This window comes from Mastigoproctus giganteus, chromosome 6 (genome assembly GCF_048544385.1).
Source record: "Mastigoproctus giganteus isolate SK-2022 chromosome 6, ASM4854438v1, whole genome shotgun sequence".
Classification (NCBI taxonomy): domain Eukaryota; kingdom Metazoa; phylum Arthropoda; class Arachnida; order Uropygi; family Thelyphonidae; genus Mastigoproctus; species Mastigoproctus giganteus.
Window position 1 is genome coordinate 211,637,186 of NC_143580.1, and position 72,089 is coordinate 211,709,274.

General features: G+C 37.6%; 1 protein-coding gene across 1 annotated transcript; it reads right to left on the minus strand.

The window, feature by feature from the left end:
* Positions 1 to 10,414: 10,414 nt before the first annotated feature.
* Positions 10,415 to 57,523, minus strand: LOC150084926 (MFS-type transporter SLC18B1-like). The gene is made up of 9 exons (XM_090376392.1): positions 57,482 to 57,523; positions 35,237 to 35,332; positions 34,491 to 34,564; positions 32,555 to 32,702; positions 31,810 to 31,878; positions 23,130 to 23,226; positions 21,410 to 21,561; positions 15,138 to 15,236; positions 10,415 to 10,510 (listed from the first exon to the last, which is right to left on the minus strand). Exons 1-9 carry the CDS (start codon positions 57,521 to 57,523, stop codon positions 10,415 to 10,417), a joined length of 873 nt encoding a protein of 290 aa, XP_090232518.1.
* Positions 57,524 to 72,089: the final 14,566 nt, after the last annotated feature.

The following is a 72,089-nucleotide window of genomic DNA, read 5'->3' on the forward strand; positions in this document are numbered from 1 at the left end:
GTAGTTGATTGCTGGAACAGACTTCCATCTGTTGTTGTGGAAGTTGATAGCTTAAATAAATTTAAGGCTGAACTAGACAAACAATTGAAGTGACCGGATGGGTGAAATCGGAAGGGTTTTTTTTTTTTTTGACTGATGCTGTATAAGCTTGCTTTCTTGCATCATATGCCTCAACTAATGCTAATGCTAAAATCTTGCCTTAGAAAAATGAAATCCCACATCGGTTTTGGGAAGTAATTATGCCATCTTCACACTTACTGTTTTTGTGTCACATATTACTTTAGCACCATCCATAGTACTTTTGTATAATATAAGAAAGCCAGTTGAAGATTGAACTGAGTTTCACTGTGCAAACACTAGTTTGCCTTATTTCTAAGGAAAATGTTATCATCCAGCTAAACTTTTGTCAGTTCTATAGCCAAGCTTTGGAGCCCTTATAAGTCAACTGTCTAACTTATTATGATTTCTGTGTAGATATCAGTAAATGCTTCTAATGTAATAACCAAGAAACTGACTGTTTGAATTGACTGGACTTCATGGTGGAAAAGACTTTCAATGAAATGCTGTTAGTTGGAACAGTCAGTTTCTGCTGTTCAATAAAGCCTCAATTAGCAAGCACAGTCTTTAAGTTTTTTTTCTGTATTTATAATAGTTGAGGTGTTGTACAAGATATATCATACAGTTTATACCATATATATATCATAAAGTTTAGGATATCCAGCTAAACATTTATCAATTAATATAAACATTTGTCAATTCTATAACCAAGCTTTTAAAAGTCAACTATCGCATTTATTGTGCTAAGTTATTGTGATTTCTGTGTGGATATCAGTATAACTGCTACTAATTTTTTTTTTTTTTTTTTTTTATGAGAACCCCAAACACGAGAGGTATTAGAACCTATAGTACTTAGTACGGTGCTTGGGTTGCAGGTTGAGAAGACGAAAGAAGATATTTGTTGACATTGGACTTGAACTTCTGTAGATTGTGATTTTCAGGAAATACGTATGAAGGAAGGTTGTTCCAGAAAACGGCAGTTGAATGAATAAATGAGGAAGATGAAAAGTTGGTTCTGTGGGTTTGAAGTTGGACAGGAATTATAGAAGCCAATTCAGAAGAACAGTGCCCATGGAAGTATCTGTAGAAGAGGCATGCAGCAGAAACAGTACGTCTATGAGAAAGCGAGTGGAGAGACTCTGTTAGAGATGAATCATTAATTAACCTAACTGCCCACTTCTGAATGGAATCAAGAAGCCTGAAAGAGGTTTTGGGGGCACTACCCCAGATGTGGGAACAATATTCCATGGCAGGGCGGATTTGCGATTTATACAGAGTGAGCAGCTGTTTCGAAGAAAAGTAACGCCGAGAGCGAAAGAGAAAATCAAGTTTTTTAGATGCAGAGGAAGCAATATTTGTAATGTGCTTGTGCCAAGAGAGATTTGAAGTCAGGGTAATCCCCAAAAGGGATATACCATTTTGCCTAGAAATTGGAGTGTCACTAAAGATAAGCATAGGAGCAGAAGAATCCTTTTTGCGAGATATAAGACAAGACTGAGTTTTAGAAGGGTTGAAATCAACTAAGTTGTCTTTGCCCCACTGGAGAATTACCTGAAGATCGGCATTTAAGGAATTGGCAGCAGATTTTCGAGAACTTGAAGCTGATTGAGCAGGACAAGGTTTCTCAAAATGGAAAGTTGAATGCAATGTGCTATCATCGGCAAAACTATGGATAGGATTTCCAGTCAATGGAAGAAGGTCATTGATATACAAGAGGAAAAGAGTGGGGGAAAGAACTGAACCTTGGGGGACACCGGCATTAGTGGAGAAGTTAGAAGACAGAGAGCCATCTACCATCACCCTCAGTGAGCGATCAGAGAGAAAACTGGATAACCAATTACTAAAAACAGTTGGCAAACCATAAGATGGAAGCTTGTTTAGAAGACCTTTATGCCAAACACGATCAAAAGCCTTTGAGATGTCAAGAGCAACTACTTGTGTTTCACCGAACCTTTCCATTGAATTAGTCCATAAATGGGTAACATAAGCCAGAATATCACCAGTGGATCGACACTGACGGAATCCATACTAGCGATCGTTGATCAGACGGAAGGTTTCTAGGTAGTTTAAGAGTTGGCGGTTAATTGATTTCTCCATTACTTTAGAAAGAGTAGAAGTAATTGCAATGGGACGATAATTGGATGGGAGGGATTTGTCATCCTTTTTAGGAACTGGCTGGATATGAGCAAATTTCCACGAAGAAGGAAAAACACCTTTGGAATAAGAAAGTGAAAAAAGGCGACAAAGAATAGGAGTAAGTTCAGGAGCACAGGAGTTGAGAACAAGTGGAGAAATACCGTCAGGACCTGGAGGTCCTGACGGTATTTCTCCACTTGTTCTCAAATCCTGTTTGAGTTCTCCACTTGTTCTCAAATCCTGTTATATTTTTGTTTTTGTTTCTTTCTTAGCATCAAGATTTATCAAAGTCCTTCTGATATCCTTTTGACGGAAGACCACAGAAGGCATTGAATGGAGCGTGTTAGGAATGGTGGGAGGTGTTTTACCAAGATCATTAATACATGAGCTGGAAGAAAAATGGGATGCTAGCAGGTCAGCTTTATCCTTGGCTGAAGTGACAACAGAACCATCTGGTTTGGACAGAGGTGGGAGCAGAGATGGGCAAAAGTTGCGGCCAATAGCTTTGGCAAGAGACCAGAATGCTCGGCTACCATTAGGGCAAGAAGCAAGTTTTCTACTCTTAGCCTGTTCAAACTCTAGTTTGGACTGATTAATAACTGCTTTACAATTGTTGGGAGCTTTGGTGTAGGCAGAAAATGAAACTGAAGAATTAGAAACAAGCCAATTACGATATGCGACATTCTTCTCTTGGACAGCCTTAGCACATTTGTTGGAGAACCAAGGTTTAGATAAAAGACGAGATTTTAAAGTGGAGTGTGGGATAAAGGATTCCATTCCTGCAAGAATAATTTCACTGACACGATCTGAGCAAACGTTGACATCAGAAGTTTTGAAACAGTAATCAGACCAAGGAAAAGAAGAAAAGAAGTCTCGCAGGTCATCCCATTTTGCATTCTTGTAATGCCAAACAATACGAGGTTGGGAATAGCCATGAGATAAAGGTTCCATTGGAGAAGAGACAATCACCAAGTTGCGATCTCAAGTGCCTAAAGGACTTCTCACTTCGACCTTGTACTTAGAAGGGTTGTTTGTGAGAAAAAGATCAAGCGTATTGGCTGTATGATTAGGATTGTCCGGTATTCTTGTAGGTAAATGAACAATCTGTGCTAGGTCATTAGTAATTGCAAAAGCCTCAGCATCTCGACCTGCTAGGTCGGTGTAACTAGAAAACGGAAGCCAGCTGGAGTTGTGAACATTAAAATCACCAAGGAAAATTACCTTACTATTAGGAAAGTTGGACTGGAGAATGTCAAGTTGCAAAGAGAGGAAGTCAAAGAGCTCCAAGTGATTAGTAGAGTTGGGAGAACGGTAGAGACAACAGATGAATTTGACACAATGAGGTAGAGAGATTTTAAGCCAGAGATGTTTGTTTGTTTGTTATTTGGTTTTTAGGAGCATTAGCAACTAAGGCCATATTGCTCCGGGATATGCGGTGGTCATTCCCTGACCTTTCCGCATTCTCCGTATTTGATGGTGACGGGCTCGAACCCCGGTCTAATCAAGAAGCGTGTGCTATGCACTGCTGCTCCTTCCCACCTGGCTACGGAGGCGTCAAGCCAGAGAAGGTCAAAGAGAGGAGATTCCAAGTTGCCAAGTCTCTGACAGGGAATATCAGAACGGACATATGCACAAGTACCGCCTTTGAGGTGAAAGGAATCATACAGCAAATAATTTGGACATCTGAGATGAGCAGTAGTTGAATCAACTGATAACTGAGATTCAGTCAGAAAAAGTACAGGGGGTTTGGAAGACTGCAAGTGGAAATGGACATCGCTGAGATTGGAATTGAGACCACGTATATTTGTGAAATGAATCAGGAAGTCCTTGGGAAGTTGAGATCTTTTCGCAGATAAGCTTGCTCTATTATTTTGACAATTCATGGTGTATTCAATAGTAAGAAAAAGTGGGTGGGATATGCTGTATGAAGTAATGAAATTTTTGGATATGGCGTACATGTGGTAAGAATATACCCAGATCCTTGACATAATGTGGCCTCGACAGTGCTCCCTGCATACACACTACTCGGACTCCCTCCAGTCACTATCTGGCAGAGTAGAGGTAGCGTGCATTATAGCCTAAGTTGCTGATGCACCAACAAATTTAACAACAACAACATAACAACAGTAGAGGTAGCAAGATTATACACTAGCTGATCCGGAAGCCTCCTAGAGAGTTACCAATAGGTTTGGTCCGGTGTACTATCTAGCGGCCGGCCTGCGAACACCGTTTTAGAGCTGTACCCTCGAAATGTAAGGAATATTGGATCTCGCCACGACATTCATCATAACCTCAAAAGTCATCAATCATACTGCACGATGGAAGGGTTGACAGGAACTTAGCTCTAGAGACTAAACATGGGTTCCACCACTTCAAGCCTCCAATAAGCAAAGTGGTGGTATTTCACCGGTTGATGAGAGTCATCTACCACCTAGTACTGCCTGGTAACATAGAGGGGCGGCGTTCCTCCATGTGGTGTGGGCGCCACACCTTGACCCCTGCTTACGTTGGTTCACACCTGGGTGGTCACCCACCATGTACTTGTGCATGGAGGTTATACCCAGGATTACTAACAGTCCCACCATCGTGAAGGTGGAAGCAGAGGATTTGGCTGTCATAGACCGTCCGGACTTCGCCGAAATTGGGTCCACTTGACCTAAGTGTCACCCGAATATCAGTTCCATCAGCGTTTTAGACTCCCAGGTAGCAAGAACAGCTTGTCTGGCATATCTGGCATATTTGGTCCTTGAGGTTGTCATAGACAACCTCAAGGACCAAATTTAATAACCAAGTTTAATAACCAAGAAACTTTCCATTCAAGTTGACTATACTTGGCAGTGAGAAAGACTTTCAATTAGTTCTCTCTGCATTACACCTGTGTATTAATAAGAACTGGTGAGTTGACAGTATAGCATCTTTACAATCCCTAATTATCCATATAAAATGCAAATCAAAGGCCATATATAAAAAAATCTTACTGTAAAAACTAACAGAAGTACAAATTTTGTATCTTTATTAATTTAATATTTTGCAATGAGACTTAAAGAATCTTTGGAATTTGGAAAGTGATGCCATCAAAAAAAAAAAAAAAATGCAGACAATAACAGTTTCTGTTTTTTTTAATATCCTCCCCCTATATTTTAGAAGCATTTGATAATTGTTGAAAGCACCGTTGGTTTTAGGATATGATTAAAATTTTAAATAGGCTAAGATTCTGTCTTTAATATATATATATGATCAGTGTAATGACTTCTGTTCTGAAAAATGATAACTAATCATGCTGAAATATTCATTACTTTCCAGAGAACACTGGTTTACTTAATTAAAAATTTACCTATAAAAGGAATTCAGCTATTGAGAAAAATAGGGCAAGCCATTTTGTTTTCTGAAGAAAGTGACTCTTTGATAGTTAAGCCTAGAAGGTGCTCTGGTCGAGCAGATCATCAGATCAGACAACGTAGGGTGCCTCTGTAGCCAGGTAGGTAGGAGCAGCAGTGTGTAGCACACGCTTCTTGATTAGACCGGGGTTCGAGCCCGTGACCACCAAATACGGAGGATGCGGAAAGGTCAGGGAATGACCATCGCATATCCCTGGAGCAATATGGCCTTAGTTGCTAATGCTCCTAAAAAAAAACCAAAAAAAAAAAAAAAAAAACCAGACAATGTATTTAGTTACATCATGAAGAGACAAAAGCTGCTTTTTTTTTTTTTTTTTTTTTTTAAGATAGTGAAAAATTATATGTAAAACTCCCAGTTATTACATCTTTCTCCCATATGTATTTGGAGGGAGGGGGAAGAGTGGTTGAAAAATATTTTTGTAGTCTCATACTTCAAAAAATGGGATACTGTAATTACCAAAAGAAGCCACCTATGTTAAAAAAAATTAAATGCTATTTTAATAGTGTTTATAGTATAATTGATCAGGAAACAAATCAATCAGAAATAATAAATTACCACATTTGAAAATGGGAGTTACTGCCAATCAGTTAAATCAGCACCATGCATGTGAGGAGGGTATTTTGATCTTCATATTTTAATTCTCCTTCTTTCTGTACTAACTATAACACCACTTTGTCTGTGGAGGCATAACTATCGTGCAGCTGCTTCAGGACTCTATGTCCTACATGGAGATTTCATTAAATTTCAAAATGCATCTATTCAGAGATATTATTTTATTTAATGATTTAATTACATACTTTTATTTAATTATGTTAAGAAAACAAAAACATGCTTGAAATAAAATGAAAATAAATACAGTATAATGCAGCTTTGAAATACTATGGTAATGTTTACATAATAAAGTTTATCATTCAAAATTATTAGTTTATGAAAGTTATTAGTTTAAATTATAATTAAGGAAACTGGATGGAAAACTTAATTGCCAGCTTTTAACAATCTAGGAAGCTTACCCAAGAGGAATGGAAAATGATATGATGGTAGATATGAGGCTGTACGTTTGAAATCCATCTGGTAAACAGGCTTGCCTTCTGTCAAAATAGATGTAATTCATAAACAAAGATTTTAACTACAAAAATTGTACATAAGCAAGAAGTATCTTTTAATATATGAAATTAAGCTTTTCCTAGCAGAGATAAGCATGCTGGGGGATATTTCAGTCAGATGGGATACTAAGGGTGTTATTGAATCTTCTTTGAAGGTAGTCTCCTTGATCCAGTATACATTGATTCTGAAACTTCTGGAAGCATTCCTGATAGGCTCTTTTTGAAATAGCTAATAGTTCCTATGTTGCATTCTGAATAATTTCCTCAGTTGTTACAATTTGTGATCTTTCATGGGGATTTTAAGCTTCAGAAACAAAAACAATCATAGAGCGAAATCTGGTGAGTCTGGCAGATGGAGGGTCTGCAGTGAATGGAGCTTTGCAAGAAATCCTTGAATTATGATGCAAACTCTAATTCCCAAAGCACATTTTTCTGGTTATTTTTCTCTAAAAAGAATTGCATAATGCTGTAGAACATTTTGTAGTATTCCTGGTTTACTCTTTGTTAAAATAATAAGATCCTGTGGTTTAGATTATTTATATGTAAATATAAACTCTTGATTTTTAAGGAGTCCTTATGTGCTGTAATGTAATAACTAGATCGTATGTATAGCTTAGCTTAATTTTCAGCACTCACCTCACCTCATTAAGCTAAGCTATACATACGATCTATGTAAATATAAATTGACTAAAATTGTGAGTGCATATGGGACAAATTCATAATTAACAATACTCTGTGAGTCAAAAAAAACAGGATCACCATGGTCTTCACATTTGATTTGTTAAGATTGTCTTTCTCTTTTTTTATGGAGTCTTTCACTGAGAGGCCTGGGGACCTTTGTTTCCAGGTCATGGCCACACACCCATGCTTTTTCACCCATAATGATGGAAGAATATGTGTGGGTTAGCAGCAACACATTAATGGAGATCTTGACAAGCAAGAACTTACTGTTCTCTGTGATCATCAGTGAGGACGTGAGGTGCAAACTTGGCTGAAATGCCACACATTTCAAAATCTTGTGTTAAAATCAATTTACATGTCCCATAAGGAATATCAATTTTGCTAGCAACTTTCTGGATAGTTAAGTGTTGATTGCTTGTGATGAGATTGAGCACATGAGTGATTGAATCATTGGTTTTTGAATTTGAAGGACAGCCAGAGCGAGGATCATCTTCAACAAACAAATGACTCGTTTAAAACCACTGTTAAGGTCTTTGAATAACATGTAGCATCTCTCTGAGAGCTGCTTTTTTTTTTTTTTAACATTACACTGTTCAGTAAAATCAGACAATTTAAAAGTGACAAAACACTTTCTATTCAATGTGTGTTAAGTCAGGCTGACTGCAAATAAATGGGTGACCCATGTGTTACTATGTCTAGATGAGTCACTGATCATGTTACAAGTTACAACTTGCTATGATGCCACAACTTTTTGATTACACATTGTATGTTAAAAAAAATCAGTATTTTGCATTACTAATTTTTTTTATATTCCCATGTAAATGAAGTGAATTTTTCATTACATTTCTTAAAATAAAGATAACACATACTTGGATAAAAGAAATCAATTACATTAATTAATTACAATAATCAATACAAAAATGGTGATTTTTCAAATTTTAACTTGTTTTGTCCATATGTTAAAAAGTCTTAATTTATGAGAAAATTATGTAACAGCTACTTGTTGTTATATAATTATCTCAGCAATACCATAGCAAATAATTTACAAGTTGTGATGAAACCTGAACACTAACCTTGCAGCACGGAGTGAAGATGAATATGAACAAGAAATGAGTGGTCCAGCACCAATTCCTTTTAAAAGGAGACCCAAGATAATCATCCAGATTTTCCTGAAATAAAAGTTAGTTTTACTAGTGATATTTAATATGAGCAGTAGGTATCATTAATTATAGCATCACTATCAAGGTACAAATAAAAATGAGAAATCCTGTTTTACAAACCTAATTTTTAATTAAGCAATTTGAAATGTTTAATTAGAATGCAGATCAACGAGTGGTCTGTGATATGGTGGGGCAATAGTGCCACAATAATAACAACCCATACTTTGAAATAGCTGTGTTACAACAAGATGCTCACTCTCTCTGTCAATGTTTAATTATAATGGTAAAATAATCACCATACATTACTGTTACTTGCAAATTCTGAATAGCCAAAATACGTATGTGCTTAAAACATGTAATTCCTGAAGCATATAAAAAAAATGGTGGCTACCAACGAATATCTTTTCAGGACTGTGACTTCTTAAGGATGCCAATATTCAACAGAGAGTTGCAGTCAGTCTCAAATCATGACACTCGCAGGATAAAATTGGAAATACTTTTGGGTGACAGGATTGAAACCAATTTGCTAAGAGACTAGTACAATGCAGTCCAGGAATTACCTCAAGCCAGAATGATCAGTCAGTATCCTGCTTTAACGACACAACAGGAATGTGTTAATGGTATCAAGACAATGTCACTTGATCAATCTGTATCTTGTGGCGTAGAGGCATGCCAAGAATGGATTATATGCAAGGAAACCAACAGTCTGTGTCTTTGTATACCTTCCCCCCACTATTTCCATCCATCTTAGATGATATTACATCTAAGATGGGTGCTCACAATACACCGTTCTGAAGAATTTCAATTCAGTCTACAGTCAGGTACTAAATATAATTTGATCTGGAGACAATAAAGAACCCAGTAATATCTCTCTAGTATTAGGGAAAGGTGGTAGTGAGTTAAGATAATATCATCATCATCATTAAGGACTCTCTCTACACTGCTGAGCAGTATAGATGAGATCCTCGAGCTTAAGGACTAATTTTAGATAGTGCCATTGACCTTAATTTCCCATGGTGTATGATCGGGACCAGTTTATTTAATATATAAAAATATTTGTACCCATAGGGCTGAACTGGAACTGGGATACTCGGATGTGATAAACTGATAATATCCAAAGGAAGCATGGCTAAGGCTGCTTGACAAAATCCAAATTCAAATCCAATTGGTTATATATGTATGTATGAGATGTAGGGAATCTTAGGATGCTAACTACAAGCCATCAACCATCTCTCAAGACTATTTTCTGAAATTAACTCTCAAGGAGGAAAAGTATTTGTGGTCCTGCAGTTGTTGATAATGGAGAATGAGACTGAAATCCAAGTTCTGCATATTTCAAAGGCAATTGTACTTGTTACTTGACTAACTTGGCCAACCCAAACTTTTGTAGTAGCTGGCAATAATAACTTTCTCTTGTTACTACCCTACTTTCTCTTTTTAATGTAATTATTGGAAATGATAAATTACATAAATTTCTCAGTATAAGTTTTCATTTATACCTCTCAGAGAATAAAAGAGTTCTGGTTTTTGTGATTGTTACCATAGTTTTGTCAGTGTGTGTAAATTATTTATTTTGATATACACACTAATCATTTCACTAAAGAATAATTTAGACTGTAATACAATCTTTAATATAGTATAAAAATAGTTATGCATTAAATAAAACATTACATTGGTTCCTTCTCGATAATGTTTTAATTACTATATAAAATCTGTAAGGCTAACAAACTGATATTGCTTTTCTTTATTATTATTATGTTTAAGTTCCCTTAAATGATAAAGAAAAGATAAAGAGTAAAATTTCTTTGACTTAAATTTTTAAATTATAATTTGGCCATACTATGACACTATATTGAATTGGCTAGATGTAGAGTTGGCTTACGGATGAATATCTAAAATTGATGCTGGACCAATCATCAAGAAGGCAATCATTAGCACAAAGGATCCCAAACTTTGAAGCAGAAATTCTAAGCCCTATGTAAACAAGAATATATTTATTACAAATACTTGAATACAGAAATATCAGCTATTTTACTATAAATCCTATGAATTTATCAAAATAATGAAAGTATCTTTAATAAATATTAGTTATATTGCAAAATGCAATGCTTAGACTATAAATAACAATTAAAATGCTGAAATTCAAAATACAAGTCTTGAAATAAAATATATATATATATATATCCAACAGGTTACTCCAGCAGGAGAATGGTTGATTTTGTGTATTATTCCTAATCTTTTTTTTCAAAAACAGAACCAAAATTGATCATTACTCAAATTTTGTCTTATGACATTTCAGACTTTGTAATATTGTCCTTTTGTTATATTTTTGTTTTTTCAAATAAAAATGCAATAGAAGGACATATAGGGCAGAAGGAATATAAAATGTTTCTAAGAATTGTAATTAGAAAATATAGCATGGATGGTCCATACTTAGGAGAGTAAAATATTTATTGTTGTAGGTCTATGTTAAGTGCACCAGCTCAGTATCAACACTAGCAAGTGTTGTTAAAAAACATAATAATAATAATAAATGTTCTTCTGTATGCAACAGAAATTTAATAAACCACAATATAAAAATTGCTTCTCTATTTTCCATGTGCTACAGTCTATCATTTGTATATGGTTAATTGCAGCTATAATCAAATTAACTAAATATTTTCATTCTTAGAAATTTTTTGCATTTTTATGGATTGATAAATAGATTAACTCATGGGTGAAACGTCTACTTCTTTCACCCGAGATCAGCTAGCTAAGTACAGGCTCAATTGTAGAGGCCTTTAAGAATTGCTCCCATCTCCAAAGGGATCAAACCTGGACCTCACTAAACTAGTAAAATTAATCAGTCATTTGGTTTACTTAATTGTTATACTGTCACAGAAGACTTAACTGGAGGATGACTGACCTCATTTGCTAATTTGTCTATATAAACTTAATCAAAGTTCATACAGACAAATGGTCCTGGTTGAAAAAGTTTTTAAGTCCCTAACGGCAAATTGTCTTCTCTTCAAACAAGTGACAAAACCACTTTACTGTCACAAGAGGACTTAAACAGATAACTGGATTCATTTTTTATTAGTTTGTCTACATGAACTTTATGAAACTGATTAAGTAAACCAAAATGGCTCAATAATTTAGAGCTAATCACCTTCAGGCTATGTGAGTTATAGTGCAAAGCATTATTTTGTACATAGCAAAAAAAAAAATCATAGAGTTTGCTACAAATGCATCAAATATATCATATAATACAAATAAAGAGCACTGCTCTCTAAGCACAAAAATGCTGCTCTTTATGTAACGGTCACTAATATGATTGTCATGTTAGGGACTGTTACTTCTGTTTAACAAATACATTCAACTTTTCTTTTAAGGCAAAACATTCTATGTTTCAGATTAAAAGACATAGCAGTATTCTACCAGTACCTAGACTACAAGATATGGACTTTAGACAAGAAAGAATTCTAGTGATGGGTGATGACTTGGCAATTCAGTGATGATATATTTCCACTGCATTAAAAGATATGGATGTTTAAACTCTAAATAATTTAGAGCTAACTATCCACCAATGAAGAGATGATAATCCCCAAAATACTAGACACCTGAATAATGCATGCAGTAGAAATAATGAGCAATATACTTCTCCTTGGGGAGCAGTACTGTTTATTTGTAGTGTAATGTTGAGACAATTTGTGCCAAACTTACTTTGTCCTTTCACTACAGATAAAATTTATTATGCTTTTGCACTGCACTACATGTACAGTATGTTAATATCAGGCAAAGACCAAAAACATTCTTTCAATAATTCTGCACCATGATTTTTCACGTAAAGCAGTAGTGTCATCTTAAATTACTTCCCAAGAGTTGAACAACAGTTATTACATCTGAATGTATGCTGCTTTCTTTCTACACATTCATTAAAATGCAGTTGTCTTATGCTATATAGTCTGCATGTGAGAACTGTTCATAGCATTGTAAATAACTTCACAGGGATAAGTAATAGTCATCTGTTTCACAATTATTGTTATTGCCATAAGAGTAATAATAGGAATCATACATAAGATTCTTCCACAGTTAGGGTAATATAAGCAAGCAACTACTAGATCGGTGGCACACAGACATTTTGTATTATGTGGTTGCTTTTATAGTTTTTCTAATTGTTCTGACCCATGCAATTTTATCTTTACATTTTATTTTTTAATATTTTTATCTTTATGTTTTCATTATTTGCATGTGAGTAACCTAAAGGTACAATTTGACACCATTAAGAGAGGCATACAATAATATAGGTATAGATTAACCTGTAACTGGACATACCAGTGTTTTTCTGTTCCTCACATATCCACTTAGTTAATGGGGTAAAAAGTTATCCTATTTCTAATCTTAAAATTCAGCAAGAAATAAACCAAATCATTCACTTTTTGAAGCTACCTTTATTTTCAATCTATTATGAACACAACTGTGAAAAAAAATCCATTTTTTGTTTTAAAAACATATATTTTAAATTATTTTTTAAAATAAAACACATCACTTTAGACATTTTTTCATTCTCTCTTATTTGGCAGTTTTGAATATTACCTCCCTAATTATCTTTGACTGACAGCAAGCAAATGTCAATCAAAAAAAGCCCACATGTTTCGACAACTGGACACCAGCCAGACTGTTCCATGACACAAATCCAGAGAACATATTTATTGGATGTGCTGCCATAACGTGCTAAGAGCATATACTTCAATAAATGGACCCAAGAGATTTCATTAAATTTTACTTCGTGTTTTTTTAGCACATGCATATAATTATTGAGAATAGGCTTGACTTGATCCTGAATTTTTCCTTATTGCATAATAACAAACAGAGATTTCTGGAATTTTCAATGGTAAAATCAAAGAAAATGCTTTCTTGAAAGGTATTGAGAGTTTCAGCTGTATGGATTTGAGTAGTTGAAGAGCACAACATTATCAAAGTTTGTGTTGAGATCTTGAAGAAATATAGTTTTAACCCCTCATGCCCAACTGGAGTTAAAAGAACATGGCATTCAACTTTCTGCTACTAGTATAACATCTGACAGATGTTACATTTAAAAAAGTAACATCTGTCAGATATTATACTAGTATAACATCTGACAGATGTTACTTTTTTAAATGTTTCTGTAATTTTTTTAAATATGTAAATGAAATGAAATCCTCCCTTATACCTCTTGCCCACCAGTATTCCATAACTAGTTATATACAGTATTTTATACTTTTGTTTCAATATACTATGAATTATAAGATATAGATATTAAATTTTTGTTTGTTGTTAAATGGATGTGACGCTGAGCAAAAGCATCCTTCTTTCTTGTAGGCAACTCACACTCTCACATGGAATATGTGAAACACCATCAGCAACAGTTATCTAATATTGTCTTAGAGCTTTGTTTCACTGGATAAATATGAACAGCTGACAAAATTAGAGTTCACATTGCATCTGCCAGACACCGCACAAGCATCTATCTTTCAATCTGGAGGATGAGCAACTTTGAAAATTCTAGAAAAGTATGCTAAAAACTTTTTTTATTATTATTATTGGTTTCTGTTATTTATTTTGATTTGATATTTTTAATTTGAGTTTAGCAGATCATAATTAATAGATCACCCTTTTCAGTTCATTAAAAAAAGCTAAAAATCAATTTTTTTATTTTTTATAATTAAAACAAAAAGGAGAGTCTGACAAATACCATATAAGTGTCTGTTAAATTGAGGTTGCAAGTGGAAGAATATTAATACTTAGTGAAATTTGGGGGAGTGAGATTGGATGCTAAATTTGTTGTGCAATGAGTGTTGGGAAAGTTTTATTTTATAATAATTTCTATTTTTGTCAAATATTTGTTTTTTGTTAATCCTTTTAATAATAAATTTATTTTTTAAGAGAATTATGACATGGTCAACTTTTATAAATGAAACTGCAGTATTGAAAATGAAATACATTATTAAGCTTTTAAAATTCATAATTAAAAAACACACTGAAAATCTATAGATATTTATTGATAAATAACAATTATTATCTGTTAAAAATCAATAGATAGTAATACAGTCCGCACAAAAGCAAAGAATATTATTCAATGATTTATAATAGTTATTTTGTTGAAATATATTAACATTACAAAACTAGATATTCTGTTGCTTTCTAAGAGTGAAACGACTAGTCAGTAGGCCAGTTTTATTTAGGCAAGGGGGAGAAAAAGAAGTAAGAGGGTTTTTAATCCTTTTTAACCTGCTTTTAAAAGGGGAGGCTGCTGGACATCTCTGGGCCCTATTAAATTTCTGGAACATCTGCATGAATTGAAATGCACTCTTCAAAATTTTTCAAATGAGCATTTAGGAAATTTTTTTTTGTTTAAGTCTAATTTAATTTAAAACAAGCCTAAACTGTGTTAGGAAATTTTAAAAAATTAAATCAATCACAAATTCCACTTGGATAGGTTTCTTTTTTTTTTGTTTGTTTAGTTACTTGCTATTTTGTAATTGGGAATCAATAGAAAATTTCTTTTCCTTTATATAAAATACATTTTTTAATTTCTTAAATTGTTATAACATGCATTAAACAAGTTGCATTCTCAACATACAGTTTTGTCTGCTGCCCACCCAGCCAATGGAGAACTGAGGCCATAGGAGAGGAATAAACACAAGTAAATACCTCCAATTTGCATAGTCGTGAGTGAAAACTGTAATAAAAAGAAAACAAAGTTAGTATATATTAAGAGTGGTAATCTGAAATGAAAGCTTCCATTGTAAGAGAGACTAGAACTGCATCTTTGGAAACAAATGTTAAAATAGTGAGTCAATACCTCATACTTAGTATTGAAATATTATGCATATGTACCTACAGTAACAATTGTCACATTGCGTATTTAACTGTTAAAGCTTAATTCCCATCCCTCAGTTTTGTGTGTGTTACATATATAAGTATACCTAATAATAATCACATGCACACCTGTGGGCGCTTCCGTAGCCAGGTGGGTGGGAGCAACAGTGCGTAGCACATGCTTCTTGATTAGACCGGAGTTCGAGCCAAATAGAGAGGATGCAGAAAGGTCAGGAATGACCACCGCATATCCCCAGAGCAATATGGCTTTAGTTGCTAATGCTCCTAAAAACCAAATAACAAACAAGCACACCTGTGAAAAGCACAGAAGCTTTTTGACAGGTGATGATTCTTCTTTATTGAGACTCTCAGCAAATTCAGGTTTGAGGTGTTGAAACACCATATAGATCCTTAAAAATGGATCTGTATGGTGCTACAACCATACAGTTCAACTTCTTAGTCTAACACAATACAGTTCACAACCATACAGTTAAACTCCTTAGACTAACACCATACATTCAAATCCTTACTGCTTCCAAATGTTTGGAGAACTTAAAAGTTAAACAACTGATAAGTTTCATGCAGATAATGAGGTAAAGGATACAATTACAGAAATAAGACTACAGCTGCAAAAATATTTTTATGAGCAAATGTTTAAAAAATGTTTTGGATTAAAATGATATGCATTTTTATCATCTTTCATTTGATTTGTTCTTGTATTAGAGGTAAATACTGTTGAAAAAAAAAGCTGTGAAATAGAGTTGAATTTGAAAGTGTCTGCAATTCTGCCCAGACACGATAGGAGGGAGTATATGATGAGAGCCTTGTCGATCAATTCGGCCCTGGAAAGATTGTGCAAGGCCCAAGGGGTAGAATTTTTTTCAGCCTGGACTGTACTTGTTACCAGGAGAGATTGCTTCTACAGGAATGGGATACACTTAAATAGAAAGGGTGCAAGAATATTTGCTGATGCTATCGAGGCAGTGTTAGGTGGGTCGGAAAACTGCTAGCTTGGGGGGAGACAAAGACGAATAGATTAACAGTAGCCACTGGCAGAGGTGAAAGAGATTCTTGCACTGCTTCTATTGGAATGAGCAGAAGCCTGAAAAACAAGACGCAGGATATTTCAGAGACTGCTGGGAGTCATTGCGGTACAAGTAAACACACGGGTTGTGTTAGGGTAGCTAAGAATAGAAATAGGTGCATGTATAGTTGCGTGTACACCAATGCTAGGAGTTTAGTAAATAAATTTGATGAATTTGAGGTATTGCTCAAAACATCAAAGGCAGATATTATTGGGATATCAGAGACGTGGTGTCACACAGATATAAGGAATGCAGAACTGGAATTTGGGGAGTACAACGTCTACAAAAAGGATAGACTGGATAGGAAGGGAGGAGGGGTTATGCTATTAGTTAAGAAATACATAAAATCCAAGGAAGTGAAGCCAGTGGACATCGCTGGACAGTGCAGTGTCGAGTCAGTTTGGTGTGACATAAGCATTGGGAGATCAAAATTGAGAGTAGGAGTGTGCTATAGGCCTAATGACTCTGATGAGTATAATAAGAAACTGTACAGGGAAATAGAGTGGGCCAGTAAATCAGAGAGTCTTATAATGGGGGATTTTAATTTCCCAGATATTGACTGGAATTTGGGGGCTGGTCACTCACACACTAGCAAAGCTTTTGTGGATTTATTGGATGATTGTTTTCTACATCAGCATGTTCGGGAGGCAACTAGAGGGAGTAATACTCTTGATTTGATTATCAGTAGTGATTCTTCATGCATTAAGAATCTGCAGATAAATGAACCACTAGGTGGCAGTGATCACAGTGTGCTGAAGTGGGATTTACTCAAAGAGGTAACTACCATTAGGGGTAAAGGGAAGGGTTATTGCTTTCGTAAAGGCGACTACGATGGACTGAGACAGTATTTAAATTCTATACAGTGGGACCAACTGATGATGTTACCAACAGCAAATGCAAAATGGGAAGCATTCAAAGAACTTATCTTGGAAGCTACTAGGCTTTACATACCAACTAAGAAATATTGTTCAAGGTTTAGGCCTAAATGGATGTCAGATGAACTAATGAGGCATATGGCAGAGAAGAAACATGCATGGGATACATACAAATTAACACATGACACAGAAGCCTATGATAGATACAAGTTGATCTGTAACCAAGTTACCAAGGAGGTTAGGCAGGCGAAGGCAGATTACGAGAAATATTTGGCAAGGGATGCAAAGGAAAACAGCAAAGAGTTCTTTACTTATGTAAACTCTAGAAGGAAGGGGATGAATCAGATTGGTCCACTTGATATCGATGGGTCAACTGTTGATGATCCTGCTCAGGTAGCTAACAAACTAAATGAATATTTTGCATCGACATTCACACATGAGGAGTTATTTAGTGAGGGGAAAGCCAGAGGTGTATTCAACTCTAGCAGTAAGCTAGAGAATCTTGTAATAACTGAGAGTAAAGTGGAGGAGAAATTGTTGAAGATAAACACAAGAAAGGCACCCGGGGTGGATGGGATCTATCCAGTTATATTAAAGGAGGCAGCAGAGGAAGTAAGCAAACCCTTAGCCATAATTATGAGAGCTTCCTTGGACTCAGGGGAGGTACCCACAGACTGGAGATGTGCAAATGTGACCCCAATTCACAAAGGAGGATCAAAGGCTGACACAAGTAATTATAGACCTGTGAGTTTAACTTCTGTTCCAGGAAAATTAATGGAGGCACTAGTTAAAGAAGCACTGCAGGATCATTTAGACAAGACTTCAGTTATAGCTCGGACACAGCATGGTTTTGTTAAGGGGAAGTCTAGCCTGACCAATTTGATTGGATACTATGATGCAGTCACAAAGGAACTGGATGCAGGGAATAACTTTGATATTATATACTTGGATCTTAGAAAGGCTTTTGATACTGTTGCACATGGAAGACTGCTGCACAAATTGGAGCAGTGTGGCATTGGCGGCAAATTGCTGCTGTGGATAAAGGGGTGGCTGAGGGAGAGAAGACAGAGAGTGGTAATCAATGGACACTGCTCGTCGTGGACTAATGTTATTAGTGGAGTCCCTGAGGGCTCAGTGTTGGGTCCATTATTGTTTTCTGTATTTATAAATGATATTGATGATGGTATATCAAGCTTAATGTTGAAGTTTGCAGACGATACAAAGGTAGGCAGGGTTGTCAAGGACACTACTGACACTATACTGCTGCAACAGGATCTGGATAGGTTGAGCAGATGGGCTTCGAGGTGGCAAATGAAGTTTAACATTGACAAATGTAAAGTACTACACATGGGAAACAGCAACCCCAGAGCAACGTATCAACTCTGTGGTACTACACTGACAGTGGTAGAGAATGAAAGGGACCTGGGGGTGGTTGTGCAGGCAGATATGAAGTTTTCTGAGCAGTGCAGACGGGCTGCAAGAGTAGCTCATGGTGTATTGTCAATGATATATAGGAATTTTTCTAGTAGGGATAAGGAGGTGATTATTCCCTTGTATAAGGGAATGGTCAGACCACACCTAGAGTACTGTATACAGGTCTGGAGGCCTCATTTCAAGAAGGATGTAGAGCTGCTGGAACGAGTACAGAGAAGGGCAACAAGATTAATGAATGGAACAAAGGGCGCTCTTACAAAGAAAGGCTTAAGTTTTGCAAATTACAGTGTCTGGAGACTAGGCACCAGCGAGGTGATCTGATAGAGGTGTATAAAGCCTTGAATGGTTTGAGCATGCTCAATGCTGATGGGATTCTTCCTCTCACTCAGAATAATCACCTGAGAGGGCATAAATTCAAATTGAGGAAAGACAGATGTAGGATAAACGTGCGGAAATTTGCCTTTAGCCAGTGGGTGGTTGGTTTGTGGAACAGACTTCCATCCCTTGTCGTGGAAATTGATAGCCTAAATAAGTTTAAGGCTCAGCTGGACAGGTATTTTGAACGAACAGAGGGGTGAAGTGGAAGTGGGTTTTTTTTTTTTTTTGGCTGATGCTGCATAAGCTTGCTTTCTTGCATCAAATGCCTCTACTAATGCTAATGCTAATGCTAAATTGAACTAGGTGCAGAGGTGCTGGAGGCACATTTTTAAAATATTAAAAAATATATCACAATTTAATAAATAAAGGTGGTTTTATACTTAATAAAAATTCAGAATTAATCTCAATTAATAAAAGTTAGAGCTGAAGCCTCAGACTGTGGGAAAATTTACAGACATATAAGTTAGTGCAGTGCATCATGTCTATATGCAGTAAATTAACTGAGGTTATCAAAGTGGCATTGTTTCATACCATCTCATAATGTGAGCATTGTTTCATATCATCTCATATTGTGAATACCTTCACAACGAGTTGCCTATCTGGTTACGCTTCGAATAAGTAATGCTTCTCCAATAGAGAAGACTATTGTTACTAATTCTCAGTGGATACTACCACCACCCAGGTGACCATTTCAGAGCTATTTGGCCATTCATTGTGGGTAGATAGGCATCCAATGGTACAACAGCTGACACTCCAGTTGTGAAAATAATTCTGCAATATGAGAGATTCCAAATGGTGCTTAGTGGTTTAATACTCAACACTATTTGGCAACTCTCATATTGTGGAATTATTTTTACAACTAGGTTGCCAGCTGTTATACCATTGGGTACTTACCTGCCCATCAACAAAGGTCCAAATAGCCCTGAAATGGCTGTCTGGGTAGTGGTATCTACTAAGAATAAGTAACCAGATAGGCAACTTGTGAGTATAACCAGATAGGCAACTTGTGAAGGTATTCACAATATGAGATGTAATGAAATGATGCCACCATAATACTTTCAGTTAATTTACTGCATATAGACATGATGCATTTGCACTTTTACCTTTAGTTACAGGCATATAAAAACTTATGTCTGTAACTAAAGGTAGTTATTAAAGTGCAAGTACTTTGTTTTTTTCTTTAAAAATATATTTCTTATTCATTACGGAGAAAGCCTGTTACAAATCTGCAAAGGTGTAAACAAAAAAAAAAAAAGGCAAATCATGTTACAATATCTTTATAAATTAGTAAATTAAAGATTTTTTCATCCTGTGTATTTTGTGGACAGCAGGATTCCAGCTGCCATTAGTAAATGCTATGGTTTTAATACTTGAGGTAGAACAGACTACTCTAAAGATGCACCTAGAAAATAACATTACCAAGCTATTCTGTTATGTATTTAAATGTAAAGTACAGCAATATCAGCCTATTTTGAGAATTTCCTGTCTCTTATCAGATGATGATATCAATTAGTGAATATCTGAAGCACCGTGAATAATGAAACAGTTCTCCAGTTGAATGTATATAAAGAAATTAAAGCTTTAATTATTTTGCAGTTGTCAATTTATCAAACTGAATATAGTAATATATGTTAACCAACTGGAGTGCCCTCAACACTGTGAACACCATATTTTCTCTGCTGCAGCTGTGCAACATGCCCTATTATTCAGCAGAAGTGTTGGTACAAAACTCTAAATATGCACTCGTGGTGGCACATAATTTTAAATTTAGGCAACTGAAATCTTGTGTTCATTTTACTTGCCCCTGTAATAAAATTCTGTATTTTTTAAATAAAATTTTGTTCGCTGGGAAGGAGACAAGATATTTTACTTGCAAAAAACTTTCACTGAATCTTCCCTGAATATTGATACTAAAATATTTTTCATGAATTTATATTTCTCACTTTCATGTAATTCACTACACTTTAAATTTTGGTAAAAAAAATTCACGAGGAATTCTTTTGAGAAGAAAAAAGTAGAACATTTATTATGGGGAATTCAATTTAATAGCTAAAGTAAAACATGCAAAGTTAGAAATAACACTCTCCATTTTTAATATCAATGCCTGTTAGTCTGTCTGTGATGGAGGAAGTACCTCACTGAAAAGGATATAGTTTTTTGGAATGAAGTATCAGATGGAAGTCTTTTAGATGACCTATGATGAGTCTCAAAAATGTTGCATGCATGTAATAGTGCAAAAAAATATATAAAAATGGCCTCACTTGGTTTAAGTGAGCACTGAGCGTAATCAGGAGGAAGGAATCTGCAACAACATTCAAGGTAACACAAGAAACAGCTATGATAGTCGCAGGCAACCTGAGCACTTCAATATAATCACTCATGGACAGAGTGATGAACCTGACATGAAATGGTCCTAAAAGTAAAAAAAAAAAAAAAAAAAAAAACCATTAATAAAAAATACAAGAAGTAAATATACAAGAAACAATTAAAATAGCTGCATAAGAAATTTGAGAGCTTTACTAATTTTTATTTTAACGCATTCCTAAGGATTTTAGATTTGAAAGCATTTCCAGGGAATTTTTGAGCCAGTCAAAAGAAGTTGTACTTAACCATGACATGCAGACCCAAAGGATTTGGGACACTGACACAGGTCAGTGTCCCAAATTTCTTTCCATCTTATCAAGATGGAAAGAAATTAATGGATTTTTTTCATAGTGGCCAATTGTTCTCAGGTAAGGGTACAGTTTTCGTTCCCAGAAATTTCAGTTTTTCATCTAGTAAAACAAGCAAATTGACCACAGACACTGCATAGGCCTTGACATTACTTGATTTTGTGAAAACACAAACAACACCTACCAGGTGTTTTGATGTGTGTCATCTTGCAAGGTTAGTTCTAAGCAAGTCCAAAAGATGTACCATAACCAGCCTTTGGGCCAACATAACACCTATGAAAGTGCCTCTCCCATAAAATATTTCTTCATTGGTGCTTATCTGTTGTACCTCATCTTGTTTCTAGATGACAACACAATTCCTATAAACACTAAAAGAATTTATTTTCAATTTTTAAAATCTAATGTTTAAGTTTGTAATTATCCTTAATATTTCTGTTCTTATACAGGGTTATTCAAAATGAAGTCCGGGGTTATTCAAAATGAAGTCTGAACATCGCGAGCATGGGAATGAAACTTGAGATATTATAACAGGGTTATTCGGACTTCATTTTGAATAACCCTGTATTAATATCAAATACTCTGTTATTTCTATTTTATGTTATATATTTTTGTATAAAAAAGATTCTTCAAATACTAATTGCTAGCTTCATGCAGCTATCTTACACCTGACCTTGTAAGATTATTTTGCATTTGGCTCCACAAATCTTGTATCATACACAGATTCAGTTTTTGAATTAACATTTATATATAGTTTCTTCTAATTGTACTAGAATATGTGTGGAAGCTGGCTAACGTACTTTTGATTGTTACATTATAAACTCACTACACCAATTTTAATTCATCTTCACTGTTGCTTTCATAGAATGTAATTAAAACTTTACTTGAGTAAGTGTCTTCTTATTTACAAACTTTTAACCTCTTCACACACTTTTTTTTTAATGTCATTACAAATTATCTGTTTCAGATTAATGATAAATTGAATTTATTTTATTGTAGGCTGTTCTATATAGGAACCTACCAAAAACCACATAACACAAGGAGGGAAGAGGAGGGAGGATATTTGGAAGGCTTACATAAGTTTTTTTCCCTTAAAAATATATGAATAACATGTCTTGAATTGGAATCAGAAATGTTAAGTGTTGTTTGGGAGGGGGGGATTTAAAAAATGCATCATATAATATGTGAATAGTCCCTATTATGATTTAATTAATATTTATTTTATTAATTGAAATTATTTTAGTCTTTACTTATAATTTAATTGTTTTAATTTATGTATATTTATTTATTAAAGTTTCTTTTAAGTTCATACCACAATCAACTTCATCCACAATTAGAAAGCAAGTTGCAAAGCCAGTCAACAGAATAATGGTGCCAAATGTAACAAATGGGGTATGGTAGCCACCTATCTGAAATAAGCCAAAAATACAATACCTTCAGAATTAATAATAAAATATTTATATATTAAGGAATATTTATTTATAAATTATTAATACAATATAGAATAAACCTAATTACACTATGGAATATGCTATCAATGGTTCGATCTTTTTGTGATCCATACAAATAACCATACCTCTAATCAGAAGGGGTTTTAGAGAGCTAGTATTACATTCCCCATGGCAAATGACATCACCAGGTTCCCCTTATAACTTTTAAATAATATGCCTCTAGAGCTTAGTTGAAGAAGAATCATTCACTATATTTTATATTTCAGTACAATTACATGATATTTTTTTAAATATTTTATATTCTGTTGAGTAGCCCCCCTACCAAATGCAGAAACAGAGTCCTTTGCAATTTCAGGTTATAGTGGCAAAATAATGTAAGGAAGCAAACTTATGCAGCATCAGATCGGCCAAAAAATATTAACAAATATATTTATCTCTGTAGTCTTGGGTAATCACCCAACACTACAGTGAATGATTTATGAATTCTATTGTCCAGGTTAGTTAAGATTTTACTACTGTCATCCAGTGCTGAAAAGGGAAAATTTTATTTGGCCATTGCACAAAACAGAAGAAACTGAAAAGTTGATGGAGAGGCCTTCATCCTGCAGTGGATTGAAAATGGCTCACGATGATGACTTTAGTAGATTTCGTATCATGGAGACACTTCTCTGTGAGATTCCTCAGTATTGCACTACTCTAAAAAAGTACTACTCGAATGGAGAAGTGCAGTATATTGTTATTGATAGGGGATGGTATGCATTTAAAATGAATACTATTTAAATACACTGCATCATTCACTGAGTGGCCACTTTATTAGGTTTGTGTATGTAATCAAGATCTGATGACTATGGTACCAGATCTTGAGTAGCTGTTTGGACGTGCTGATCATAGTCAGACTAAGGATCAGATCCAGACTATTGAGCTGCTGGATAGCATCAGCCAAAAAAAAAAAATTGTAATTCTTTCTTAAATTCATTCAACTCATTTACTTCCACAACAAACAGAAGCCTGTTCCAAGAATCAACCACCCGCTGGCTGATGGCAAACTTCTGAACATCTATCATGCAACCATTCTTCCTCAACTTGAATTTATGCCCCCTCATGTGTATAGTCTCAGCAAGTGAATGAATGCCATTAACATTCAGCTTACTCAATCCATTCAAGGCTTTAAACACCTCAATCAGATCTCCCAGCAGGTGCCAGGTCTCGAGCCGCAGCAATTTGCAGAACTGAAGCCTTTCTAGGTAAGAACACTCCTTTGTTCCCTTCACCAATCTGATTGCCCTTCTATGCACCTGTTCCAGCAGATGTAAATCCTCCTAAAGTGAGGCCTCCAGACCTGTATACAGTACTCAAGATGTGGCCTAACCATGGCCTTAAACAAAGGTATAATCACCTCCTTATCCCTGCTAGCAAAGTTTCTATATATCATTGACAAAACAGTATAAGCTGTCCTGACAGCATGTCTGCATTGCTCAGAGAATTTCATGTCTGACTGCACAATTACCCCCAGGTCTTTTTCATTCTTCACTACCCTGAGTGTAGTACCCCACAGTAGATAAGTTATGCTATTAAATTCCACATTAGTACACTCTGATTGCTATCACCCAGTGGGTCTTTTACCTGCATATTCTTAATGCACAAAGAATCACTGCTAATAACCAGATCAAGAGTTTTGCTTCCTCACGTTGCCTCTCTAACATGCTGCTGTAGAAAACAGTCATCCAAGAAATCCACAAAAGTCTTGAAGTCGTGCCAGTCTGTGAGTGACCAACCCACAAATTCCAGCCAACATCTGGAAAGTTAAAATCCCCCATTATGAGACATTCTGATTTGCTGGCCCACTCTATTTCTCTGTATAGATGTTTGGCATACTCATCACAGTAATTAGGCCTATAACACACTCCTACTCTCAATTTTGTTTTCCCAGTGCATATATCACATCAAACTGACTCAACATTGTACCCATCGCCCATGTAAACTGGATGCAGTGCATTAGATTTAATATGCCTCTTAACTAAGAGCATAACCCCCCTCTACCTCTCCTGTTTGTCCTTCCTGTATATATTGTACTCCCCATATTCAAATTTAGCATTACTTATGTCTGAGTGATACCATGTTTCCACTACTCCTACAATGTCTGCATTTTATGATTTAATCAGTAATTTATATTGATCAAATTTATTTACAATGCTCCTAGCATTAGTGTACATGCACATGTTCTTACTCTAAGTTATCCTAACATAACCCATGTATTTATTTGTCCCAGACACCTTGCTTTCCAGGCTACTGCATGTACTAATAGTAACAGTACAAGAATCACTTTCACCTCTGCCTGTGGGTTTACTTCTTAAGCTATTAATTTGTGTGCCCACCCGCGCTAGCAGTTTTCCAACCCAGCTATCACTACCTCGATAGCATCAGCAAATATTCTTGCATCATTCAAGTGTATCTTGTCTCTCTGAAAAGTCTCTCTTATTAACAAGCGCACACCAAGCTGAGTATTTCGATCTCCATTCCTTGCTTTGTCTCTTTGTTTTGTGGATTGTATTTGAAAAGTCTGAACTCCTTGCCTTGCCACCTGAGCAGCTTTTATTCATCAGTCAAATCAATAAGTAGGTGTTATTATCGACAGTTCCAGGCACGTTGCTAGGATTATATTTGTCTATATGTAATTTGAAAATGGGCTCTTTTATTTATGAAAATTTATTATAACAAAAAAATTTTCATCACCCTTTCAGCTTTCCACTTGTGTACTAATCATGCAATTTCCTCTCATTTCAACAGCTCTGAACAGTTCAGTGGGTTCTTTGCATGCTTTAAGTCTGAGCAGCTTTTATTCATCATTAAAATAGTATCAGTATATTAATAGTGAAAAATGAGCAAAAAGCAAGCTCACACAGCACCAACCAAAAAAAAAAAAAAAAAAAGCCAACACTTCCCATATCATCTGTCCATCCTTTCTAACATTTTGTCAACTCCTGCTTTGAATTTATTCAAACTATCCACCTCTAAAACACCAGTGGGAGTTTATTGCAGCAATCGACCACTGCCGGCTGAAGGCAAATTTCTGCCCATCTATCCTGAAATCATCCGTCCTTACTCTGAATTTAAATTTCCTGAAACCATCCTTCCTTACTCTGAATTTATGGCCCCTCGTGTGTATAGGTCAAGAAAAGAGGAATGTTTCCATCAGCATTGAACCTACTCAATCCATTCAAAGCCTTAAACACCTCAATCACATCCAGGGCCTGTGCTAGGGATGCAAAAGTGAGGCACTTGCCACAGGCAAGTGCCTCACTGCTAGATGCACTAGATGCACTACTGCATATATATATGTGTGTTAAGATATGATATGAATTAGGCACCTTTACAAGGTTTTGCCTCAGATGCCACAAATGTTAGCGCTAGCTCTAATCATATATTCCTTGCAGGTGCTTTGTCTCACGTAGCTGAAATTTGCAGGACAAGCATTTCCTAGTAAGAGTACACTTTTGTTTCTCTCACTAATCTTGTTACTCTTCTTTGCACCCATTCCAACAGGCCATTGTGGGCAGCACAGTTGAGAAAATTGCAGTCCTCCCAATGCAGATTGGAAAAAGACCAGAGCGTGAATCCATCAATGATACGAGGAACTTTTATGGGCCATTTTCATGTCGCTGAGATAACTGGTCTCTGGCAAGGTTAGCATGGATTTTTCTTCACAAAATTCGGGTTTTTCATCCAGAAACCAAGCAAATCGACTAAAGAATATATGGAAATTTACAGTGCAATATAGCCTTCATCGATGCACCTAAAGTCCTACAACAAACAAAAACCATTCCAACAGATATCCATGTCCTTCCTAAAATGAGGCCATCAGACCTGTACACTGTATTATTATTATTATTAGCCATATGGTGCAAGAAAGCCTGAGGCTTATGTGCTGCACCAGCTAAAAAAAATTTCTGAGTTACCCTGTGAGAGAGAGAGAGAGAGTATTCAAGATGTGACCCGGCAATTGCCTTTTACAGTGCGACAATCACCTTATTCCTGCTGGAAAAAATTCCTGTTTATCATTGACAAAATCCTGTCCTAGCAGCCTTTCTGCACTGCTAAGACAGCTTCATATCAATTGCACAATTATCCCTAGGCCTTTTTCATTCTTCACTTCCCCGAGTATGGTACCGCACAGTAGGTAGATTAATCTGGGACTAGTACTACTTACTACTCCCAATATGATGAACCTTGCATTTGTCAATAATAAACTTCAATTGCCATTTCTCAGTCAATCTAACTGATTTACTGGGCCACCACAAGTGAGTAGGCAAGGTAAGCGTTGCCTACGTGTTCATTAAAAAATATTTATTAGAGTTAATTCAACTACCCATGTGTATTGTGTCTGTAAATTGCGTGTGTTCTCTGGTCGATTTTCCAGCTTTGCTGGATGAAACACCCCGGATTCCAGGAAAAAAACCTTACCAACTACGCCTGAGCCTGACTAACCAGCCACGGAGTGAAAAAAAAAAAAAAAAAAAGGCAATAAAAGTTCCTCTCATCAATGACGGGATTCGAACCATAGAGTTTTCACACTGGTATCATCACTGAGGACAGTGATGATACAACTCTGCTTCCATGCAGACTAAGAGTTTATTATTATTATTATTATTATTATTATTGCTCTTATATTATTTCTCCCTGATTCGGGGTCCCACCTCGTGACGGGTATTGCTACCAAGTACAGAGGGGTGGTTGTTATGTCTGGTGTTACTGTTGGTCAAGGAACTCTCTGACTATCCTACAGGTGTTCAGAATTGCTACTTTCTGGAGTTCCTTGTAGGTGTTTGCTGGGCGACCTATTGCTGCTAGGCTATTATGTAGGGTCACTGGGATGTCGTTACTTGTTGCATATGCCACATCTCTTTGATCTCCTGTCTTAGGTTTGTGTACTTCCTGATTTTTCCCCCATGGGTTTTCTGCAGGTTGCCAGTGTTGGGCACTGCTATGTCAATCAGATAGGTAGCCTTTTCCTTCTTGTCCACAAGAGTTATGTCTGGTCTGTTGTGTGGGATTGTCCTATTCATTATTATGGTGTAGTCCCAGTACAGCTTGTGGGTTGGGGTCTCTAGTACTGCCTGGGGTTTGTACTTGTAGTGTGGTACACTTTCTTCAATCAACTGGTATTTCCTTGCTAGCTTCTGATGCATTATCCTGGCTACCTGGTCATGTCTATGAGTGTACTCAGTCTGGGTGATCACCTTGCATCTGGTGGTGATGTGTTAGATCGTTTCTGAGGCCAGGTGGCATCGTCGACATGTGTCACCTAACACTCCTGGCTCCTTGGCGATGTATTTTCTATAGTTCCTGGTGTTGATTACCTGGTCTTGGATGGCGAGCATGAATCCTTCAGTCTCGGGGAAGAGCGTCCAACTCGTGATTCTGTCGTGATAAATTCTGTAATTATCACGATCGCCATCTATCGAGAGAAAAACAAACCAATGCCAGAAAATATAAATCGATAGATAAAATTGCTTCCATGCATTGGAAGCAATTTTATCTATGTAATCATGATGGAGATCATTGTAGTGTCTGCCATGGAGGCTTCTCTGCCCATCTTTCTAGCTTTGTTTGTGCCTCCTGGTTGTGGGTCAATTTCGTTCAACAATGAATTTATTTTCAGGTCTCAGCAACAGATGGAAACAACAAGGATTTATTTTCAGGTACCTGTGTGAGGGCCGCCGCCACGTCTCGGCCACCCACAGCATAAGCATCCCCAAAATGCACCTTTCCAATTAACCCCCACAATGTATTGCCACATAATTAGCGTTAAAAATATTCACAAAAATTCACTATGACGTCACAACCGATACATTCAAAGATGGCATCTAATGGGGGAACCTGCACAGCCGCAAGGAATGATGCCCGCTCACTAATCATACCAACCCTGGCTCACGCGCCGACCCCAAAATAAAAATAATCTGAAATTTAAATTCTGTAATTATCACGATCGCCATCTATCGAGAGAAAAACAACAAACCAATGCCAGAAAATATAAATCGATCCCCCCCTCCCCCAATGTGTAGCTCCTGCCCTTTCGCAAAGGATTCTGAGTCAATTTCGTTCATACCGTCCTCCGATACCGATACTACTAACATTAAATATGCATATACTGTACAGTAATGGAATATGGTGTACGTGGATATTTCGCCTTTCAATTGGCAAAAATGAACCAACTTGCTATCTACTTCGAGAATAAGTACTCCATGTTAAAATCAACGAAAAATAGCAAACGGTTCGAGGTCTTGAGCTTAGCAACTTCCAACAAAGAGTAATCATAGGACACTATATTAGCAATCAAACAGTTCGAGCCAATGCAGTAAAAGCTGCAACCCTACAACAATGGTGGCTGATGTAATTACCAACAAGTGAAAACTTCATGGTACTACTACAGCCGAGAAACGTTCGTTTGGGAAAACTGCAGTAATTGACGGAAAGGGATCCAGAGAACTCTCAGAGGAGCGTTACATATATTCCGTTAATCATCGAATACTGTCAACTGTGAGTTTAGAGAGATTTTAGGAATTGAAGTGACATTAGTACAAGTGCGATGCGAAGGGAGCTGCATTTCGTCGGATTTTTCAAGAGAGCTGCAGCATGCAGACAAAGTATCGTTGGTTCCTGAAACGTTAGAAAGCTGCGTTGTGGTATATGTTTTTGTGATCGGATAGCCATTTACTTGAATTGTTTGTTTGCTAATATAGTATACAACGATGATTCCTTATTAGAAGTTGCTCAAGGCCTCGACCCATCTGATATTTTTCATTGATAGCTAGACCCAAGGCGTTGCTATCAAAAATTAGTTCGTAATTTATCGAAGAGGATATAGCGTGTGATTAAGGTCAAAGGTGGGCCGACATGTTATTAAATATTGTATCAATAAAAAGTTATTTGAAACATACAGGCGTTCGGTTACTTTTAGTATTATATTATGCACTTTCATCGTATGTGTTCAAATTAATATTTTCCTGGACTAGATCGTTATAGATTCAATTTTGGGATATAAGCTGGTGCCTGAAAGCATTTTTCTGTTTCCACTTTATCATTAGCATTAGCAAAGGCACATGAAGCAAGAAAGCAAGCTGATATAGCATCAGCCAAAAAAAAAAAAAACCCCTTATTTCACTCATCCACTCGCTCCAAATGTTTGTCAAGTTCTGTCTTGAATCTATTTAAGCTATCAACTTCTACAACGACAGATGGAAGTTTGTTCCAGCAATCAACCACCCGCTGGCTAAAGGCAAGCTTCCGCACATCTATCCTACAACAGTCTTTCCTCAATTTGAATTTATGCCCTCTCAGTCGATTATTCGGAGCAAGAGGAAGAACCCCATCAGCATTGAGCATGCTCAAACCATTCAAGGCTTTATACACCTCAATCAGATCACCTCGCAGGTGCCTAGTCTCCAGACACTGTAATTTGCAAAACTTAAGCCTTTCTTCGTAAGAGCAACCCTTTGTTCCATTCATTAATCTTGTTGCTCTTCTCTGTACTCGTTCCAACAGCGCTACATCCTTCTTAAAATGAGGCCTCCAGACCTGTATACAGTACTCAAGGTGTGACCTGACCATTGCCTGAGCATTGAACAAAGGAATAAGGGCAACCCTTTGTTCCTCTTACCAATCTTTTTGCCCTTCTCTGTGCTCGTTCCAGCAGCTCTACATCGTTCCAAAAATCAGGCCTCCTGACCTGTATGCAGTACTCAAGGTGTGACCTGACCATTGCCTTATACAAAGGGATAATCATTTCTTTATGCCAGATAGCAAAATTCCTGTATATCATTGACAAGGGCTGTTCTGGCAGCCTGCGTACACTTCAGGGGAAGACAGAGGGGGCATATGCTCCCTCTAACCATGCATATAAGTGTTCCTATGTTTATCTAAAAAAACACTCAAAAACCTGGTCGTCATGCGATGATACCTGGATACGATAGTGCTGCACTTTGTAGCAATCTCTGATAGCAGATGTGCTTCTCAACATAAGCAATTCAATTTTAGCTGATTTCTCAATCAGCTAAAATTCTTCACAGCCTTGAGTTTAAAATGATAATTCTGATTTATAAATTGCCATTATTATTTCAGATGGAACGTTAATGGTGTGATTTTTGCCCTTACGTTTTTAATTGAACCATTGAGAAATTTCCTGAAAATGCTTTGGACAGAATCAACAATTTTCTTAAGGTAAAAATGTCTATCATAATTATTATACTGTTTTACACAGATGGCAATGTGATCTGTGGTGTGTTTTTTATGACCCCTAGTCTCCCAAGCAGCTTGAAATGGATTCCATTGAGTTAGTGTTGTAAAAACCAATTTATTGAGATTGCGTGCATATTTTCTGATTCAACGTAAACTGTGGTCGTTAAGGAAATACTGGGGAAAGAGGGAAATGTTTCCAATTATAATTCATGCAAAATAAAATTTTTTTTTTTTTAATTTAATGGGATGAAAGCGTCCTTTAAGTAAGTTATCTTCAAAAATCAGAATGTAATAGTTTATACTTACAGTATACAGAAAACTGCCAGTCGGTGGTCCAGCAATCATACCTATCGTGACGACTGTTTCTGTTAATCCCTGTACAAACAAAATTTTCAGTTATGAAACAAAAAGGCATATCAATTAAAATCTTATTTTCAATGTGAAATAAAGAGACAGCGATTCTTGCAAATAATCACCCATATGTATGAATTTCCCAGTGCCTGGGAAATTCATACATATCGGTATAATATGAATTTCCCAGGCACTGGGAAATTCATATTCATAATCTTATGGTATCCCTTCCTTGCAGCTGTTTTAAAATCGGAAAACGAGTTCCCGATTTTTGCCCTTGAGGAATTTCCTCAATGCAAGGCATTAAAATCACTGCTACTCATGACGATCAATCATCAGGGGTACCAGATTGTAAAGATTAACAGTAATTTAAATTTTAATTGTATGAAATATTTTGACTTTAAAATTTATATTATATTAATATTTAAATTATCTGAAAATACATTTGCTCACGCGTCAACAATAGAGTATATAGGGTGGCGGCTGGCAGCGCCTCAAGCGGAAAATAAGTACACATAACGTAAAGGTTTGTAAAAATGCATTTATTTCACCTTGAAATTAAATCAAATTACAAGCACCCCTGCCTGTCTTTGCTACGACTATTGTAACACCTTATTGGAATAATTTAATTAAAAATAAAGGAAACAATTTATCATTTTTGAATTTTTAATAAATCTTTATTTCCTTCCGTTTTACTTACCACGTAATATCCTGGGCTGAGAGGAAACATTTTCACTACAACAGTCAGTACGCTAGTCAAATATGCCGAAAACCCTGCACCTTCGACCATTCTAATAGCTATACTTAGACCCAAGAATACCTTTCCTCCTGGGGAATGCTCTAAACACCTTAATAAAATTAATAATAATTATTAAAGCATGCCAATTTCAACCCAAGACGAGTTTTATATTATGAAGGATAATTCCGTATTGTGCAGTGTTTACAGAAAAGAATGCCGGTATTTCTAATTAATACTGTATTTTCCAGACCATAAGAGGGTGAATTTTCGGAAACATTTTATTAAGCACGTGTGAGTTTGTGTTTCAAATATACGCAATATTTTTTTTTCTTCCCAAATTTTGCTTTCTAATACTGGGTGCGTCTTATTGTCCGAAAAATACCGTATTTTGAAGACCTCGTACAACAGCGAAATAAACTGTGACTTACAAATGGCAGCATATTTTTCAATAGTATAACTGGATAAACTGTAGATGTAGTTTCCCACATTCATTCTTTTTTTTTTTTTTTTAATTATTGTAGCCCTTTCCGAAAGTATTCAGAAACTGATACAATGATAGCCATTTGCTGGAAGATGACATTGGCACTTCGTAGTTGCAGAAAGGTTCCTACCTTTTTAGATGCAAGTTACAGTTCAAGATTTAGACGCTGACCTGACCAAGTCTGCACGCAATTACATATAGAGAAGAAATTCTGAACCACCGAGTGGATCCTACAGTACGTCCAGCAGCAGACGAGATGAATAATAAGCCTGAACACTGTCGCACAGAGATTTTTGTAGTCTTTTCCATGCCATTTTTCGACCGACTTTCTCTCCCAAGAAGCTCACCTAACGAAATACAGGCCAATGCGCTACAGCACATTGGCCTGCATTTGACTCAATGAATATTTGAATAATTTGTTTCTGGTTGGTTGGACCAATAAGACTTAAGCATCCAAATAACGTTCAGTGATTTAGATTCAAACCCTTTTCTATTCGAAGAATTTCTTCCTTTCAAAGAACTCGTTGACCATCTAAATCAGAAAAATTTCTTCCTTTCAAAGAACTTTTATTATTATTATTATTATTATTAGCCATATGGTGTAAGGAAGCCTGAGACTTATGCTGCACCAGCCAAAAAAAAAAAAAAAAAAAAAAAAAAATTCCCGAGATACCCTGAGAGAGAGGAATCACCAAGAAAGAGATTTTGTTGGTCATCTAAATCCATTCGGATAATTACTTCCTTTCAAGGAACTCGTTGACCATTCAAAGAATTTCTTCCTTTCAAGGAACTCGTTGACCATCTAAATCTTACGTTGAAGAGCATTATCGTCCATGAAAATGAATTCATGCTTATGGCACCTCTGAATATGCTCAAGGATCTTTCCCTAGAGAATTGAACTAACTTTGAGTAGTCAATTCTCTGAGCTTTTTTGTGAGATTTGTCGAGCCATTTCAAATTTCATTAAAAGCGAACCATAGACATACGGCAATTATTATTTCTTTTCTTTTCTTTTTTCTTTTAATATATTTTATTTATATTAAAAATATTTTAGAATACATCTTTTTTTTTTTTTGGTTTTTATAAAAGGCAAAGAGTTTTTTCAGAATAGATTCATCCCGGACGTTTTAAAAAAAATGTAGGAGTCAGAATCTGAAAAAAAAAAAAAATAATAAATAAATAAATAAATAAAGTAAATAATTAATGTAACTATTTTTAATAAAGAAAAACGTTTACAATTTTAAATGAAAAATTGTTCTTGAACGTACGTTGTCAAGTTCGAACTTCAAAGTAAATGATTTTTAGGTAGGCATATTCTATTCTAACAAATTTTGAAGATAAAAATACTTCATAAAATATACACAGTAATATTTTTAAAGATTTTGTATCGCAATTACTAAAATCATATCTTCTTACCCTAGAAGTATTGTGGAACCTCCTGTAAGAACGAGACCAGCAATGGCAATATATTTTGGTCCAACTTCAAACAGCTACATAAAACAAAGCAAAGTATTAAAAAAAAAGATTTATAACTGAATCTGAAATATTATATCTCAATAAGATCTGTGAAGTGGGTTTCTGCTTTTAAAACTTTCGCCTTTTTAAACTTTAAAGGTTTCTGTTTTTTCAAACATGTTCTTTCACAACCCTTTGTTGTTTAAGTAACTTGTTAATATTGATATTAATAAACTAATCAATTAATTAAGAATTAATCTCAAATTATACTGCTCTACTCAGCAAAATGGTAGCATAAAGTAAGCATCAAGGCAATTAAAGCATCAGCATATTATGTTTAGATAAATACATAAAGAACAATGCGATGATTATTACAAGTATAACTTAATTCTATGAGTTAATTATATTATATTTTAATTTATTATATTATAATTATAACATTATCTTAACTGACATCAGTGGCACAGAATGTTTTCTATTAGTCCCTTAATTAGCAAATAATTTTTATTTAAGCGCACACTAATTATTTATTTTTTATATACATATGTACTCTAAATTACATATAAATTTGTATATAATTCGAGTATTAATTCTATTAATGAGTAAACTAGCCTTTTGGAAATTGAATTAGGCTTTTTTTTAACATGAAAATAACACCAAAAAACAAATAACCTTTAATAATTTACAATTCACTTTGCATTACTTACCAGTTTTCCCACAATAGCACTGAATATGATTTGGGCTAAACTGTATGCGCCGAACACAAAAGAGTATTCTACAGCACTCAGGCCTTTTTCTTTAGCCTGCAATAATTAATAAGGTTAAAGCTGATGTCTCAGTTTCATATTTTGAAGATAAGAATTAAGTCCGAAACAATAAGAATAAAGACAGTGGGTGCTAAAAATTTTATGATATACATTAATTAACCCCAGGAGCTCACATTTGGGTGAGTATGGGCTTGGCACACCCAGAGTTCTGAGCTGGATATCATCATTCTTCTCTCTCTCTCTCTCTCTCTCTCTCTCTCTCTCTCTCTCTCTCTCTCTCTCTCTTTCGGAGTAACTCAGAATTTTTTTGGCTGGTGCAACAAAAGCTTCAAGCTTGCTTGCATAATAATAATAAGTTATTATTATTATTATTATTATCAGTAGCAATTCATCGAAATGAATACGTACATCATGCAAGCATACTACGAAATAACGAAGCTGGAGACCGATATGACAACTTACAGGGCGACACTACATACCAAGTGGCCGAAACGATTCCCGGATATTCAGGTCACCGAACAGCGAATAGCGTACCAGAGAAGGACCACAGTCACGAAGAACCTGATAGCTCCTGCAATCTTGGAAAAAATCAAGCAGGACGTGAGCGATCAACTACAAAGGATAAAGAATATGGAACCAGAGGAGGAAGAACATACAACCACTGAACCAGAGGAGGAAGAGCAAGAAGAAATACAACCCACAGCAGCTGAAGCAGAAACAGACGAGGTTATGATATCCAGAATAGAGTGGAAGAAAGCCCTAACAGAATTCGAAAGAATGGACCCCACAAAGACTCACGTGATACCGAATCAGAGGCCGAATAGAACCTTGTGGAGAGGTACAGACCACCTGAATTGGCACATAATACCACATTAACTCGACAAAAATGGTGCAACATTGGAGGCCATCCACACAGCCGTGTATTGTACTGCTGTAACACAATACACGAAGGTGGAAGAGGAGCGAGAGACCAGCAGCAGAAGGACCGAAAACAGAAGGAATCACCAGCTTGGGAAAGAAGACTTCAGCAGAACCAACGGGAAAATAGGAGTAAGAAATTAACTGGAAAAGTGAAGAGCATCCCCAAGAGAGAGAGAGAGAGAGAGAGAGAGAGAGAGAGAGAGAGAGAGAGAGACAGCGTGCACGGCAAACATGAGACAAAGAATCAGAGAATAGGAGGATACTTGGACACATTGAAACAGAACCTCCTTCACTCAGCAAGGCTCTACGCCGATACAAAGAGAGCTTCCAGAGGAAAATAAACAACCGAATCTTCGATGAGGAACAAAGAGGCTTCTACAGGAATCTCGGAGAAGACAGGAAAGCAGGGAACGGGCCACCCGAGAAGAAGACGATTGGGGAGTTCTGGGGAAACATATGGAGCAAGGAAGTAAGACATAACAGCCGAGCCACCTGGATAGAATAGAACGGAAGAAAACCAAGGACGTACAAGAAATGAGAGGTTGGGAGATTCGGGAAGAAGAAGTAAAACAGACGATCAAAAACACTCACAACTGGCGAACTGCAGGAATAGATAACGTCCACAAGTACTGATACAAGAAGCTCATTACACACAAAAGCACCTGGCAGAGCAGTTCTCCCGAATGATAAGGCACCCAGAGACAATTCCAAAGTTTCTCACTCAAGGAATCACATATCTGAAGCGTAAAGACGAAGATAAAAGAAACCCAGTGAAATATAGGCTAATCACCTGCCTCCCAACAATGTTCAAGATCCTGACTAGTTGCATAAGCAAGAAGATATCAGACCACTTGGAGAGCCAGAACATAATGGCCGAACAGCAGAAAGGATGCAAGCGGAGGAGCAAAGGATGCAAGGAGCAATTAACCATAGCTGCCGCAGTTATGAAGCAAGCCTACAAGAAGCGCCGCAAAATGTACACAGCCTACATCGATTACCGCAAGGCCTTCGATTCCGTGCCTCATAGCTGGTTAATGGAGGCACTGAACATCTACAAAGTCAATCCGATAGTGACAAACCTCCTTGGAGAAACGATGGCGAAACGGAGTACCACCATTAAGGCCGAAAACATCACAACCAGGCCAATCCTCATCAGGAGAGGAATTTTTCAGGGAGATGCTCTGAATCCATTGTGGTTGCACCCGCCGGTATTGCACTACTTCCGGCGCATCTGGGATTTTAGTGCGCTCAGCACTGACAGTGAATAATGGACTCGGACCTGGCTCCTCGAGCTTGGGACGGGCATTAGGCGGCAGCTGCGCAGGTGTTGGCAGCTCGCTAGTTCGAAGAGGCCTGACACACTTGTTTCAGATCGTTTCACAGAGGTTTTGTGCTGTTGCAGGTGTTCAAGGTGGAGATGGGCATTTGCCTAGGTGCCACCCTGTCTCAAGAACATAAAAAAAAAAAAAGAAAAGAAAAAAAAGAGTCCATTGTGGTTAGTCTGCGTGGTTAGCATAGTGGTATCGTCACCGTCCTCCCCACACTGGGTTCGAATCCCGTCGATGACGAGAGAAACTTCAATGGGCTTTTTTCACTAAGTGGCTGAGTTAGTCGGTCTCAGGCGTAGACAGCAAGGTCTTTTATCCTAGAAACTGGGGTTTTTCGTCAAGAAAAACAGGCAAATTTACCATAGAACATACGCAATTAACAGACATAAGATACACAGCACGGCAGATGAATTTCATTATTCGGGTGGCCTAAAAATAATGAAAAATAATAATGTCCATTGTGGTTATGTTTACCACTTTACTTGCTATCTACTATGCTCAACAGTAGCAAGTACGGATATAATCTCAAAGAAGGAAGGAAGAACCTGTACACCCTCACCCACCTGATGTACATGGATGACATCAGGCTCGACGCGGGAACCGAGAAGCACCTTCGGCAACTACTCCAGATCACCGAAGAGTTCAGCAATGATATTAGGATCCAATTTGGTCTAGACAAATGCAAGACCCACGGACTGTGTCAGGGAAAATTAGTCAACCGAAACTACCAGCTGCAGAGTGGTAAAGAGATCGAAGCCATGGCAGAGGGAGAGGCCTACAAATGCTTGGGGATGATGCAGGCTCAGCAGTTACAGCACAAGGAAATTAAGGCCTGCCTGACCGAAAAATACCATCAGAGACTCAGAAGCCTGCTGAAAGCAAAGCTGAACGGAGGGAACACAGTTAAAGCCATAAACACCTATGCAGTCCCAGTGCTAACATACTCCTTCGGGGTCATAGATTGGACTAACACCGAGCTGGAGGATGTCATGAAAAAGACAAGGACAATGATGACCAAGAGCCACCAACACCCGAGAGCTGTCGTGGAGAGAGACTGACAATTGCCAGGAAGAAGGAGGAAGGCGCCTGATAGACCTCATTGAGCAACAGAAGACAGCGATAGTTAACCTTAAGGATTACTTTCAGAAACACATAGCAGCAGCACTCCACCAGGCAGACAAGTGGTATACCCCACTCAACTTAAGCGACGAGTCCCCCCCCAACCAGGAGGTACAAACGAAGCTAGAAAGATGGGCAGAGAAGATGCTCCATGACAGATACTAGAATGATTTCCATCAGGGTCACATAGATAAAATTTCTTCCAATGCATGGCTCACGAGCGGGACGCTCTTCCCCGAGACTGAAGGATTCATGCGCGCCATCCAAGACCAGGCAATCAACACCAGGAACTATAGAAAATACATGGCGAAGGAGCCCGGAGTGTTAGATGACACATGTCGACGATGCCACCTGGCTTCAGAAACGATCCAACACATCACCGCGGGATGCAAGGTGATCACCCAGACTGAGTACACTCATAGACACGACCAGGTAGCCAGGATAATACATCAGAAGCTAGCAAGGAAATACCAGTTGATCGAAGAAAGTGTACCACACTATAAGTACGAACCCCAGGCAGTACTAGAGACCCCAACCCACAAACTGTACTGGGACCGCGCCATAATAACGGATAGGACAATCCCGCACAACAGACCGGACATAACTCTTGTGGACAAGAAGGGAAAGGCTACCTATCTGATTGACATAGCGGTACCCAACACTGGCAACCTGCAGAAAACACATGGGGAGAAAATCAGGAAGAAGACGAACCTAGGACAGGAGATCAAAAGAGATGTGGCATATGCAACAAGTAACGAACATCCCGGTCATCATGTCAACCACAGGTATGGTGCCAAAGACACTACATAACAGCCTAGCAGCAATAGGTCTCCCAGTGAACACCTACAAGGAACTTCAGAAAGTCGCAATCCTGAACACCTGTAGGATTGTCAGAGAGTTCCTCGACCAACAGTCACATCAGACATAACAACAACCACCCTGTGTATTTGGCAGCAGTACTCGTCACGAGGTGGAACCCCTAATCAGGGAGAAATAATATAATAGCAGCAATAATAATAATAATAATAATAATAATTTTATTTATGCTTTAGCGAATCACCAGATTTGTTAACGGTTTTATTTAAACCTTTGTGCAGCTGGTACACAAAAGTTAGTTTCTGTTGTTATCCTCTTTCTTGATAGCCTCAGTATAAATTTCATTTAAATAAATATATAAATTTCCGTTTATACTCAGTATGGCAAGAAGACTTCTGAGGTTCTTTGATTTCGGAGAGCAGATCGAAGTTGCAGCGGGTTCCTCCTGGACATACAAAACTCTGGAAGAATCAAGAAACGTAAAAATAATGCCTGACTGCTAGGGTACCATCCTAATGTAGCAAGGTACCACACTCAATGCACGCACTACTCCTCATTCCTCTAGCACAATCTCGACCACAATTTCTTCAAAAGAAGACATTTAATAAAAAGTAAACCTTTCTGCCTACATCGTGCATTTCCTTCGCTGACAATGATCGATTCTGTGGAGTAGCACCTGTCAAGCAAACTCAGAGCCATGAAAAGAGGGTGCATTGAATATCACTGCGCGGTCCTCAGCAAATCTTCTCTGGCAACAGAGATGGTTTGCTGAGGACCTTCTCTGTTGAAGAACGCGAAAGACATTAGGACCTATAGTAGGTTGGAGTTGGCGGTTAATGGATTACACCCTTATGTCTAAGTGATATGGTGTCAAACAGACATAAGGGATGCAGAATTTGAATATGGGAGTACGTGTACACAAAAGACAGGAGGTGGGTAGGGGTTATGCTCTTAGCTAAGAAGCATATTAAATCTAAGACAGTGCATCCAGTCGGCATCGGTTTCCAGTGCAAAGTTTACTGAGTTTGGTATGACATAAGCATGCGGAAAACGAAAATTAGAGTAGGAATACTTTATTGGCCTAATGACTGTGATGAGTACACCAAACAACTATACAGAGAAATGGAGTGGGCCAGTAAATCAGAATATTTATAATGGGAGATTTCAACTTTCCAGATATTGACTGGAACTTGGAGTTGGTAAGTCACACACTAGAAAGACTTTTGTGGATTCATTGGATGACTGTTTCTATAGCAGCATATTAGAGAGGTAACAAGAACCAATATTCTTGATCTGATTATCAACAGCAACATTAGAATCTGCAGATCAAAGACCCACTAAGTGGCAGTGATCACAGTGTACTGATGAGAGATTTACTTCAAGACATAACTACTGTCAAGCGTAAAGGGAAGGACTTTTGTTTTCTAAGAGTGACCACAGTAGCCTCAGGCATAAATTCTTTAATTCTGAAATATATTTTTAAATTCTGCACGGTGAAACCATCTGAATATGTTATCAACAGACTACAGCAAATTGTAATGGGAAGCATTCAGGAACTACTAAGAACTACGCAGGAACTACGCAGAAACTACTAAGCTTTTCATACTAACTAAGATATATCGTTCCATGCTTAGACTTAAATGAATGTCAGACGAATGATGCAACTTGTGGCAGAGAAGAAAAATGCATGGGATGCATATAAATTATCAGGTGATACAGAAGCTTGTGGCAGATATAAAAAAGACCTCTATACTTAAATTAACAGTAGAAGGAAGGGGTTGGATCACATTGGTCCACTTTATGTCAATGGTCTAATTGTTAATAATCCTACCCAGTTTGCGGAAAAACTGAATAGGTATTTTGTATTTACATTCCCGCATCAGGAATTCTTAAGGGAGGAGAATGTCAGAAGTTAATCAAAATCTTAGAAGAAACCAAACGATTTTGTGATGGCAGAGGGGAAAGGGAAAGAGAAACTGTTGAAACTTAACATAAAAAGACACGTGAGGTGGATGGGTTCTGTCTAATTATATTAAGGGAGGTAGAAAAGGAGGTAAGTAAACGCTTAGCCATAATTATGAGAGCATTTTTGGATTCAGGAGCGGTTTTGTGTGCGAATATATCCCCGATTCACAACGGGGACAAAGGGTAACGAGTAATTACAAACATCTTATCTTAATTATAGGAAGATTTTGCATCTACATTCACAGATGAGGAATTATTCAAGGAGGAGAGGGCCGATTGTTTATTAAACTCTAACAGGGAGTTAAATGGTTTTGTAATAACTGAGAGCAATGTGGATGAGTAATTGTTGAAATTAAACATAAGAAAGGCACCTGGGGTGAATGGGATCTATCCAGTTATATTAAAGGAGGCAGCAAAAGAAGTAAGCAAACCCTTAGCCATAATTATGAGAGCATCCTCGGGCTCGGAGAAAGCCCCCACGGACTGGAGATGTGTAAATGTATCTCCAATTCACAAAGGGGAATCAAAGGGTGAAACGAGTAATTACAGACCTGTTAGTTTGACTTCTGTTCAAAGGAAATTAATGGAGTCACTGGTTAAAGAAGCATTGCAGGATCATCTACACAATACAGCAGAAATAATTCAGACACAGCATGGGTTTGTCAAGGAAAAGTCTTGTCTGACCAGTTTGATTGGATACTATGATGTGGTCACAACTGGATGAAAAAAATAATTTTGATATCATATACTTGGATTTCAAGAAAGCTTTTAATACTGTTGGAGCAGTCTGGCATTAAGGACAAGTTGCTACAACAGATAAAAGGATGGTTGAGTGGGAGAAGACAGAGAGTGATAATTAATGGACACAGCTCTTTATGGACTAATGTTAATAGTGGAGTTTTCCAGGGTTCGGTGTTGTGCCCATTATTGTTTTATATATTTATCAATGATATTGATGAAGTTATATCAGGCTTAATATCCAAGTTTGCAGATGAAACAAAGGTTGGTAGGGTTGTTAATAATAGTATACTACTGCAACAGGATCTAGAAAAGTTGGGCAGATTGAAGTGGCAGCTTAACATTGAGGCACCTGCGAGATGATCTGATTGAGGTGTATGAGGCCTTGAATGGTTTGAGCAGGCGCGATGCTGATGAGATTCTTCCTCTTGTCAAGATTTACGAACCTGAAATTGAAATTGAGGAAAGACAGTTGTAGAAAAGATGTGCGGATTTTGCCTTTAGCCAGTGGGTAGTTGATTTCTGGAAAAAACTTCCATCTGTCGTTGTGGAAATTGATAGCTTAAATAAATTGAAGGAAAAACTAGCCAAACATTTGGAGTGACCGGATGGGTGAAATGGGAAGGGTATTTTTTTTTTTTTTTTTTTTTTTTTGCCGATGCTATACAGGGTGTCTCAAAAATATTGGTACAAACGTTTAGGGGAGGTAGGTAACATCTAAAGGAATGCGAATCGAATAGGAACCCATAACCGGAAACTTCACGGGAAATTAGTAGCAGAGGCACAAGAAGCAGAAATAACACAAGTCAGTAATTAGTGGCAAACATTTATTTGACATAATATTAACAATGGAGTATGAGATGGATGCATTTCATGATGTTACAACAGATGCTCGAAGGTTCCACCATGAGACGCGATGCATGCGTGACACCGACGCAGTATGGATTGGCGGACACGGTCGAACACACCTGGAGTTTCTTTGACAGTAGCAGCAGCGCAGACGAGTCTCGCCACGAGATCCATTTCCGTCTCCACAGGCGATTCATACACGATAGATTTGAGGGCCCTCCACAGAAAGAAATCAAGGCTCAATAAATCTGGTGAGCGTGGGGGTCAGGCAACGGGTTCACCACGGCCAATCCATCGACGACCAAAACGCCTGTTCAAATGGTCACGAACACACCTTCCATAATGGGCATGCGCCCCGTTATGTTGAAACCAAATGTTGCGTCTCACATTTGCTGGAACATCGTCAAGTAACCCTGGTAGAACTTGTTCAAGAAAGATCCGATATTTAGCGGAGTTCATGCGGGGTGGTAACAGGTATGGGCCGACTAAGCAGTCACCGACCATACCTGCCCACACATTTATTGCGAAGCGATGTTGTGCCGCATGGGGGCACACACCGTGTGGGCCCTCTGCTAATCCATACACTAGGTGCATGTCTGCCAGCTCACAGTTCGTATATCGATGCATGCTCTTTGTGCGGCGACTACTGCTTGAATGAGTAAACCAGAAATTTTCCCTCTTGCGAACAGATGAACAGCGCCGTGTACCGACTTACGGTGATGGGTTCCTATGCGATTCACATTCCTTTAGATGCTACCTACCTCCCCTAAACGTTTGTACCAATATTTTTGAGACACCCTGTATAAGCTTGCTTTCTTGCATCATATGCCTCCACTAATGCTAATGCATTATTTAGCCAATCAGAATCCCGAGCAAGCCACTGATGAAAGAGAACAATTGTAATTGATTCTGCCCCCAGTTATTTTAGACTAATAACTATAAATGAGAACAAAGATGTTTGAAACAATTCAGTTTATTATGCAGTTCATATACGTAATTTACTTTTGTAATAAATATTTATCTAAAGTAGTTTGGACACTCTTTTGTTTCCTTTTCTCGGCATACATCTCACTACAGCAGCTGAAATCATTGTCTATGTTTCGGTAGACTTGCATTTTCCGATCCAGGTTTGGGTCGAAGTTCATAAGGGTTGTTTGAAAATTTCAGCAGTGCGAAACAATTCTTGGAATTCCTTTAAAGTGATCTCCTTCGTTGGAGCATTTGCGTCCTTGGTGCAGTCATTGTCTTCATACGCACGTTGCTGCATTTCAAATAATTTACAAATATGCTTATTCTGCAAAAAAGTCGACTCTAGTTCATGGATTTAATTTTTTTTTTCAAATAAAATAATAATAATAATAATAAATATATATCTACAGCAACAAATCTCAATTTTTCTCGTGGCCAACCGAAAGTACACAGCTGTTCTACTTGAAATCGTAAACTAAAAATGCGGTTGCAGGAAGTCTAGACTTTCTGATACTTGAGATATCTACATAGTGTACAACCAGCTAGCTTAGATAAGAAAACTGGTTCATATTTCGGACCAAGCTCAGTGTTTCTTATCAAGACGCTTTCGTAAACTATCTTATTACAAATTAGATGTTTACTTTTTTTTATCTACTTTTATGGCCGGTATGCTAATTTTAAACGATATTCCCATATTAGATTTCACTTGTGTTTGTGTTATCAAAATCCCAAAATGTATACAGTAGGATAAATATACTGAAACATTTTTCAAATGCCAAACATTCTAATTGTGCATGTATTGAATAAAACGTGGGGAAGGGTAGAGGATTCTCACTGGAATAGATAAGTAGTTCAAACTGGAAGTCGCCTATGTTTAGTAGTGGGTGCCATTAACGCTATCTAAAACCGATGTTCGTGGGCAGCAAAGTTGGTATAATCACTTTATTTTCACATCGCGTGGAAAAGACCTGGGTTCGAATCCTATCAAATGAGGTGAGGAAGTTTTATGAGCCTTTTTCACTAACGTGGCTGAGTTAGTCGGCCTCAGGCGTGGGGCACTTTTTTTTTTTTTTCCTGGAAACTCGGAAGGAAAAAACATTATTCGTCCAGCAAACAGCAAATCGACCACAAAACACACGCAATTTACAGACGATTATATATACGTCAATATTGCCTAAGTTGCTAATGTGCCTAAAACCGTACAACAACAACAACAACAGAACTATCTCAAATTTATTTTTTGAAGGATTCAATAAATGCAACATATTTTAATAATCAGTAGCTATTTGGGTTTATAGGGCATATTCAGAGGCGGATTTAACGGCGGGCGCACCGGGCGCGCGCCCTGGGCCCCGACCTCTGAAGGGCCCACGCAAAACCCCAACTTTATATGCAAAACCCCCACAAATTAATTGAACTAATATGTTCAACTATTAGTTCAAAACTTTGTGATTATTATTATGCTATTATTAATTATATTATACATATATTATATTCAAATTTTATTGGAAATAAAACATTAATAGTACATAATATTTTTTATTTATTTAAAAAAATGGTTAAGATGTATTTTTATTTTCCCTGTCTCTCTTTTTTTTTAAGGGGCCCAATATTTTCTTCTGCGCAGGGGCCTCAACCGATCTTAATCCGCTACTTCCCCCCCCCCCCCCATACTTTTCCTTCAACCCATGATGCACGGTACCAAGTACTATAGCTTTTGATACCTTTTTGTGTTTGGGGATTTCATAAAAAAAAAAAAAAAAAAAAAACTAATTAGGAACCAATAAGCAAGCGTCTTTTAAACTCTTTTAAAAGACTTTAAAGAGACTTTTATAGTCTTTTAAAGCCTCTGAAATCACTACTGCGCTGGCTCACATGTAACGGAGCATCGTCTTTTTTAATAGCTTTCGGAACTAATATTTCACTCACGAATCTGTTACAAATTACTAGAGTTTGGTGTGGTTGGTGTTTTAGTGTAGGAGTATTTTTGTTTTGTTATCAAGTAAGTATCTGTAATATCTTATGTATTGTTTATGTATTTATCAAAACTGAATTGTTTGATGAGGCGTGACATTTAGGTGCCTCCGGAGCCAGGTGGGAAGGAGCAGCAGTGCGTAGCACACGCTTCTTGTTTAGACCGGGGTTCGAGACCACCAAATACGGAGGATGGGGAAAGGTCAGGGAATGACCACCGCATATTCCCGGAGCAATATGGCCTTAGTTGCTAATGCTCCTAAAACCAAATAACAACAACATGACATTTATAGCAAGTGATAATTGGGAATTAATTTTTTAATTTCCAATTAATAAAATATGTATCAAAGAATTGCGCAACCAAAATGATTAAAACCGCAACACCAAATCTAGTAAAAACGTGCGCGTAGAATGCACACTGTAGTGGTCCCGAAAATATTTATAGGAGGGGGCCTCAAAATTTAATTGCGCCTGGGGCCTCTCAAGTGCTAAATCCGCCACTGGGCATATTTTGTCCCTATTTTGACGTATGCTGCTGAGACGTGGAGGCTGGATGAAAAAGATACCAGCAGAATCCAAGCAATAGAAATGAAGGTGTTAAGGACTATGCTGGGTAAAACTAGAAGAGACAAAATTAGAAATATTGACATTAGAATGAACATGGGAATAGAAAGTTTTATGAAGATGACTGCATCACGTTTGAGATGGTTTTGGATGGTTTGGACAAGAGAATGAACCCGAATACCAAGAAGAATGCTTGAGATGAAAATGGACAAGAAGAGGCTGAGAGGAAGACCCCGGAAAAGATGGGGAGATCAGATTAGGGAAGATGTGGAAACGAAGGGAATTGGGTGGGAGAGAATCACAGAAGATAAGATTTGGGAAGATAGAAAAAGATGGAAGGCTTTGATTCATCTGATGCAACCCATAGATTTATCAGGCGAATCAAAGGTTGGAACAGCGAGGAAGATAGAGTAGCTGTTTGCGTTCAGAGAGAAACTTCATGGAATTTATCCGCCTGGCTCTTCAGTTCGGATGACTGGTCGTACGGTAAACCGGTTTCTGTTGTAAAATAAAATAAATTACGGACGCAAATAGAGTAGAACGGAATCTTTCGACTCCGTTCTACTTTCGAATCGGAATCTTTCGACTCCGTTCTACTTTATTTGCGTCCGTAATTTTGAGAGTATAAGTCACCCGACCCAAGTTGTGGTTCTGTGTAAAGGGATGCCATCAGCTGATAAAGTTTGGAACAACTGGCACAGATGAATATTTGCAGTAAATATAACTGCTAATCAATATTCACTTTTGTTTATCGTAATAACAAACAGAAAAAAAAAAAAAAGCGTTCTTTCAGTATTCAGTTAAAGCAAAAATTCTAAGATCACTTTATTCAGACATACCTTTTTCCACACAGAACATTAAAAAAATAAAGTAATCTTAGCAGTAAATTAGATGCGTAAAATGTTCCCCCAGCGAGATTTCTGAATATTCTCTCCTGTCTTTAAGAACTATATTAAATCAGAGTAATTACACAGTCCAACACGGAATTCTATGAATAGTACAGACAAGTCCGCGCTGTGTGCAGACTTATCTGTACTGTTGCGTAGTGGTTATTTTATTATTTTATTATTTTTTTTTGTTAGTTGTTGGCGCATCGACTTCTGTGGCCATAATGCACCTTCCAAAGTTTTTGCATTTAACTCTGATCCAAGCCCGAGGCGGGATTCAAACCCGCGACCTTTGGGTTGCCAGGCAGGCACTTTACCTACCTGGCTAGCCCGGTCGGCGAGTAGTGGTTATAATCAACGGCCTTCCCGAACCGGATGGAAAAGACTTGGGTTCGAATTCCGTCAATAACGCGGGGAACTTTTATGGACTTTTTCGTCCACCAAAACAGGAAAATGGACCAGAGAACATGGACAATTATGAACATATTACACATGGACAGATGAGTTGATTCCCGAGTGGCCTTAATATGACATTTTATTGAACGATACAGATACCAACACGGGGTGAAAGGGTGGGGATTCGAATCCCATTAATTAAGCAAGGAACTTTTATAGACTTTTTACATTCCGTTACTGAGTTAATCGTTCTCAGGCGAGAATAGCAAGTTTTTTTTTTCTCAAACTCGGGATTTTCGTCCAACAAAGTAGGCAAACCGACTAGGGAACGAACGCAATTTACTGACATATACACACAGATAGCTGAGGAAACTCTCGGGCGGCCCTAATACGACAGCTTTTTATTTTGAACAGTACACATAAGCTGCTAGGGCAGCTTATGGGGCTTTTGTCAATGATATGATATACAGGAATTTTGCGAGGAATGACAAGGATATGATTGTCCCATTGTATAAAGCAATGGATATGCTGCATCTTAAGTATTGCATAGAAATCCGAAAGCCTCACTTTAAGAAGGATGTAGAATTGTTGGAAAGTGTGCAGAGAAGAGCGCAACAAGATTAGTAGAGGACAAAGTAGAAGTTCTGCAGATTGCAGCATCTGGAAAATACACACGTAGGTAAGGAGGCCTCATTGAAATTAATTGATTGTTTAAATGAAAATCTCAAACACGAAAGGTTTTAGAACCTATAGTACTTAGTACAGTAGGTGGGTTGAAGGCTGAGAAGATGAAAGAAGATACCTGATGATATTAGACGAATTTCTGTGGATTGTAATTGTGAAGGGAGGTTGTTCCAGAAAACGGAAGTTGAAGGAATAAACGAGGAAGAAGAAAAGTTGATTCTGTGAGTTTGAAGTTGGACAGTAAAACGATGCTGACTGGTTGCGGCACGTGTGCGGACTAGTTTGGAAGAGAGAGAGGGGGGGGGGATTATAGAAGCTAATTCAGAAGAACAGTGCCCATGGAAGTATCCATAGAAAAGGCATGCAGCAGAAACAGAAAGTCTATGAAACAGGGAGTGAACAGACATTTTAAGAGAGGGATCATTAATTAACTTAACTGCCTTCTTTTGAAAGGAGTCTAGAAGCCAGAGAGAGATTATGCGCGCACTGTCCTAGATGTGGGAACAATATTTTATGGTGGGGGAATTTGAGATTTTAGTTATCGATCATAGGAATCTGGAGCGCTATAGTAGGAGGCACAATTGGTTGTACCACAACTGTCAGCAAGTTTATATATATACAGTAAAACCTTGTCCTAATTAAAATACAGTACTTGCAAGATCACTTTAAGCAGACCAGCAAAAAATAAAATAAATATATATATGTAAATTAAATATGTAATAACAATAATAAGAATTAATAATAAACAGATAAATGAATAATATAATCAGCTTAAATTATATACATAACATAAAATTAGAGAAACAGTTACCATTATCTTTACATTTACTATGATTTATTAGCATTAGTATTAGCAGTGGCAAATGATGCAAGAAAGCAAGTGTTCGAACAATCAACCACCCGCTGTCTAAAGGCAAACTTCAGCACATTTATTCTGCAACTGTCCTTCCTTAATTTGAATTTATGGCCTCTGGTGAGCAGCCTGAGCAAGAGGAAGAAACTCATCGGCATTGAACACCTCAATCAGATCGCCTCGCAGGTGCCTACTCTCCAGACGCTACAATTTGCAGAACTGAAGCCTTTAATTGGTTAAGAGCACACCTTTTTTCGCTCACCAATCCTGTTGCCCTTCTCTGTACTCGTTCCAGCAGCTCCACATACTTCTTAAAATGAGGCCTCCAGACATGTATGCATTACTCAAGATGTAGCCTGATCATTGCCTTGTACAATGGGATAATCACCTCCTTATCGCTGCTAGAAAATTCTTGTATATCATTGACAAAACCCCATGAGTTCTCCTGGAAGCCTGTCTGCATTGCTCAGAGAACTTCATATCTGACTGCACAATTACTTCCAGGTCTTTTTCATTATACACTACCCTCAGTGTAGTACCACACAGTTGGTACGTTACTCTGGGGTTACTGCTACCCATATGCAGTACTTTGCATTTATCAATGTTGAACTTCAATTGCTATTTCTCGGCCCATCTGCCTAAGTTTTCTATATTCTGTTGCAGTAGCATGCTGTCATTAACAAACCTGCCAACATTTGTATCATCTGCAGACTTGGACATTAAGCCTGATATGAGTTCATCAATATCATTGATAAATATAGAAAACGACAATGGACCTAACACTGAACTCTGGGGGACCGCTAAAAACATTGCTCTTTGTGGACTAATTACCACTCTCTATTCTGTCTTATAATAGTACTATGCAGGGCTAATACTACATTGTTGTTAACTGTTTATGGATTTCTATGTAACTGTTTCAGTAGTCATTTCATTAGAGAACAGAAAGTTTTGTAAAATGGACAGCCTATTGGATTATAAGTTATATATTTTCATATAGAGATAAATGGAAACAACTGGCTAACAATTGAATCACTGAGATTTAACGAATTTCTTGGCAGCACAACGGTGCCCTAAACAGTTTTTTTTTTTTCTTTCTTTCTTGATATCACAGTTACGTGAACTTATGGTTCGAATTTAACAACAAATAAAATTTTACATAATACACATACTAAATTACACATTTTTCCAATTTCAGAAAAGCGCTCTTTTTTTTTTTTTTTTTTTTTGGCTTAAAAAGCATTCAACATAGCATTTTCGAAATCATCGTTAAAATCTTTAGAAGAATCACTTGGCTTTATTGAAAATGCAAGCTATATTTTGTAACATGACAAACCGCTTGCAACTTTTTATGAATAATGTTATGTTTGAGAAAAATTCGCAACAGGCTGCAATTTCTTTGTTAGCAAAGTGATGAAGTACAATAGTTTGAATGACACGTAAATAATTATTTATTATATATAATAATTATAATTATTATAATACAATGTACGCGTACGTGTACAATATTGTAATTCGCCATGTCTGAATAGCAAATGTATGCATCTTATATAAGTGAAATAAACTGCCTACTAAAAGATTTTAGAAATTAAAAGGTGACTGATAATTCACTCCATTTTTTTTTTTTTTGCGTTTTTCCTTTAGCGTTTTCGAACAAATATTCCGGTTACCATTGAAACGGTCACGAAAGAATTGGCTTGTTTCTAATTCTTCAGCTTCATTTTCTGCCTACACCAAAGCTCGCAACAATTGTAAAGCAGTTATTAATCAGTCCAAACTAGAGTTTGAACAGGCTATGAGTAGAAAACTTGCTTCTTGCCCTAATGGTGGCCGAGCATTCTAGTCTCTTGCCAAAGCTATTGGCCGCAACTTTTGCCCATCTCTGCTCCCACCTCTGTCCAAACAAGATGGTTCTGTTGTCACTTCAGTCAAGGATAAAGCTGACCTGCTAGCATTCCATTTTTCTTCCAACTCATGTATTAATGATCTTGGTAAAACACCTCCCTCCATTCCCAACACGCTCCATTCAATGCCTCCTGTGGTCTTCCGTCAAAAGGATTTTGACGAATCTTGATACTAAGAAAGCTCCACGTCCCGATGGTATTTCCCCACTTGTTCTCAAAATCTCTGCTCCTGCACTTACTTCAATTCTTTGCCGCCTTTTTTCACTTTCTTATTCCAAAGGTCTTTTTCCTTCTGCTTGGAAATTTCCTCGTATCCAGCCAGTTCCTAAAAAGCATGACAAATCCCTCTCATCCAATTATCGTCCCATTGCAATTACTTCTACTCTTTCTAAAGTAATGGAAAAATCCATTACCCGCCAACTCTTAAACTACCTAGAAACCTTCCGTCTGATCAAAGATCGCCACTATGGATTCCGCCAGTGTCGATCCACTGGTAATATTCTGGCTTATGTTACCCATTTATGGACTAATTCAATGGAAAGGTTCGTGAAACATAAGTAGTTGCTCTTGACATCTCAAAGGCTTTCGATCATCTTTGGCATAAAGGTCTTCTAAACAAACTTTCATCTTATGGTTTGCCAACGGTTTTTTGTAATTGGTTATCCAGTTTTCTCTCTGATCGCTCACTGAGGGTGATGGTAGATGGCTTTCTGTCTTCTAACTTCTCCATTAATGCCGGTGTCCCCCAAGGTTCAGTTCTTTCCCCCACTCTTTTCCTCTTGTGTATTAATGACCTTCTTCCATTGACTGGAAATCCTATCCATAGTTTTGCCGATGATAGCACATTACATTCCATTTTCCATTTTGAGAAACCTTGTCCTGCTCAATCAGCTTCAACTTCTCGAAAATCTGCTATCAATTCCTTAAATGCGGATCTTCAGGTAATTCTCCAGTGGGGCAAGGACAACTAGTTGATTTCAATCCTTCTAAAACTCAGTCTTGTCTTATATCTCGTAAAAAGGATTATTCTGCTCCTATGCTTATCTTTGGTGATACTCCGATTTCTAGGCAAAATGATATATCTCTTTTGGGGATTACCCTGACTTCTAATCTCTCTTGGGACAAGCACATTACTAATATTACTTCCTCTGCATCTAAAAAATTAGGTTTTCTCTTTCGCTCTCGGCGCTACTTTTCTTCCAAACAGCTGTTTACTCTGTACAAATCGCAAATCCGCCCTACCATGGAATATTGTTCCCACATCTGGGGTGGTGCCCCCCCAAAACCTCTCTCAGGCTTCTTGATTCTATTCAGAAGAGGGCAGTTAGGTTAATTAATGATTCATCTCTTAACAGATTCTCTCCACTCGCTGTCTCATAGACGTACTGTTTCTGCTGCATGCCTCTTCTACAGATATTTCCATGGGCACTGTTCTTCTGAATTGGCTTCTATAATTCCTGCTCTCTCTTTCAAAACAGTCCGTACACTTGCAGCCGCCAGCCAACATCCATTTACTGTCCAACTTCAAACTCACAGAACCAACTTTTCATCTTCCTCGTTTATTCAGTCAACTGCCATTTACAGGAACAACCTTCTTTCGTACGTATTTCCTGAAAATTACAGTCTACAGGTTCAAATCTAATATCAATAAAATCTACTCAACCTCTAACCCAAGCACGGTACTAAGTACTATAGGTTCTAATACCTCTCGTGTTTGGGGTTTACATAAAAAAAACAAAAAAACAAATTCAATTTATAAGAAAGTATAAGAACAAATCAATTTGTAAGTTACTACAGAAGTTATAATAATAATAATAATAATAATAATAATAATAATAATAATAATAAACTTCATCATACCAAAAATGAAAATCTAAGTTATACTAGTTTGCGTAACAGTTTTTGAGGAGAAACGTAATGCTTTTGAGGCGAAGCCCTGCAGGGTCTGAAAGTTAATTCTGTTATTCACAAGAAAATCTCAATGAGCAGGCGTAATAAGTCCAGTTTTATTGAACAACTGTTGTCTAATTAAAGAAGACAACTGTTCTCTAAAGAGGACAATCGAAAAGAATATGTGAAGAGTCCTCCCAAATACCAGACAAAGATCAGTATCAGAGAGATTAAAGTAAATGAACTTTGGATTAGGCGTCCGCTCCATGTCCAATCATAATGAAAGGTGCAAATAAACTAGGAACAAGCTACTTTAAGTAATTTAACTGAAAATAGTAGCTCTTGAAAAAAATCTAAACGTGACTACCCTTCAAAGAAGTTGTCCAGCGAGATTGCCATCTATCAATCAAGATCTGAAATTTTCATTTGTGAATATAATAATGTCACACTAGGGCCACCGGAAATATGCATTCATCTGCCCAACTGTATTATGTTTGTGAGTGTTCTCAGATCGATTTGTCTGTTTGCTGGGCGAAAAACCAGAGTTTCCTTGACTTCTACGCCTGAGACAGACTAATTCAACTGGAGTGAAAAAAAAAAGCCCATAAAAGTTCCTCGTATGATTGACGGGATTCGAACACGGGTCTCTTCCACCCGGCGTGGGAAGGACGATTACGACGCCAATGTGCTACCGCACAGACTGTTTCATTGAATGGGAAATTAATGGATAAATGCTTGTCATACAAGATAAAGCTTCACCACATTTTGCATTACTGTGCTAAGTTTGATAACTACCTAGCCGGACGTTGAATAAGTCGTCGAGGACCAACGGAATAGCTTGTTCAAACCCTAGACCACATGCCATGCAAGAGCTTTCTGTGAGGTGGGCCAAAGAACAAATTTCCAAATAAAAAAAACAGGGAAGAACACTGATGAACTTGAACATAAAAATTCATAGTGTTTCAGTAATGTACCAGATTATTTGTTTAGAAAAATCTATTGAATATGTACCCGTAAAAGTTACAGAAGTATACATACAATTCTGGAACCTACACCGAATTTTAACTTTGTTATAAAGTAAGTGGTAATAATTAGCCTCCAATTTAGTGAAAGAGCGGTTACAACATATCTTTTTTAGTTTAAAACAGCTTGACTAGATTGTTTAAAAAATATATATACTTGAAACTACTTAGTGCGCATGAGAATCTCGAACAGGTGACTGAACGTAAGTTCTTTTAGAAGCTTACCGTATTTATCACAGATGACTATGCTTCTGGCAGTTGCTGTTGTGCATTTCAAACTAGTGTCTATTGGTAACAAATGATGAATCAGGAAATATTATTTATGATTGTTTTTTTAAATTTTTAACCAGAGAAGTTATCCATATCATACGTCTAACTCATAAAACGCAATATTGCAGATATAAGAAGTTATACGTGTTTTAGTCCCAAAAGTGTCAACAATTACAGTATTTCCTGTTGTGCAGTCAACTTGAACAGCATCTAAATACAATTTAAAAATAGTACAATTTACGAAAGCATGAAAATTTCGTAACTTAGAAATAAAATGCCACTTTTGGAAAAAAGGAGACTATTTGACATTCTTGGTTTCATCTTTGCCTGGAAAACGAGACACCTCACTCTAAAACGAGAAGTCTGGTCTCCTTAATTTGGAAGCACTGACGTTTTAAAAATAGGGTGATCTATGAGATACATTAGTATAATAATTTCCATCTTCGAACATTTTTCAAATAGATATTATCTGTATACTGTGTACATATTCTTCTAAATATTTTCCTAGTTATTGATAATAAAAAAATGTGCAATACTGATTGTATAATAGTTATAATTATATTTTTATAATACAAATTGCTTAATTTAGACTACAGCATAAAGAAACTTAGAACATCTAGAATACATTAATTAAAAATCACAATTCTTGGAATATTTTATAAATTTAACATATTAGCAATAAGAATACAATAATAAATAGAAAGAGTCATCTTATAAATACAAATCTATATCGTAATAGTACATAAAGCATAATATAAATAAAATATACACGCTTAAAAATTATTCGAATCTCACAAAGCTATGATTAATAATATCATTAAAAAATAAAAAAATAATTTCATATTATCCAAATTTAGCAAAATTGCGTTATAGTATGAGTAAAGATAGCAGTATAGTATAAGTGACGTACCATTATGGATTATACAGGGTGAGTAATCCGTTATTTTACATTTTTAAAACTTAATATCTTTAAATACTTCATTCACAGGGTCATAATTGTTTTTCGTTGTTGCAGGAATCTTTTAAAATTTGTTAGAAGGATGTGACGATTAGATAAAGAAATTCTAATAGTGAAGTACACATCAATTGGTTCTGACATTCGGATGCTACGATTAATTACGAATATTCCCGAACATGTAATCGTGATCAACATTTTGGAAACTTTAGCGTGATTTAACGAACGGAACGTTTTAAGATTTTAATAATAATAATAATAATAATATTAATAATAAATAAATGTGTGACCGCAACAGATACCTACCAATTGAGGGAAAAATGGTGCAATGATAGAATAACAGACGTAATTACAAAATATTCCAGTCCATAATGTTGCAAGTAGGAAAATCTCGCACATCGAAAGGCCAGCCATGTCTTATTTCTTACGAAGGCTTCTACCCTTTTTTGCGAACCTCGGTAATATGTATTGTGTGATTTAATAGTTTGATAAGCCAAATGATCAGATTACGTTACCGGAAGAGGGGTAGGAATCACGTGTGAGCCCTGAAAATTTGTATTTCGTTAATATGGTACTCGTACTTGTGTCCGTTTATACGATACGTAGTTCATAGCCCCACAGGTAATTTTTACTGACAAATGCTGCCGAAAGTTGTGTTTGAAGAAAATGTAGGCAATTTCAACAAACTGAACAACATGGAAAATGTATTGTGAGCAGTTGTGAGGTATCCTATGCTTGACAACTGTACAATAAACTAACATTTTTTACGTTGGAGTTCATCCAGCTATGAGCTGGATGAAGCTAGTCTCGATTTTCCGAGATATAAATGGAACCAAGGTCAATGCGGATTACTTACAACTTAGATTTTATAGAATGATAAAATAAAAAGCTTTTTTTTAATTTTTTTTTATCATTTATCTAAATTAATATAACCCACTACGCCAATAAATGAAAAAAAAAAAAAAAAAAGATTAAATTATATAATAAACATTTTTTATTTGGAGGGAGCGGTAACGGTTAACTTGTCAATTCTGTTTAAACTTCGGCACGAGCACACAATTTATAATTAATCATTTTTACAAGGCACCTCAAACGCCCGTACTACTGCACTGAAGTGGATGGGTCCTTGGAAGGGGGACCACCAAATACGGAGGGTGCGGAAAGGTCAGGGAATGACCACCGCATATCCCCGGAACAATATGGCCTTAGTTGCTAATGCTCCTAAAAAAAAAAAAAAACTTTGGAAGGGGAAATTGCAATGGGTGTAGGCATTTAATAAACCAAAATGGGTAAGCTGGCTGTGAATATTCCGGGAACCTCAGGTATATCAATAGATGGAGACAGTTTTTTATTTTTATATCGAAGTTACAAAAAATAGCAAGATGATTAAAATAAAATAATGAGAATTATTATTTATTCTTCAAATACTTGTTAATTAAAATTTAAATCACTAAATGTGCTTTGAGCTTCTTTCCACAGATTTTGCATGTTGGGCGCAATAAAAATAAATAAATAAATAAAATAAAAAGAAATAAACCATGAGAGAAAAATAACAATTCCCTCCGCTGAAATTAGCTAACTACAGCCTTAATTAAATAGGACTTCATAAATTCTCTGTCATTGGTAATCCAGTGTAGATCTCTCCAAACGAATGGCAGATGTTGGTGTATTGTGTCGACTGAGCTGCTACGAAGGAAATTATACTGCACAGGCTGTTGGAAAGTCTAGAAGTGTTTATAAACAGAATTAAGAACAGTCAAGGACTATAACTGCTATTGCGACGAATTGCTATAGGTAGAAGAAATCGATTTTAGAAATAGTTCATTAAAAATAATAAATAAATAATAATGTTAAAATATTAATATTTTAATAATAATATTCCAGATTGAAAAATAAATGTTTTTTAAACCGGACATATTAAAAAGACAATGTGGCACTCGAGTGAACATTTATTTTTAAGGATCCATGCAAAAAATAATACATTTCTTTCTTTATAAGATGCTTTGCAGAAGTATCTTTGCCAGCGGGATTTAAACTGTACAGATAATGCAATGGTCTTAATTCTCACAACAGAACACACTTACCTTTGCAACTAATTGACCTGGTATTGTACTGCTTTTAAACATGTGGACATGTGTTTTTGTAATGGGCGGCTCCTAGAACGTTAGTTCAACTCCGCCTCGTATCTCTGTGAAGAACAGTATCACTACAAATGGGCCAGATATGTGTGTGACGTCGGTTTGTGTGTATTATGTGTGTGTTCTGTTCTGGCCACTTGGCTACCCAGAAGCATCAGTCACCTGGACAGATGATTCTGGGTACTCGTCCACACCACGGGAAGGTGGGCCAGTCTCAGCTAACCACGTACTGTCTCAATATGAGACTCTGATCCACCTGATGTTGCCAAAAGGTGGGCCAGATTCCTCTAGGGGCCCACTCCAGAGGAGAGAAAAAAAAAAAAAAAAAAAAAAACATATATTTATTTAGATTTTCCCGTGGTGCAAAAGAAAAAAAAAAAATAAAAAAAAAAAAAAAAAATAATAATAATAAAATAATAATATCACTGTAAAACGAAAAAAAAAAAAAAAAAAAAAAAAAAAACCAACCATGTGACTGATTTAAAACGCGAAGAGAAAAAAATAAAAAATAAAAAAAAAAAATAAATAAAAAATAATGATGAAAGAAATAAAATAAATAAAATAATAATAATAATAATTAAAGAAATAAAATAAATTAAAAAAAAAAAAAAACATATATCTATAAAAAAAAAAAAAAAAAAGGGGGGGGGGGAAGAGAAAGAGAGAGAGAGAGATGTTTTCCTTCCTGAACACAAGCCGCAGAAACAAGCTCCACAGCCCATGCAGCAGGATGGGGGAAGGGGGGAAATACATGGTCGGTTTCAGTCCACTGCTGGGTCATCGATGTTTGCCACTGGTGGTCTGTTAATCCTTCTTCTGCGCCTAAAGACTTCAGCTGAGTAGGTTTGCAGTGCAGGGAGGTTGTTAGGGTTCTGTAGGAAGAGCTCTAGATGCTCGCCAGAGATCTGTGTACAGCTGACAAGGTTGTGTCTCAGATCAGCATACGCAATGCACTCGAATAGTACATGCCACCAGTTCTCTTTGGCTCCACAATGGCAGAGATCTGTTGGGTGGAGACCCAGATGGTGTAATTTTTCATTCATGGATCCGTGTCCGGTAATTAGGTATGATGTTTCTAGTGAAGGGGTGAACCAAGACTGTACAGATTTAGTAGCAGTGTATGTTACATCAGGTAGGAATCTTTTTGTGACAATGCCCTTTGTTGAATTATGCCATCGAGTTTGCCAAATGTTGAAGAGCTCGTTGTAGCAACGTGTCATCTCAGCCTTGGGGTCAGCATCCAGATTAACCTCAATGTCAAAGATCCTTGTTGGGATATTTTTCGTAATTCGGAAGCACAACCCTCGGAAGGTGACATGTAGATCGAGCGGAAGTGCTCCCGCAATGACCTGAATGGCAGGAGTGGAGACCGTTCTACACACTCGGCAGATTGCCATTAACATTGACCTCTGGATGGTTCCAAGCTTGTCTCGCATCTTTACAAGAGTTACCCGATGGAACCAGGCTCCAGCTGCATAGGTCACAATTGGTAAAAATACTGCGTTGTAATACAACCGCAGGGACCTTTTGGAGACTCCCCAATCATTCTTAGAGATGCGTATGATGGTTCCTGAGAATCCCTTAACTTTGTTTCTTAAATTAACAAGATGTGGAAGAAAGCTGAGTTTGTGGTCAATAATCACTCCAAGTACTTTGGTTTCGGTGACGATTGGCAGTTGAGCATTACATATCTTTACCTGCGGTGGGCGTCTGAGATCCAGTCTATTCTTGAATAGCATCATTTTAGTTTTTGTTGGGTTGATATGCAACTTATTAAGTGCGGCCCAAGTTGAGAGATCGTCGAGGACCTGGTTTGCATTTTCTTCAATGGCCTTCCGTGAATGCCCTGACACCACAACTGTGAGATCATCGGCAAAGGCCACAATTTTTGTATTCCTGAAGGTGCGGGAGAGCCAGTCTTGGAGGACTATGTTCCAAATGAGGGGTCCCAGGACTGACCCTTGGGGACAACCTCGATTTACTGATCTTGTGACTTGCTGGAATTTTGACTTGAGAATAACTGCTCGGTCGGAAAAATAGTTCTGGAAGAGGCTGTATAATTGCTGGGGGCAAGCGGCAGTTCGAAGGCGTGCCAAGGCACTATCCCACCAGACGGTATCGAAGGCTCCCTCGAAGTCTATGAAGATGGCCAATTCGAATTTTTCTTCAGAACTTTCAATATGTAAAACCAAATCGAACAGAGCTTCTTCACACGACCTTCCACGGGTGAAGCCATACTGGCATGGTGAGACCAAATCGTGCATTTGTAACATGGAGACAACCCTGAGAGCCATGAGTCGCTCAAGGACCTTACCAAGGTTAGCCAGCAGGGCAATAGGCCGGAAGCTGCGGGGGTCTGTTGGTGGTTTGTGAGGCTTCTTGATGAGGCGAATGAGGGCAAACTTCCATTCTTTTGGGAAGCATCCTTCTTCCATGCATTTATTGAAGAGAAGGAGTAGATGGTGCGGCCGCAGTGTGTGAAAGCGGATGATGAAGATGTATTCTATTAGGTCAAGGCCTGGACACTTTTTGGCATTAATGTTTTTAAGGACTGCTCCCAGTTCTTCTAGTGTGAATGGGTTGGCTTGCTCTTTTGCTATGTAATTGCTGTTGGCAGCTCTAATTGCTGAGTGTTCTGGATGATCCTCAGAGATGTCATCAGGTGGAAACAGTTTGTCTAGGAAACTGCTTTTAAACAGATATCCTCTTCAAAAGGGCCGACCGGGCTAGCCGAGTGGGTAAAGTACCTGCCTGGCAACCCAAAGGTCGCGGGTTCGATTCCCGCCTCGGGCTTGGATCAAAGTACTGCAAAAAAACCTTGGGAGGTGCAATATGGCCACAGAAGCCGATGCGCCAACAACTACCAAATCAAATCAAATCAAATCTTCAAAAGGTTAAGTAGGCAATTAATAATTTACCGCTATGACAGACTATTTCACGACCAGCTAGCCTCCCATTAGATAACAGTGATCTCTAATGATAACATGCTGACAAAACAGTTGTAAAGCTGTTCGATCAGTTTTCAAAGTTGTAAAATAGCTAAAGTAGTACAATGCCAGAGAAATTCATTGCAAAAACAAGTTTATTCTGCTGTGAGAACTAGCACCATTGCATTATTCATGCAGTTTTTGTGGAATGCATGAAATCCACAAAGGTACCCCAGGGGATCACATCCTTACCTCAGGTGAGTATGGGCTTGGCACACCCAGGGTCCTGAGCTGAATATCAAGTTTATTCTGCTGTGAGAACTAGCACCATTGCATTATTCATGCAGTTTTTGCGGAATGCATGAAATCCACAAAGGTACCCCAGGGGATCACATCCTTACCTCAGGTGAGTATGGGCTTGGCACACCCAGGGTTCTGAGCTGAATATCAAGTTTATTCTGCTGTGAGAACTAGCACCATTGCATTATTCATGCAGTTTTTGCGGAATGCATGAAATCCACAAAGGTACCCCAGGGGATCACATCCTTACCTCAGGTGAGTATGGGCTTGGCACACCCAGGGTCCTGAGCTGAATATCATCACTCTTCTCTTTCTTGGTGATTCCCTTCTACTTCTGATTCTTGATTCAGAAATTTTTTTTAGCTGGTGCACAATAATAATAATAATAATAATAAAAGGGGCACGATGGCCCAGTGGTTACGACACTGAACTACCAGAATGATCGTTCGAGTACCGCCTTGGCGGAAGCGAACGCGGCTCCATCACGTCTGGAGACCGGTATTATAATAATAAATAAATTAATACTAATAAAAATTAATAAATAAATAAACATTGTGAAAGTTGCTCCAAGGGACCTACCTACCCCAAGGTCGGAGTGGCTGCTAAGGTAGACTGTGACGCCATCTGGCGAAATTCCGAGAGCTACCACTGGACATAAGCCGAAGCTAAACAGGGCCACCTCCATTTATGGATGATGTTGCAGAAAAATATTAATCATACTGCATCGAGTGTGGCGCAGGATAAAGCCACTCGCGTTCGGGCATTAGCAAAGGGATCGGTTCGAAAAATCGGAGACGATCTCCCGCGGAAGACAATGGAGCAAGTGGCGTTGTCCCCCGTATAGCTACCACAAGAGAAGGGCAAGACCATCCAGCCCCACCAACTGGAAGTGCTTCCTGCACAACTGCGCTAGTGACAACAGGAAAGGAGAAAATGCCAACGCATGAAGTGGAGCATCGAAAGGAATACGTAGATCATGCAAGCATACTACGAAATAATGAAGTTGGAGACTGATATGACAACTTAAAGGGCAAGACTACGTACCAAGTGGCTGGAACGATTCCCGGATACTCAGATCACTGAACAGCGAATAGCAGACCAGAGAAAGACCATCATCACCAAGAATCTGATAGTTCTTGCAATCTTGGAAAAATTCAAGCAGGACGTGATCGATCAACTACAAAGGATAAAGAATACGGAACCAGAGGAGGAAGAGCAAGAAGACAACTCACAATAGCTGAAGTGGAAACAGACGAGATCATGATATCCAGAATAGAGGATGAGTGGAAGAAAGCCATAGCGGAATTCGAAGGAATGGACCCCACAAAGACTCACGCGATACCGAAGCAGAGGTCAAATAGAACCTTGTAGAGAGTCACAGACCACCTGAATTGGCACATAATACCACATTACTTCAACAGCAATGGTGCAACACTGGAGGCCATCCACACAGCCATGTATTGTACTGTGGTAGCAGCCACGAGTATTAACAGAAGAGAAACAAGAGTCCAGCAGCAGAAGAACCAAAAACAGAAAGAACCACCAGCTTAGGAAACTTTAGAAGACAGAAGAATTAAGAGTCAAGATAGGCCAATTGACCCAGTACCAATGGGGCACTAGGAGTAAGAAATTAATTGGAAAAGTGAAGAGCATCCTCAAGAGAGACAGCGTCCACAGCAAACACGAGACAAAGAATAGGAGAGTACTTGTACACATTGAAGCAGAACCTCCTTGCACTCAGCAAGAGACTACGCCGATACAAAGAGAGCTTCCAGAAGAAATTAAACAACTGAATCTTTGATGAGGACCAAAGAGGTTTCTACAGTTGTCTCAGAGAAGACGGGAAAGAAGGGAACGGATAACCCAAGAAGACGATTGAGGAGTCGTCTGGGGAAACACGTGGAGCAGGGAAGTAAGACATAACAGCCAAGCCAGCTGTATAGAACTAGAACACAAGAAAACCAAGGATATACAAGAAATGAGAGGGTGGGAGATTCGGCAAGAAGTAAAACAGAAACCCGGCGAAATTTAGGCCAATGACCTGCCTCCTAACAATGTACAAAATCCTGACCAGCTGCATAACCAGGAAGATATCAGACCACTTGGAGAGCCAGAATATAATGGCCGAACAGCAGAAAGGATGCAAGCGACTGAGCAAAGGATGTAAGGAGCAATTAACCATAGTCGCCGCAGTTATGGAGCAAGCATACAAGAAGGGTCCCAACATGTTCACAGCCTACATCGATTACCGCAAGGCCTTCGACTCCGTCATTCATAGCTGACTAATAGAGACGCTGAACATTTATAAATTCAATCCAATAGTGACAATCTTCCTACCAGAAACGATGACGAAATGGAGTACCACCATTAAGGTCGAAAACATCAAAACCAGGCCAATCCCCCATCACGACAGGAATTTTCAGGGAGATGCCCTGAGCCCATGGTGGTTGTGGTTGTTTAACACTTAATCAGCTATCTACCATGCTCAACAGTAGCAAGTACTGATATAACCTGAAAGAAGGAAGAACCTGAATCTGTACACCCTAACCCACTTGATGTACATGGATGACATCAAGCTCCACGTGGGAACCGAGTAGCACCTCCAGCAACTACTCCAGATCACCGAAGAATTCAGCAATGATATTAGGATGGAATTTGGTCTAGACAAATGCAAGACCCACGGATTGTGCCAGGGAAAATTAATCAACTGAAACTAGCAGCTGCAGAGTGGTAAAGAGATCGAACTCGAACCCATGGCAGACGGAGAGCCCTACAAATACCTGGGGATGATACAGGCTCAGCAATTACAGCACAAGGAAATTAAGGCCTGCCTAACCGAAAAATACCATCAGAGACTCAGAAGTCTGTTGAAAGCAAAGCTGAATGGAGAGAACACAGTTAAAGCCATAAACACCTATGCAGTCCCAATGTTATCATACTCCTTCGGGATCATAGATTGGACTAACACCGAGCTGGACAATATCATGAGAAAGACAAGAACAATGATAAAAGAAAGAGCCGCCAACACTACCTGAAATCTGCCGTGGAGAGACTGACAATTACCGGTGAAGGAGGAAGGGGCCTGATAGACCTCATTGAGCAACAGAAGACATCGATAATCTGAAGGATTACTTCCAGAAACTCACAGCAGCACTCCACCAGGCCATAAGGAAGATAGACAAGCAGTATGCCCCACTCCACCTAAGCGAGGAGTACCCCCAACCAGGAGGTACAAACTAAGCTAGAAAGATGAGCAGAGAAGACACTACAATGATCTCCATCAAGATCACATAGATAAAATTGCTTCCAATGCATGGCTCATGAGTGGGATGCTCTTCCACGAGACTGAAGGATTCATGCTCACCATCCAAGACCAGGAAATCAACACTAGGAATTATAGAAAATACATCGCTAAGGAGCCTGGAGTGTTCTATGACACATGTCGACGATGCCAGCTGGCTTCAGAAATGATCCAACACATCACCGCAGTATGCAAGATGATCACGCAGATAGAGTACTCATAGACACAACCAGGTAGCCAGGATACATCAGAAGCTAGCAAGGAAATACCAGTTGATCGAAGAAAGTGCCCTCTACTACAAGTAAGAATCTCAGGCAATACTAGACACCCCCAACCCACAAGATGTACTGGGACTGCGCCACAATAACGGATAGTACAATCCTACACAACAGATCGGTCAATTCCGCACAACTGCTTGGGTATTTCGGTTTTTTTTTTTTTTTTTTTTAGAAGTATTAGCAACTAAGGCCATATTGCTCCGTGAATATGCGGTGGTCATTCCCTTGACCTTTCCGCATCCTCCGGATTTGGTGGTCACGGGCTTGAACCCCAGTCTAATCAAGAAGCGTGTGCTATGCACTGCTGCTCCTTCCCACCTGGCTACCGAGGCGCCATCCCACACAACAGACCGGACAATAACTCTTGTGGACAAGAAGGAAAAGGCTACCTATCTGTTTAACATAGCGGTATCCAACACCGACAACCTGCAGAAAACCCATAGGGAAAAAATCAGGAGTACACGAACCTAAGACAGGAGATCAAAGAGATGTGGCAAATGGCAACAAGTAACGGCCATCCCGATCGTGTCAAAGACACAGGTATGGTGCCAAAGACCCTACATAACAACCTAGCAGCAATAGGTTTCTCATCGAACACCTACAAGGAACTCCAGAAAGTCACAATGCTGAACACCTGTAGAATAATCACAGTTCCTCGACCAACAGCACCAGACATAACAAACCACCTTGTGTACTTGGTAGCAATACCCGTCATTAGGTGGATCCCCCAATAAGAGAGAAAAGATGAAAGAGCAATAATAATAATAAATAATAATGAGCCTTGGGATTTTTAGGAATTGCCCCAGGGCTGTGGTACTACTGATAGTAGCCACAGTATTCTGAAGTATAAAATGTTGTGTTGTTTGGCCATCGAAGCCCATCTTTCTGCTCCACGTAGGATTGTAAAGAAATATTGAAAATTCAGTCGATTCCGGCTATTTGGGACACACCAGGACTAGTGCATTTTGGCCCGATTAAGCAGCTACCCCAATTATCCGAAGTTTCACGTACCCCTCCCCCTTTACAATTAGTTCACCGTACAATCAAATCACGTTACGACGAACTCACCATAGTAAAGTACCGTTCACTATACGATGTTGTAGTAAGCGCCGGCCGGTCATTGTGAATTGAATTTTAATTCAATTGTTCAGTCGTTCGTGAATTGAATTTTAATTCAATTAAACAGTGATTCTAATTAGCGAATATAGGATATTAAGCACAAATTTACTCTTTATTACCTTACTAATAAAAAAAAGTAAATGATACGTGAAATTCAGAAGAATATACGCGAAAATCAGAATAATTAATGCACACTGTAATATGTACATACTAACTAAACTAGTTGACATTTCTGGGTAGGGGTTAAAATTTAAAACAGTAAAAAGATAAGAAATCAATAACAAAAAACACGGCACACATAAATTGCAAGTAACACAATATGCGCCGCAAGTGAGAACGGAGTAACAAGTTACAAAGCTTTAAAAATAGGAATGAAGAGAAGATTCTGAAAATTATTTTTTTTATATGATTGAAGATTCCATGGAAGTGTAAACACATTTCACCACAATAACCCACAGAATTCCAGCTGTCGGTATTATCGCAAATTCAATAAAATCGAGTTTACTATTCGTTTATGATAGATTGCACTAACAGAAAAACCCAGAAATCCGACCGAACTACGTGGTACGGTCGGAGACAATCGCAGGGTAATCTCCAGTGCTGAGATCTCCTGCCCCGATTAAATGGCATTTTGTCCCAATTAAGCGAAGTAAACCCCGGCTATTTTCTCGATTGGTTTCTGTTTTTTAAGATTTTCCCCAAATAAATGGCTGCCCAGATTAACCGGTTGCCTAAATAACCGGAACCCACTGTAATTCCATTCATTTTAAATGGTGTACTTTTTGGGGCAGCATAAGATTAAAAAATACATACGTGTATTCAGTGTGTGATTACACCAACTGTAATGGACTATTTTAAGTCCAAACCTACAGCAGCGTACTGGTTGCTTGGCCAACCGCCAGCTAAGGACCAAAGAAGAAGAAAGAATGGACTATTATTATTATTTTTAGTCATATGGTACAAGGAAGTCTGAGGCTTATGCTATACCAGCCAAAAAAAAATTCCCGAGTTACCCTAAGAGAGAGAGAGAGAGGGATGTAGAAAGGAATCACCAAGAAAGAGAATGATGATATCCAGCTCAGGACCCTCGGTGTGCACATAGAATGGTGTCAAACCACCAGCCGACAGAACTGTAAAGGCTTATGCAAGGTTGATGTAAATGTTGAGCGAAGGGTGCAGTGCATTGTATGAGCTCAACGGCAGGTCACACAGTTGGCATAGCAATACAATATGGGGAATGCAAGAACAATGTCCCAAATGATGTGCTGCACTCTTAGATGTATGGGGTTCCACAGCAGATAGCCCAAGAGATATTCTCTCCTCAATGCTGATCGTTGAGGGCAAATGCTAAGGCGCCAACACTATGCTGGTTGGACACTACAGACTGAAAATGAGTGTGCTGATCGGATAAGTCCAAATACCGGAGCAACACACGAATGGATGCCTTTGTGTGGCGCAAGCAACATAAGGCCATGGATCTATTGTGCATGGTGCCCACAATCCAAGCAGGTGATGGTGGTTGCTTAATATGGAGTATGTTTTGCTGGCAGGAACTAGGCCCCCCCCAGTGTATAAGGACTGTTTCACTGATGTCTACCAGCAGTTCTTAGGAGACCATGTGCACCCTGTCATTTTGCATTTTTCCCAAACAAAAGAGGGATCTTTCCAGCAGATCATGCCCCATATTAAGCAACTACCACCTGGGTACCATTCATGATGAGTCTATGGACTCTTGTTGCTTGAGCTGCACAACAGTGGTTGGTTACCACTTCAATATATTCTGCCATTGTCAAGGGACACTAGGGGAGGCTAAGCCTCCCCTGGTGTCCATTGACAATGCCCTACTTCTATGGCATTCTTTTGGAGGTGTCTCACAATACAAAAAGGAAAATTCAGATTTTTCCTGCATGTATTGAACCACATGCAACCTCATATTTTGCTCTCTTAGCCAGTGCTTTCTCATAGGTGCCTCCGTAACCAGGTGGGAAGGAGCAGCAGTGCATAGCACACGCTTCTTGATTAGACCGGGGTTCGAGCCAGTCACCACCAAATACGGAGGATGCGATAAAATAAAGAAGCTAAGACCTCTGAAGAGTGAAAAATCAAGAGGGAGGCAACCGTTAAGGATCTGCAGTATAATGTCCTGCAAACTCAACACGTGACTAGAACATGAAACTTTTGTACGGAGTGTAACTTGTTCTGAACAGTAATTTTTCTAGCATGCTAGAACCAGGCATGTTCCAAATGGTACAAATTGAGATGACATTCTTATATGATAAACAGATAGTACAGCAATTAATATCCCATAATTGTTTGGTTATGGAGATAGTTTGATTTTATCAGTAAGATAAGTCAGATATTTATTAAAGTAAGTCTATGATAAATAAGAATACCCAGGAATTTATGAGAGGTAAGTACAGACAAAGGATGATCAAATAGCTTGACAGCAGGGTGTTAACAAAATATGTGGAGAACCTTTTAGCAGTGTCATAGCAGTCTTCATGGATGAAACATAATTTATTGCTAGCACCAGCAGATCAGAACTGACATTATTCATGAGTGAAGTTCACAGATGTGACTGGAAGAGGAGAGTTTCATGTTTTTAAGTAAATGGACCTAACTTTTGATGAAATTGCTTACATATGCAACATTACTTTTAGTGTTTCACACATTGTTTTCTAATTAGTTCTATTCTAAAATAGTGTTTCTTCCTTTGTCCTTGTCATCCTTTTTAATTTAAAACACAAAAAGAAACATACAGTAATTTGAGCACTAACAGAGGAGAGGGATAGTCAAATTACAGAATATAATTATACATAGTGGATCTGAAAGTAATCAGACAAAAATTTTAAAACAAAATGCAATTGTTCAGAAAAAGAATTTATGAAAATCATTCAAAATATGTGAAATCATTCACCTTTCAATTTTAACTTCAGAAAGAGTAAGAACTCAGCCAGAGCAAAATCTGATAAGAGGAGGTACTACGGGTAGGGAATTCTGAGAAATTCTATATTGTTAAATTTCTTTCACAAAGAAGGGATTATGGAGACTGATTCTCCCCCCCCCCCCTCCACCAAATTTGTCTTGGCAATGTATGTCATGAAGTCAAAAATGAAGATGAAACGACCTACCATCTGAAAGAATGTGACCAACCATTTGAAGCAGTTAACTTTGGAGGGATTTCAAGAATGCTTTCAACGATTAAAAGAGAGGTAAAATGAGCATACAAATCTTATGTCTCATTACTTTTCCAATTTACTGTGCATATTGATGTTTTCCTTTAAATATATATCCTGTTTCATACCACAACTGTTGTAAACATACATTTTCATACCATGATTATTTGCAAACAGAGAAAGCAAAACAAATGTGAGCAAATTTCATATTGTTCTGATAAAAGTTGATTAAATTTAGACTCTCTTCATGCTACATTACTGTGACTTTCATGCATGTGGTAAAAATTGCAATATACAAAGTGTGTTAGAAATGTCAATGCAAGAGGCATCTTACACAGTTTGTAATAGCAGTTGTATAAGCTGTATTATGATTTGTCAATCAGACACATATCTTGTATAAGTTCTAATACATGTACCCAGATATAAACGTAGTCTAACTGACATCATAACACACACACACACACACACACACACACACACACACACACACACACACACACACACACACACACACACACACACACACACACACACACACTATTTATTTCATCAAATCAAATTTATTGGAAAAAATTACAAGTAATTCTCAGGCTGATCTAACAGCCTTGAAAGATTATTAACATATTCGTTTTGTAAATAAAATATTTACAAATATTTATAAATGAATACAACCTTTAAAATATTTTACACCACAAAATTAAACAATACTCATTGCTTATTACATGTCTTTTTCATAAAAAAAAATTATTTGTAAATATTTTTTCCCCCGATTTCTTCCATTAGGCTTCAACCTTAATTACGATTTTAACTCTTCCCATCAAGCCATTCAAAGCCTTAAAAACCTCAATCAGATTGCCACGCAGATGCCTAGTCTCCAGATGCTGCAATTGGTAGAACTGAAGCCTTTCTTGGTAAGGGTGCCCTTTTGTTTTGTTCCCCTTCTCTGTACCCACTCCATAGCTCTACAGCTTTCCTAAAATGAGGCCTCCAGTATCAAAATACTATCAATAATATCAAAAAAAGGTACTAATTACTACAGGTATCAAAACTTATAATACGTAGTGCCTTACATGGGTTGAAAGAGATGGGGGGATGCCAGAAACCTTGCGCTGTAGACTAAACATAGGTTCTGCCACTTCAAGCCTCCAATAAACAAAGTGGTAGTACTGTACCGGTTGATGAGAGTCAGCTACCATCTGGTGATATTGCAATACTGTTACTATATGTTGGTCTGTGCTGCTCTTTAGCAAACAACATTTCTTAAGGGTGAAATCATTTTCTATGAAAAAAAAATATGTGAGACAAATAATGATAATAACAGCCTCACAGTTGCTCAGGATGCCAAATATAACAAAATACACCACACCTTTAAATTGCACTTAGTTACTACACAAGTAGTCAATTTATATTTCTTATGCTACACCATACATATCCCCCACCATGCATACACACATTTTATTATTTCCTGATCTGGGAATAACAAAGCCAAAGTATTCAAAAAGCATTGGTTTCAAAGCATTTGTATTTGCATAAACCATAAAGTAAGCACATAATCATGCTTACTTCAAACTTTACACATGAACCTCTAAGTAGGAAACAAAATATACCACTCAAGTTTGTTTGTTTGTTTGTTGTTTAGGAGCATTAGCAACTAAGGCCATATTGCTCCGGGATATGCGATGGTCATTCCCTGACCTTTCCGTATTTGGTGGTGACGGGCTCGAACCCCGGTCTAATCAAGAAGCGTGTGCTACACACTGCTGCTCCTTCCCACCTGGCTACGGAGGCGCCTGAAAATATACCACTCAAATACAACATTAGCCTAACAGTAAAAATTCACTCTGAAATACTATTTCTGTTATTCAAAAATAGCCAAATATTTTCAAAAACAGTAAACTTATGCAACATTTAATATTGTATACAGCCACTTATTATAATAAAATCTGTAATCAATAATTCCAAGTAGAGATCAGAGCCAGTTGGTGATGCTCTGTAAAAATCCACAAACAAACAAAACAAACTGTGATCGATATTTTTGATAATAAACAAAGAAAGCAAACTTGGAAAACTAATGTTTACAATTTATATAATTAAGATACAAGAGACCAAAACTGCTCAATTAATAACATATATAACTGCTTCTTTAAAACAGTTTAGTTGTCAGATTTATTCATGTTTTTTTTTATTTCTATTCCCTTTTCAAATTCTTAAAAACAGTCCATCAGTTTCTTGAATTTCATCTATTTAAAAATGCAGGTTCTGGGTAACAGCATGTTTCAATTTCCTTCACTGTCTGGTTTATTTGTCATTTACTTGCTTCACAATTTGCCATCAAGACACCCTCATTTTCTGTTTTTCCCTTTTTTAATATATATATATATATATATATATATATATTTACTATATACACATTTGAATTAATTTTAATAATAATACAGTACTTGAGAAAATAATTTAACTCAGTCTATTTATATGTGGCCTTAATGTTACTGCTGTTGTGTATAATTAGTCATTATACACATATGAAATTTGATATTCAATATAATTTTTAGATAAACATGTTTTCTGCTGGAATGCAAACTTGTGTTAAAACAAAATGCAAGTGTTATGTCTTAATGTAAATATGCATACATTCAATTGCAGTAAATAAATGAGCAGTCACAGGAAAGACGCACAAAATGAACAGATCGATATCAGCACACTGACTGAAATACGGGCTATTTGCATTACAGCTGGGATCTTGCTTAGTGCCAATTGCACCACCTAGAGAGTGAGAGTGCTATAAAAGCTGTATATTTGGTTCAGTTTCATATGTGCTTTCCTTATATTGAAGTTATTTTGTATAGTTTAGTAATTTCCACATGAAGAAAAGGTAAAATTTTTCTAAAGATCATGCTTGCTGAATTTTAATTCCTTAGTTTATGAGAAATATCAGGAGAAGCCAGCACTTTGTTTCGATTACTTTGTGGACAAAGAACTACGGCGAAATATAAAGTGAAGTTCAGTATATAATATAACTGGTAATATGTAATATAACTTATATAAACTAGAAATATTTTCTTGCAAAAATTGTGGGGATTTTATTCAAAATGTTTGTGCACTAGTTTTTTTTTGCCAAAGCAACTAAGGCCAATGATCACTATATTGTGTCTGTAAATTTGGATGTATACTATGGTCTCTTTGCTTACTTTGCTAGATGAAAAATTTGAGTTTCTGGATGGTTTTTGCTCTGCATAATTCAGCCATGATGAAAAAGGAAAAAAAAAAAAGTCCCCAAAACGTAAACCACCTTGACAGGATTTGAGTCCAGGCCTTTTATCACATAGAGTGGGAGATACATCATTTGGCTGATGTCAGGGAAACAGAGGGTGAAGCGAAGAACTTCTCGCCCCCACGATCTTGTCCATGTGTTTGGATGCACGCTAAATCGCTCCCTGAGTTTTGTGTAAAAAA

Coding starts and splice junctions, on each gene's coding strand:
- LOC150084926 (XM_090376392.1), bottom strand. CDS start 57,523: ATGTTTAAAAGCAGTACAATACCAGGTCAATTAGTTGCAAAG. Junction 23,227..31,809: donor CTGGCAGTTTTCTGTATACT/GTAAGTATAAAC, acceptor GGCTTATTTCAG/ATAGGTGGCTACCATACCCC. Junction 21,562..23,129: donor TGTGGATGAAGTTGATTGTG/GTATGAACTTAA, acceptor TTTTACTTTTAG/GACCATTTCATGTCAGGTTC.